This window comes from Triticum urartu, chromosome 2A (genome assembly GCF_056163025.1).
Source record: "Triticum urartu cultivar PI428250 chromosome 2A, HENAU_Tu73, whole genome shotgun sequence".
Classification (NCBI taxonomy): Eukaryota; Viridiplantae; Streptophyta; class Magnoliopsida; order Poales; family Poaceae; genus Triticum; species Triticum urartu.
The window spans coordinates 128,240,521-128,312,609 of record NC_141874.1 but is presented as its reverse complement, the minus strand read 5'-3'; positions in this window follow the sequence as shown (position 1 = coordinate 128,312,609).

Below are 72,089 nucleotides of genomic sequence, written 5' to 3'. Positions count from 1 at the left end.
TCTTGCCCCCTACCCCAAGTTTTGTCTCCCCTCACCAATATAAATACCCAAGCACCCCCCCTCTAAATCATCAAACCCAAAGCCTAGAGCACCACCACACGCCGCGCCGCCGCACCACCTCACCGCGCCGAGCCGCCACCCCGCGCCCTACGCCACCGCCGCACCTACTCGCCGCGCCACCCTAAGCCGCCGCCCGCGTCTTGCCTACACCGCCGCCGCCCCTCACCTACGCCACCGCCGGCGCCGCCCAACGCCGCCGCCGCCGGAGCCCCGTTCGCCGGAGACCTCGCCAAGGTTGCCCCGCGCTACATCTATTCTTTTCCTCGGATCGTTTTCTTCTAATCGTTCCGATTCTTTTCTTCTCTAAACCGTTCCGGTTTTCTAGATCGGTTTTTCGATCGGTTTTCTTCTCCGAAACCCTAGATCGGATTCGTTTTCTTCTCCGATTTAGTTGCCTTGGACCGTTCGCCGGACCGTTCGTCCTAACGAATGTGATCACCGGATTCTTCTAGGTTAACGACATCCGTTCGTTTAACCGTTCTTCTTTTTCTTTTCGTCGGATTTATTCCGCGATCACGATCTCAGATCCGATCTTCTTTCTAGTCTTTCTTTTCGCTCGTTTATCGGAATCAGGTGATTCAAGCGCCTGGAGTTTCGTCTCGAAACCGCCGTTCCGTCTAATCAACTTGAACAAGCTTTTGCTACAGTAAAATTTTGACCTAGTTTCAACTTGCTAGAACCGTCTTGTTTTCTTTCGCCGTTTGATTTTTTGTTCGGTTCTTTCTTTCTTTGCAACCGGAGTTCTTAAGTTGAACTACCTAGTTCGATCTCTTGTTCGAGTTTTACTTGTGCATTAGATGAGTACTTATTGTATGCTTGTTGTTTGTCTGCGATAGATTACCCAGATTGCGCCGCTTGTTACTTCAAAACCCTAGGACTCGCGGATCATCAGCAAGGCAAGTAACACTTTGATCATACCTTTTCTACAACCCATGTTTTATTGCATTAGATCAATCCTCACACATTGCATGATTAGGATCTAATTAAATTGTGGGATGGGAAGTAGATGAGGTAGTACCTATTACCTGTATTATTATGAAACCTTTGGGAGTTACTCTACGTTGCTTATTATGCCATGCTATGCTAGTAGACGTGGATTGGGTGAGTGATATCCATGACAGATGTGAGATTGATAATTTTAATGGTTTATCTAAGGTGGCAACCTAACACACATCTGGGTGGATTGAGGCACCTGATGTCTATCAGGACTTGCCTGTTTTTTTTGGACCGCCACCCAGGCTCAAAGGGATCATAAGATCTTTCATGCTAGAAACTTCCGTGTGCAGCCACATGCTACTATGGGCTCTGGCATAGTTGACTAAGTTGTGCGAACTCTTACGGGGTGCACTAGCAGATGTAGGGGATGTAGGTGTACCGGTCTACCCCACATGTAAGGTGCTAGTGCTTCTGAAAGACTATGTCTCAGTCATCCGTTTCTCAAACACCATGTAGTGCGAGAAAACAAACGGAGGAGATCGAGTCATGTGGGGAAAAGTTTGCAAACCTCTGCAGAGTTTACAAACTAATCATGATTAGCCGTGTCCCCGGTTATGGACAACTTGAGTATCTAGTACTTGAATATTGAGTGAATCTCAACATGTTACCTCTAATTAATGTTATTGGGTTTTAATTATTTTTAATTGGGATTGAGAATGCTGTCAACCATTCTCAATGTTTCACAACCACCATGATAGTTATTTAAAATTTATTCCTTTGCAGTAGGGAAAAATTGGCTTTACGCAAAAACTGTAACCATAGAGCTTTCCACCAGCCATATATGCATATAGTATAGCTGTTTCATTCCATTACTCTCTATGTGTTACTTTGCCAGCATATTCCATGTGCTGACCCATTTTCGGGCTGCAACTTCTCATGTTGCAGACTTTTTAGACGACGAGTAAAGAGCTTTTAGGTCGTGGTTCTATACTCAGTGATGCCGCTGGAGTTGATGGACCCATTTATCTTCCGAGTCTTCCGCTGTTATCGTTATTAGATGGCCTTCAGCCATATTTATTGTAATAAGTTCTTTTTGAGCCATCAATGTAATAAGTGTGTGATTGCAACTCTGCTATAAAACCTCGATGTACTGTGTGGTGTCAGCATTACTGATCCAGGGATGACACCGTAGCACAGTAGACGTGATCCGTTTGGGTCAGGTCGCTACAGAGATGGTATCAGAGCACGCGCTGACTATAGGACACGACCACTAAGTTAAAGCCATAGATCACCCTTCTCTTCTCATTTTCTAACTCCTCATCTTTTCTACTCTATTAGGATGACGCACGCGAAGATTAAGTACGCTCAACCGGATGAAGGCACACCTTTTGGATTTCACCTGAAGGAAGTCACCAAGTACCTGAACATTGGATTACCAAGTTTCACGGGAACCTTCAACGCCACTCTGCCTGAAGAGGAGCGCTGGAAGATTCAAGCTCACGTTCCGGGAAGGACATTCGCGCCAATCACGAAGCCCATAGATAGTGTTTTCAATGCACCAACCTGGAGTCTAGGAAGGAGCATGGCAGCTCATATCACCATAGGACGCATTGGAGAAGTTTATCAAGAAGACCTCAAGGACACTATCTACCAGATTTGCGGACGCCGTGATGAACAATGGGAGTTAGTCAGCACCAAGAAGGATAGATCCATTGCATCTTTCATCCAGGAGTTAAACCAGCACATTCGACGCCACGAGAACCAGATGTGCAATGATATGGTAGAGTTGAAGAATGCGAAGGCAAGGATCATCGAGCTAGAAAGAGAACTGAAGTCTACACGCAAGGACTACATGGACGAGATCGTAGCTCTAGCAAGGCACAACTGCGATCTTAAGCAGGAGATTGAAGAACTCAAGAGCAAGTTAGCATCCCAGGAGGACGACGAGTACGTCGCATGTCCAGACAACTACATCATCATCGACGACACCGATTCGGATCCAAGTGAACCCGACTTTGAAGACGAAGCTGGAGCAGATATCATGGAGTCTTCCACCGGTTCAAATTTCTAGATGACCACCAGATAGTAGTAGTATTCCCCCCATGTAAACACATTATAGTCGAGCACTTTTGCGATAGATAGACCGTTTGTTAGCCCTTGTTTGATTGATTGAAGTGATTTTGTGTGCATTTGCCTCATGAGCATATGGGTAGTGTTGTCCCTTTAGACCTCATTCTATTCTCAATTCTCGTCTTTTCTAAAACCTCAGATGCCTCCGAGACGTGACAATGGATTTCCACCGGAGCTCACTCAGTTGATCCAGCAGCAGAATCAATTGATGCAGATGTTAGTCCAGAACCAGCCGAACAACAACAACAACCCACCACCACCACCACCACTTGTTGACCACTTAGCCCGTTTCCTTAGGCTGAATCCGCTGGTGTTTTCCAGTAGCACCGAGCCAATAGTAGCAGATGATTGGCTCCGCAAGATAGGAAGGGAGTTGACCACTGCAGGATGCACGGATGGTGAGAAAGTGAAGTTTGCCGCTCACCAGCTTGACGGACCCGCGGCAGCATGGTGGGAGAATTTCACAGCCACTTACCCAGTTGACACTGTCACATGGGATCAGTTTCAGCAAGCTTTCCGCACTGCCCATGTTTCAGCAAGAGCTATGGCCATAAAGAAGCGTGAGTTTCACAACTTACGCCAAGGAGGAAGGACTGTTGGCCAGTATGTGGAGGAGTTTAGTAAGCTAGCTCGTTATGCCCCAGATGATGTTGCTATGGATGCAGCTAAGCAGGAGAAGTTTTTGGAAGGACTGAATGATGAACTAAGCATGCAATTGATGGTAGCGAGTTTCAACAACTACCAGGAGTTGGTAGATCGTGCCATCATGATTGAAGGGAAGCAACAGCAGATTGAGAACCGTAAGAGGAAGTATGGACAGGGGAAGTATAACTCTGGAGCCCAGCAGAAGCCCCGTTTTACCCCTAAACCGGGATTTAAGTTTCAGCACACCCATGGAGGAGGTAGCTCGCACAACCATAATGGCCACAAGAATGGTAATGGGAATGGAGGAAGCAACGGCCAGAACCGGACCACCCCATCGACCCCAACCAAGAGAGACCTGAGTCAAGTCACCTGTTTCAAGTGTTCGAAGACCGGACATTATGCCAATGAATGTCCTGAAGGCCAGAATGGAAATGGCAATGGGAGCTCTGGGAAGAAGCCGAACCCTTTCAATAGGGGATAGGTGAACCACGTTAATGTGGAGGAGATTGAAGATCAGCCCGATGCAGTAATCGGTAAGTTTTTGGTTAAGTCATTTACTGCACTCGTTCTTTTTGATACTGGTGCATCGCATTCATACATATCAAGGGGATTTGTGGAAAAGTATAGCCTGCCTACTAGGATTCTTAAAACACATATGCTAGTAAGCTCGCCAGGAGCAGAATACATGGCCAGACAAGGATGTTTCCAAGTACCATTGAGTATAGGAAGGCATGTATTCCCAACGGATTTAATTATTCTGGAATCCCAAGGACTGGATGTGATTCTTGGTATGGATTGGCTGTCGATGTATGGAGGAAACATCGATTGCGCCAGTAAGACAATTTTGCTTACCACACCAGAAGGAAGACGGATCAAGTATGTATCCCGGCATGTGCCAAACAGGACACAAGTGAATTGCCTAACAGGAGTTGTGCAGGAGGAAGTACCAGTGGTAAAGGATTTTCCTGATGTATTTCCTGAGGAATTGCCAGGCATGCCACCGGATAGAGACATTGAGTTTTTGATTGAGTTATTGCCAGGCACAGGCCCAATATCGAAGCGACCATATAGGATGCCAGCAAAGGATTTGGTGGAAATTAAGAATCAGATTAAGGATTTATTGGATAAAGGTTACATTCGCCCAAGTTCTTCGCCTTGGGGATCACCCGTACTTCTAGTGGAAAAGAAGGATGGATCATTAAGGATGGTTGTTGATTATCGGGGATTCAATGAAGTAACCATCAAGAACAAGTACCCACTGCCAATGATCAACGATCTGTTTGATCGGTTGCAAGGAGCTAAAGTGTTTTCCAAGATCGATTTGCGATCAGGGTACCATCAGTTGAAGATTCGAGAGCAGGACATACCTAAGACAGCATTCACCACAAGATATGGACTGTATGAGTATACCCTTATGTCATTTGGATTGACTAACGCACCTGCCTATTTTATGAACCTGATGAACAAAGTGTTTATGGAGTTTTTGGATAAGTTCGTCGTAGTGTTCATCGATGACATTTTGGTTTATTCAAAGAATGAAGAGGAGCATAAGGAACATTTGCGTTTGGTTTTGGAGAAACTAAGAGAACATCAGTTATATGCCAAATTCAGCAAATGTGAGTTTTGGTTGAAGGAAGTTGGATTCCTCGGACACGTTATATCCGGAGAAGGTATAGCAGTTGACCCCACAAAGGTTGAGACCGTAACCGAATGGGAAGCACCAACAACAGTTGGAGAGATCCGGAGTTTTCTTGGACTCGCAGGATACTACCGGAGATTCATTGAGAATTTCTCAAAGATTGCGAAGCCTATGACGGAGTTGTTGAAGAAGGATACTAAGTTCAAATGGACTGAGGAGTGTGAGGCTAGTTTCCAGGAGTTGAAGAAATGATTGGTTACCTCACCAGTGTTGATATTGCCAGATCAGACCAAGGATTATGAGGTGTATTGCGACGCTTCATGTCGAGGACTTGGAGCAGTGCTTATGCAGGAAGGAAGAGTTGTTTCATATGCATCACGACAACTGAAGCCTCATGAGTTGAATTATGCCACGCATGATTTGGAGTTAGCAGTCGTAGTGCATGCATTGAAAACGTGGAGACATTTCCTCATTGGAAATCATTGTGAGGTGTACACGGATCATAAGAGTTTGAAGTACATTTTCACTCAGAAGGAGTTGAACCTCCCACAGAGGAGATGGTTGGAGCTCATCAAGGATTATGACATGAGATTGCATTACCATCCCGGAAAAGCTAATGTAGTAGCTGACACATTGAGCCGTAAGAGCCATGTCAATACCCTAGTGACGGGGAAAATACCAAAGGAGTTAGCAGAAAACCTTCGTAAGCTATGTTTGGAAATAGTTCCGAGAGGCTATGTAGCAGCATTGGAGATTCAGTCAACATTGATGGATAAGATCAGAGAAGCTCAGAAATCTGACAAGGAGATTGCTTCTATAAAAGAGAGAATGAGCGAAGGAAAAGCAAATGGATTTCGTGAGGATGAGCACGATACCCTATGGTTTGAGGACCGTGTTTATGTGCCCAATGACCCGGAGATCAGGAAGATGATTATGCAAGAGGCACATGATTCACCATATTCGATTCACCCAGGGAATACCAAGACGTATTTGGATTTGAGGGAAACATTCTGGTGGACCGGAATGAAGAAGGATATTGCAGCATATGTAGCAGTTTGTGACGTATGTCAGAGAGTAAAGGCAGAGCATCAGAAGCCAGCCGGATTGTTACAACCATTGCCGATACCCGAATGGAAGTGGGATAAGATAGGCATGGATTTTATCACAGGACTACCCAGGACGAAAGCAGGATATGACTCGATATGGGTAGTAGTTGATCGTTTGACGAAGGTAGCACATTTTATTCCAGTTAAGACCACTTACACCAGTGCTAAGTTGGCAAAGATATACATGACTAGAATCGTTTGTTTGCATGGAGTCCCGAGGAGTATCGAATCAGATACTAATTTCGTTCCATGACAACAGTTACGAAGTTGGAGACCGTCACTTCTTTGGACCAGATTTGATTAAGGAGTCTGAACGGAAAGTTAAGTTGATTCGCGATAGGCTCAAGGTAGCCCAGTCCAGGCAGAAGAGCTACGCAGATTCTAAACGCAATGAGACAATTTATGAAACCGGAGACAGAGTTTACCTTCGAGTATCCCCACTTCGAGGAGTTAAGCACTTTGGAGTTAAGGGAAAGTTAGCACCGCGTTTCGTTGGACCGTTTAAGATCGTGAAACATATGGGAGAAGTCGCGTATAAGTTGGAATTACCAGAAGGACTGTCAGGAGTTCATGATGTATTCCATGTTTCTCAACTGAAGATATGTCACGCCGAGATGGCGGAGGTACCGCTAAGAGATACCGTGCCACTCGAAGCGATTCAGTTGAAGGATGACCTAACATATGAGGAGAAGCCAGTCAAGATTCTCGATGTTGCCAGTAGAGTTACTCGCAGCAAGGTTATCAAGTTTTGCAAAGTTCAGTGGAACCACCACTCAGAGGATGAAGCCACCTGGGAGAGAGAGGAAGATTTGCTCAAGGACCACCCTCACCTATTTTCTAGCCAACCCGAATCTCGAGGGCGAGATTCACCTTAAGGGGGGTAGGTTTGTAACATCCCAAATTTGCAATTTGGAATGTTATACACTAGATCATCATGCATATCATATTTACTTGCATCTTGGCCGATCCTAGAAATTTCACGCAACTCAAGGACCCACGGAGAGAGTTGGAGATTTCGTTATTTTCATATTTGAGAGTTTCTCAAATTTTGAAAAGAGGATCATGTGATTTATTTGTTTTATCTTCGATAAATTTTCCGGTGTCAAAATATGAGAGAGGGAATAATATGACTTTCCCAAAATTTAGGAAAATGAAGATTTAATAAATAGATCAATTTTTGTTTGCCGGAGTTTTATTTGCATTTTATTTGGATAGGGAAAAATGCGCGTTTTCGAAAATTGCATTTTAGGTCCGGAGAAAAGTTCATTTTGTTCGACTCATTTTTAGGAGTCGGGGAAAATTTACTTTTTTAGATTTGGAGTCCGGTAGATTTGTTTTTCTGTTTTTTTTCTTTCGAGCGCGGAACCGTTTAAAAAAAAATCCCAGCGACTTGGGCCAAAGGCCCAAGCCGCCGCAAGCCAAGCCGCCGGCCAGGAGGGCCAAAGGCCATCGCCGCGCCAGGCGCAAGGCGCCAGGGAGCCGCCGCCTCTTTCTTTTAGGAAATCCTAGTAGGACTTTTGTCCTACTTCCGTATATTCCTTTTCTATTTCTAGATCTTTTCCTATTCCTAGTCTAATTCTTGCCCCCTACCCCAAGTTTTGTCTCCCCTCACCAATATAAATACCCAAGCACCCCCCCCTCTAAATCATCAAACCCAAAGCCTAGAGCACCACCACATGCCGCGCCGCCGCACCACCTCACCGCGCCGCACCGCCACCCCGCGCCCTACGCCACCGCCGCACCTAGTCGCCGCGCCACCCTAAGCTGCCGCCCGCGTCTTGCCTACACCGCCGCCGCCCCTCACCTACGCCACCGCCGCCGCCGCCCAACGCCGCCGCCGCCGGAGCCCCGTTCGCCGGAGACCTCGCCAAGGTTGCCCCGTGCTACATCTATTCTTTTCCTCGGATCATTTTCTTCTAATCGTTCCGATTCTTTTCTTCTCTAAACCGTTCCGGTTTTCTAGATCGGTTTTTCGATCGGTTTTCTTCTCCGAAACCCTAGATCGGATTCGTTTTCTTCTCCGATTTAGTTGCCTTGGACCGTTCGCCAGACCGTTCGTCCTAACGAACGTGATCACCGGATTCTTCTAGGTTAACGACATCCGTTCGTTTAACCGTTCTTCTTTTTCTTTTCGTCGGATTTATTCCGCGATCGCGATCTCAGATCCGATCTTCTTTCTAGTCTTTCTTTTCGCTCGTTTATCGGAATCAGGTGATTCAAGCGCCTGGAGTTTCGTCTCGAAACCGCCGTTCCGTCTAATCAACTTGAACAAGCTTTTGCTATAGTAAAATTTTGACCTAGTTTCAACTTGCTAGAACCGAGTTGTTTTCTTTCGCCGTTTGATTTTTTGTTCGGTTCTTTCTTTCTTTGCAACCGGAGTTCTTAAGTTGAACTACCTGGTTCGATCTCTTGTTCGAGTTTTACTTGTGCATTAGATGAGTACTTATTGTATGCTTGTTGTTTGTCTGCGATAGATTACCCGGATTGCGCCGCTTGTTACTTCGAAACCCTAGGACTCGCGGATCATCAGCAAGGCAAGTAACACTTTGATCATACCTTTTCTACAACCCATGTTTTATTGCATTAGATCAATCCTCACACATTGCATGATTAGGATCTAATTAAATTGTGGGATGGGAAGTAGATGAGGTAGTACCTATTACCTGTATTATTATGAAACCTTTGGGAGTTACTCTACGTTGCTTATTATGCCATGCTATGCAAGTAGACGTGGATTGGGTGAGTGATATCCATGACAGATGTGAGATTGATAATTTTAATGGTTTATCTAAGCTGGCAACCTAACACACATCTGGGTGGATTGAGGCACCTGATGTCTATCAGGACTTGCCTATTTTTTTGGACCGTCACCCAGGCTCAAAGGGATCATAAGATCTTTCATGCTAGAAACTTCCGTGTGCAGCCACATGCTACTATGAGCTCTGGCATAGTTGACTAAGTTGTGCGAACTCTTACGGGGTGCACTAGCAGATGTAGGGGATGTAGGTGTACCGGTCTACCCCACATGTAAGGTGCTAGTGCTTCTGAAAGACTATGTCTCAGTCATCCGTTTCTCAAACACCATGTAGTGCGAGAAAACAAACGGAGGAGATCGAGTCATGTGGGGAAAAGTGCGCAAACCTCTGCAGAGTTTACAAACTAATCATGATTAGCCGTGTCCCCGGTTATGGACAACTTGAGTATCTAGTACTTGAATATCGAGTGAATCTCAACATGTTACCTCTAATTAATGTTATTGGGTTTTAATTATTTTTAATTGGGATTGAGAATGCTGTCAACCATTCTCAATGTTTCACAACCACCATGATAGTTAATTAAAATTTATTCCTTTGCAGTAGGGAAAAACTGGCTTTACGCAAAAACTGTAACCATAGAGCTTTCCACCAGCCATATATGCATATAGTATAGCTGTTTCATTCCATTACTCTCTATGTGTTACTTTGCCAGCATATTCCATGTGCTGACCCGTTTTCGGGCTGCAACTTCTCATGTTGCAGACTTTTCAGACGACGAGTAAAGAGCTTTTAGGTCGTGGTTCTATACTCAGTGATGCCGCTGGAGTTGATGGACCCATTTATCTTCCGAGTCTTCCGCTGTTATCGTTATTAGATGGCCTTCAGCCATATTTAATGTAACAAGTTCTTTTTGAGCCATCGATGTAATAAGTGTATGATTGCAACTCTGCTATAAAACCTCGATGTACTGTGTGGTGTCAGCATTACTGATCCAGGGATGACACCGTAGCACAGTAGACGTGATCCATTCGGGTCAGGTCGCTACAGAGAAAGCCGAGCATAAAAATTATGGATAATAATTTCTCTTGAGAGCTCATGATTGGGGCATGAATATAACATTGACTTAAGCCTCCCCCAAGCTAGAGCGATACTTTCTCCTTCACGAGGCAAAAAATTATATATATATATATATATATATAATATATATATATATATATATATATATATAATTCCAATCACGATGAACTAGATGCATAGGATAATTTTTTTGGTGGAACTCCAATTTCAAATGATTCCAATTCCATGATCCAATATCATCACATAGCCTATACCATGCCAATGCTTTTCCCCTAAAAGATAAAGGGAAAACCTTGCTCATAACTTCATCTCTGGGTAAACCTGCATGCTTAAACAATCCACAAACTTGTTCCACATATATCAAGTGCATATCAGGATGTTCAGTTCCATCTCCTGCATAAGGATTAGCTAGCAGTTGTTCTATCATACCCGAAGGAATTTCATACTCAATATTTTCAGTAGGTGTTGTAGGTTGAGGAGTAGCTAATTGTGGTTCCGGACGAGGTGAAGATACCCCGAACAAACTCCTCAAAGGATTGTTTTCCATAGTAACAAGTGACAATAAATTTTAGCACACTATATAAATGTTTCCTTACCAAATTCCACTTACCAAAGGTGCTTCACTCCCCGGCAACGGCGCCAGAAAATAGCCTTGATGACCCACAAGTATAGGGGATCAATTGTAGCTCTTTTCGATAAGTAAGAGTGTCAAACCCAACGAGGAGCGGAAGGAAATGATAAGTAGTTTCCGGTAAGGTATTGTCTGCAAGCACTAAAATTATTGGTAACAGATAGTTTTGTAATAAGGTAATTTGTAACAAGCAGCAAGTAATAAAAGTAAATAAGGTGCAGGTAGTGGAGTAGTTTGATAGTAAGATAATTCGTAACGAGCAAGTAAGTAGCGGAGTAGTTTGATAGTAAGATAATTTGTAACGAGCAAGTAATGATAATAGTAACAAAAGTGCAGCAACATAGCACAATCCTTTTGAGGCAAAGGACATGCCTAAACGGTCTCTTATGATAAGCAAAGAGTTCCTGAGGGTACACGGGAATTTCATATAGTCACTTTCATCATGTTGGTTTGCATTGTGTTCACTACTTTGATAATTTGATATGTGAGTGGACTGGTGCTTAGGTGCTGTTCTTACTTTAACAAACCTCCTACTTATGATTAACCCTCCCGCAAGCATCTGCAACTACGAGAAAAGTATTAAGAATAAATTCTAACCATAACATTAAACTTTTGGATCCAATCGGTCCCTTATGAAATAGCGCATAAACTGGGGTTTAAGCTTCTGTCACTCTCGCAATCCACCATCTAATTGCTACTCCACAATGCATTCCCTTAGGCCCAAATATGGTGAAGTGTCATGTAGTCGACGTTCACATGACACCACTAAGGGAATAACAACATACATACTATCAAAATATCAAACACATATCAAGTTCACATGATTACTTGCAACATGATTTCTCTCGTGACCTCAAGAACAAAAGTAACTACTCACAAATGATAAACATGTTCATGATCAGAGGAGTATTAAATATCATAATGGATCTGAACATGTAATCTTCCACCAAATAAACCATATAGTAATCAACTACAAGATGTAATCAACACTACTAGTCACCCACAAGTACCAATCTATAGTTCCGGTAACAATATTGAACACAAGATATGAACTAGGGTTTGAGAGGAGATGGTGCTATTGAAGATGTTGATGGAGATTGCCCTCCCCAAGATGGGAGAGTTATTGGTGATGATTATGACAATGATTTCCTCCGGGAGGAAATTTCCCCCGGCGGAATCGCTCCGCCGGAGGGCAAAAGTGCTCCTTGTAACACCCCCGGATGTAATTTACCTTATCCGTACTCCAACTCTTGCTGTTTTCGGCACTAAGTTATTTTATTTCATCGTTGTCGGGTTTTTGTCTCCGTGTGTTTTGTCTTTGTCATGCATCTCATATCATGTCATCATGTGCATTGCATTTGCATACGTGTTCGTCTCATGCATCCGAGCATTTTCCCCGTTGTCCGTTTTGCATTTCGGCGCTCCTATCTCCTCTGGTGGTCCTTTCTACCTCTTTTCGTGTGTGGGTGTTAAACATTTCCGGATTGGACCAAGACTTGCCACGCGGCCTTGCTTTACTACCGGTAGACCGTCTGTCAAGTTTCGTGCCATTTGGACTTCGTTTGATACTTCAACGGTTAACCGAGGGACCAAAAAGGCCTCGTGTGTGTTGCAGCTCAACACCGATCCAAAGTGGCCCAAAACCCACCTAAACCTCCTCCATCATCTAGAGTGTTCGATCACGATCGCGTGGCCGCAAAGCGCACTCCATTTGGAACTTCCTAGCTCCCTCTACCCCTATATAAAGATCCCTACATTCCAAATCCGGGCGAAACCCTAAAAATCTATCCCGCCGCCGCCGGACAATGTCCGTTTCTTGCCGGACGAGACGCGCCGCCGCCCCGGGCCATTAGTAGCATGCCACCTGTCCCGCGCTGGCCCTCCTCCGCCACCAGCCCGCGAGGCCCAGGGAAGGCCCTCGCGCGCCGCCTCCCGGGCCGAGGAGCCCCGCGCCTGCGCCCGATCCCCGCCGCCTTCAACTCCGTCGACAGGCGCCCGACCCCGTCACCGGCGACCTCCGCCATGGCTGCCCCTCGCCGGCGACCGCCGCCCTTCGCCGCCCGGCGACGCCCGCCGTCTTGCCGTCCTCCGCCGCATCTGCCGCGCCCCGGATCCGCCAAGTCCCCCTCGTGCCAGCGAACTTCTTCAACTCCGGCGGCTCCGCACAGTGCTTCTGGAAAACCTCAGCTTCCGCACCACCCCGATCCAGATCCAGATCCGTTAGGGTTGACATTTATCCCTGAAACCCTAATTTTTTTGCAATCTTTGACATGCCATAACTCTGCATCCGTAGCTCCGATTCGTGCGTGTAGCATATCAAAATGTTCGTCTCGACGAGTACATCATTTCATCTCTTTGCATCTTTTTTATTTGAGCTCATCTTGATGCCCAAAATGCTGTTGGAAGAGGGCTATGCGAGGAAAGTGTCAGATCTGTTTCAGCAAATGGCCTTTTGTCATTTTTGCCATGATTAATATGTGCATGCTATGATCCTGAGCTCTACATGTGTTTTGTAGAATGCCATGTCATCTTTACAGGGGTGTATACCATGTATTTCTGTGATCTATGTGTTGACTAGCACAAGCATGCAAAGTAGGTTACTCGGTGATGCTGATTTCAGGGACTTAGAATTTCACTAAGTCCTTGTCCTGTTTTTGCTTTTATGCCATGTGTTCATGTTGTTTCCTAGTGATCCGTGCCTCTTTTGAGGATGATCAGTAAGGATGTTTTGTTAATATTGTGGTGCTATATCCATCCATGTCTTTGTTTTCATTTATGGAGCACCCTATCTTGAGTCAATCGAGCTCTACTTTTGCTATAAAATGATCCTGGCAGATTGTTGACATGTTTAGCGATTTTGCTCAGGATGTTGCTATTGATTCGTGTATGCTATGTTGTTGTGCTTGCCATGTCTAGCTTCTATGCCATTTCTTCTTGATGGGTGTATGCTTAGTTTGTCATGCCATGCTCTGTAGTGAGTGCATCGAGCTCGTAAACATGCCTACTCGTTAACTGTTTTGCATGCTCCAGTTTTTCACTAAGTCTGAATCTGTTTATGTTTTTGCTATGTTCACATGCTTGCAATTGTATTTTCTGACCCCTTTTGGCTCAAGGTCACTAAGGGACTTTTGTTATATGCTTAGAGTAGCTTCATGCCATGCCTTGATTTTCCATGTTATGTTCCTGTAGCATGTAGTTTTCATTCTCTAAAGATTGCTTCCTGATGATAAATTCCTGATTTGTTGTTATTTCACTAAGTCTGTAACCTGTTATCATTTGCACTTTTGCCATGCTTGTTTGAACCTGTTAATGGATGAATTAGCCATAGCTTAGTGTTTATCTTTTTTTAGGCATCATGAGTGGATCCCTACCATGTATTTTGTTGCTATGTTTGAGTGTTGTAGCATATTTATCTTGTTGCATTTAGTTGGTCACTTGCTGTTTATCGCAGACCGGTGCCATATTTGTTTTGCTTGCCATTTCCAAACCGTGCATCCGATTCCGGTGATCTTTATATCGATTTCGACCGAAATTACCTCACCTTTCCAGTGGCACTCTTGGATTTCCAAGTTGAGGCCAGGTTCAATCATTCCTTTGCAAATCTTGCATATGCATCACATACTGCATCCCACATATCATACCATGTTTGCATCATGTTGCTTGAGCATTGCACGTGGTTGATTGTGTTCCCTTTTGCTTGTTGTTCTTGTTTGGGTAGATCCGAGAGACGAGTTCGTGAACGAGGAGCCCGTTGAGTTCGCTTATGAGGATCAAGGCAACTCTGAGTACTTTGCAGCCAAGATGACCATACCCTCGAAATCACTCCTATCTTTGCTTGCTAGATGCTCGCTCTTTTGCTATGCCTATGCTATGATACCTACCACTCGCTTATCATGCCTCCCATATTGCCATGTCAAACCTCTAACCCACCATGTCCTAGCAAACCGTTGTTTGGCTATGTTACCGCATTGCTCAGCCCCTCTTATAGCGTTGCTAGTTGCAGGTGAAGATTGGAGATCGTTCCTTGTTGGAACATGTTTATTGTTGGGATATAACAATATTATCTTGTTTATATGAATGCACCTATATACTTGGTAAAGGGTGGAAGGCTCGGCCTTATGCCTGGTGTTTTGTTCCACTCTTGCCGCCCTAGTTTCCGTCATATCGGCGTTATGTTCCCGGATTTTGCGTTCCTTACACGGTTGGGTTATAATGGGAACCCCTTGACAGTTCGCCTTGAATAAAACTCTTCCAGCAATGCCCAACATTGGTTTTACCATTCTCCACCTAGCCTTTTTCCCTTGGGTTTCGCGGACTCAAGGGTCATCTTTATTTTAACCCCCCTGGGCCAGTGCTTCTCTAAGTGTTGGTCCAACTGAGCGATGTCCGGGGCTACCAGGGGCAACTCTAGGCTGGCCTACTCGATGTCTTGCTCATCCGGTGTGCCCTGAGAACGAGATATGTGCAGCTCCTATCGGGATTTGTCGGCACATCTGGGTGGTTTTGTTGGTTTAGTTTTACCATTGTCGAGCATGTCTTGTAACCGGGATGCCGAGCCTGATTGGATTGTCTTGGGAGAAGGAATATCCTTCGTTGACTGTGAGAGCTTGTGATGGGCTAAGTTGGGACACCCCTGCAGGGATTTGAACTTTCGAAAGCCGTGCCCGCGGTTATGGGCAGATGGAAATTTGTTAATGTCCGGTTGTAGAAAACCTGAAGTTGATCTTACTTAAAATACATCAACCGCATGTGTAGCCATGATGGTCTCTTCTCGGCGGGGTCCGGGAAGTGAACACGATGTTGGAGTAATGCTTGACGTAGGTTGTTCTAGGATCACTTCTTGATCATAGTTGTTCGACCGTGATTTTGCCTCCTCTTCTTGCTCTCTTTTGTGAATATGTTAGCCACCATATATGCTAGTCGCTTGCTGCAGCTCCACATCATACCTTTACCTTACCTAAAGCTTAAATAGTCTTGATCACGAGGGTGTGAGATTGCCGGGTCCCCGTGACTCACAGTTTACTTCCAAAACCAGATGCAGGGACCGATGATACCGTTCCAGATGATATGACCGAGCTCAAGTGGGAGTTCGATGAAGACTCTCGTCGTTACTACGTTTCTTTCCCAGATGATCAGTTGTGGTGCCCAGTTGGGGCGATCGGGGACTTATCGCATTTGGGGGTTGATCTTTATTTTGGTACCGTAGTCGGACCCTGAGTGTATTGGATGAATGTAATGACATATTTATGTATTTGTGTGACGTGGCGAGTGTAAGCCAACTATGTATCTTCCCCTTTATTTATTTACATGGGTTGTTGTGAAGATTACCTCACTTGCGACATTGCTTTCAATGCGGTTATGCCTCTAAGTCGTACTTCGACACGTAGGAGATATAGCCGCATCGAGGGCGTTACACTCCTGCCCAAGTTCCTCCTCGAGGCGGCAGCGCTTCGTCCCGAAAGTCCTCCTATTATTTATTTTCTAGGTCAAAATGACTTATATACCAGAAGATGGGCACCGGAGGAGGGCCGAGGAGGCCACAACCCACCAGGGCACGCCTGGGGGGCCTGGCGCGCCCAGGTGGGTTGTGCCCACCTGGTGGCCCCCTCTGGTGTTTATTGGCTCCAGTATTTCTTATATATTTCATGAAAAATCCCTGTGAAGTTCCATCTTGTTTGGAGTTGTGCAGAATAGGTAGCCTGACGTAGCTTTTTCAGGTCCAGATTTCCAGAAGCCGGAATTCTCCCTCTTGGTGTGCTCCATGCAAATTATGTGAGAAAAGGCATTAGAATTACTCCAAAAAGCATTATTATGGATAAAAACATTATAAATAACAGTAAGAAAACATGATGCAAAATGGACGTATCATCATGCACGTGGACGAGCTTCTGGCTGTGGTCATGGTAATGTAAACGATGCCCTCCCTGGGCCTATCGCCAGCCGTGGTGGTGCTCGAGCTAGAAGCGCTGGGCATGGTCATGCACGTGAATGACCCTCTGGCCATGGTCGTGGTGTTAACCCTGCCCATCTTCCTATCGCTGGGCATGGCAACATATCTTTTCCAAATAGTGGCTTTGGCCGTGGTGCTCCTCTTCCTGCCAACACTAGGTCTGGGCCCGCTGCTGCTCGTGGACCTGTACATGGGACCACTAAGCGATACTTTCCCACGTATGCCTCTCGGGGCCCTTCCTCGCGGTCGTCCATGCGTGTCCTGATCACTTATCATCTTTTTATTTTTAGCTCCTAGAACCATGTTTTTTGTTTGCTCATCGCCCTTCCATTTTCCTCTTGTTTGTGCCCTGGTTAGGTGATAGCTGGTTCCCCTATCTAAGTCTGGCTATGATGATGGTTAATCGTAAAAAACCGGAAGGCATCCATGAAACTACGTTGATCTAAATACGAAAGTGCATTCAACTCTTGGTTGTGTTGTTGCGTTGTTGTTCCACATCTGTTGACTGATAACCCACAAGTATAGGGGATCACAACAGTTTTTGAGGGTAGAGTATTCAACCCAAATTTATTGATTAGACACAAGGGGAGCCAAAGAATATTCTCAAGGATTAGCAGCTGAGTTGTCAATTCAACCACACCTGGAAACTTAATATTTGCAGCAAAGTGTTTAGTAGCAAAGTAATATGATAGTTCGTAGCGGTAACAGTAGCAAAGTAACGGCAGCAAAAGTGATATTTTTGGTTTTATAGTGATTGTAACAGTAGCAACAGAAAAGTAAATAAGCGAAGAACAATATATGAAAAGCTCATAGGCAATGGATCAGTGATGGATAATTATGTCGGATGCGATCAATCATGCAACAGTTATAACATAGGGTGACACAGAACTAGCTCCAGTTCATCAATGTAATGTAGGCATGTATTCCGAATATAGTCATACGTGCTTATGGAAAAGAACTTGCATGACATCTTTTGTCCTACCCTCCCGTGGCAGCGAGGTCCTATTGGAAACTAAGGGATATTAAGGCCTCCTTTTAATAGAGTACCGGACCAAAGCATTAACACATAGTGAATACATGAACACCTCAAACTATGGTCATCACCGCTAAGTATCCCGATTGTTGTCACTTCGGGGTTAACGGATCATAACACATAATAGGTGACTATAGACTTGCAAGATAGTATCAAGAACTCTCATATATTGATGAAAACATAATAGACCATGTTGTTATGGGCCCTTTAGAAAGGGATTGGCAGGGTTACTTGTTTGCATTCGCTGAGTTTCTTAAAGGTACTTATTAGCAAGCCATTTGCCATTTTATTGTCTGCTTAGCTTCGTGTGTTTGTTGTTATGCAGTTTATATTTCCTGATCATATGTTCTTCGGGTTGTTAGTTTCCTATGCAGCTAGGTCATACTGTGGGCCCCCTGAATTCCTCTATCAGTATTGTGGTGCCTTCTTCTGGTTTGCCGAGTGCGTTCAGTCCAAATCCTCTTGAAAAAACGTAAGATCATTTTGCAACCTTTGTTTTAAAGGTGTTCAGGTCTATATACCTCCCTTCAAGGATCCCCCGGCTTATCTCCAGGAGCTCCTTTGTTTCGATGGTACATCACGTGCGAAAATATTCCTCCGAAATATCCGTCAGTACAATTGTATGTTCGCTTTCACTTTCATGGGTGCTAAGATTGATCACTCACTAAACAGTGATATGTATCCAACGTATCTATAACTTTTTTATTCCATGCTATTATAGTATCAATCTTGGATGTTTTATATGCTATTTTATATCATTTTCTAGAACTAACATATTAACCCAGTGCCTAGTGGCAGTTGCAGTTTTTTTGCTTGTTTTTGGTTTTCCAGGAAATCAATACCAAATGAAGTCCAAACTCTACAAAACTTTTTGACGATTCTTTTTCTAGACAAGAGAGAACCAAGTTGTTGGTTATAGATTAGGCACAGAGTTGGTGGTTTTTTGTGCCTTGGAACAATTGTGGTACCTGATGGGAAACGTAGCATGCAATTTCAAAATATTCCTACGCTCATGCAAGATCTATCTAGGAGATGCATAGCAACGAGAAGGGGAGAGTGTTGATACGTCTCCAACGTATCTATAATTTTTGATTGTTCCATGCTATTATATTATCTATCTTGGATGTTTTATATGCATTTATATGCTATTTTATATGATTTTTGGGACTAACCTATTAACCTAGAGCCCAGTGCCAGTTTCTGTTTTTTCCTTGTTTTTGAGTTTTACAGAAAAGGAATACCAAACGGAGTCCAATTGACGTGCTAATTTTCGATGATTTTTTATGGCCCAAAAGAAGCCCCCGGAGTAAAATAGTTGGGCCGAAAGAGTCCCGAGCTGTCCACGAGGGTGGAGGGCACGCCCTACCCCCTAGGCTCGCCCCTCTGCCTTGTGGACGACCTGGAGACCCCCCCTGACGTGAGACCGACGCCAAAAATTCCTATAAATACAGAAACCCCCGAAAAGAAACCTAGATCAGGAGTTTCGCCGCCGCAAGCCTCTATAGCCACCAAAAACCAATCGGGACCCTATTCCGGCACCCTGCCGGAGAGGGGATTCATCACCGGTGGCCATATTCATCACCCGGCGCTGTCCATGACGAGGAGGGAGTAGTTCACCCTCGGGGCTGAGGGTATGTACCAGTAGCTATGTGTTAGATCTCTCTCTCTCTCTCGTGTTCTTGATATGGCACGATCTTGATGTACCACGAGCTTTGCTATTATAGTTGGATCTTATGATGTTTCTCCCCCTCTATTTCCTTGCGATGAATTGAGTTTTCCCTTTGAAGTTATCTTATCGGATTGAGTCTTTAAGGATTTGAGCACACTTGATGTATGTCTTGCATGTGCTTATCTGTGGTGACAATGGGATATTCACGTGATCAACTTGATGTATGTTCTGGTGATCAACTTGCGAGTTCTATGACCTTGTGAACTTATGCACAGGGGTTGGCACATGTTTTCTTCTTGACTCTACGGTAGAAACTTTGGGGCACTCTTTGAAGTTCTTTGTCTAGGTTGAATAGATGAATCTGAGATTGTGTGATGCATATCGTATAATCATACCCGCGGATACTTGAGGTGACATTGGAGTATCTAGGTGACATTAGGGTTTTGGTTGATTTGTGTCTTAAGGTGTTATTTCACTACAAACTCTAGGGCTGTTTGTGACACTTGCAGGCATAGCCCAATGGATTTATCAAAAAGAATAACTTTGAGGTGGTTTCGTACCCTACAATAATCTCTTCGTTTGTTCTCCGCTATTAGTGACTTTGGAGTGACTCTTTGTTGCATGTTGAGGGATAGTTATATGATCTAATTATGTTACCCTTGTTGAGAGAACTTGCACTAGTGAAATTATGAACCCTAGGCCTTGTTTCAACGCATTGCAATACCGTTTTCGATGACTTTTATCATTAGTTACCTAACTGTTTTTATATTTTCAGATTACAAAAACCTATATCTACCATCCATATTGCACTTGTATCACCATCTCTTCGCCGGACTAGTGCACCTATAAAATTTACCATTGTATTGGGTGTGTTGGGGACACAAGAGACTCTTTGTTATTTGGTTGCAGGGTTGTTTGAGAGAGACCATCTTCATCCTACGCCTCCCATGGATTGATAAACCTTAGGTCATCCACTTGAGGGAAATTTGCTACTGCCCTACAAACCTCTGCACTTGGAGGCCCAACAACGTCTACAAGAAGAAGGTTGTGTAGTAGACATCAAGCTCTTTTCTAGCGCCGTTGCCGGGGAGGTGAGTGCTTGAAGGTATATCTTTAGATCTTGCAATCAAATCATTTTGTTTCTTGTTTTATCACTAGTTTAGTCTATAAAATAAAACTACAAAAAAATGGAATTGAGGTTGCCTCATATGCTTCATCTTTTTAATATATTTCGTGAAAATGATGGAAAGGAAAATTGTGCCCAAGTGCTAGAAGAAGAATGCATTAAAATGTTTGGCACTAAATCTTTGAATGATGGGCATGATTGCAGCCTTGTTAGTATGAACTCTTTGAATGTCCATAGTACTAATGATGATTGCACTAGTCATGATGATAATGTCTCTTATAAGCATGTTAAATTTTGTGGAGTACATAGAGTTTGCATGTACACAGCAAATGGGGAAGATAGATTTTTGCAAGAGGCATAAGTATTTAGAAACTAAATGTTTGCAAGAAAGTCTTGATGTTTGTGATGAAAATTTAAATTTTCTTAGCCATCCTTGTGAACTTTGCAATGAATGTGGTCATTTAAATATCCAATGCAAAATGTTTCATGATCGAATCATGTCCAAAAATTGTGATGACTTGATTTCCCTTGCGCATCATAATGAACTTAGTTTGTTCTAGGTTATGAAGAAATGAAACATATAACTAAGGATATTCCAAAATTTTCCCTTAAGACAGTTCTTGATTTTGATCTAGAGGAAATTTATATGTATTGTGCGGTGAATTGCATTGAAAATCCTTATATTGCCAATTACATAAAGACAAGAAAACAAATAGAAGATGAAGAGAATACTAATGAAAGGGAAGAGACTTCCTAATATCCTCCTATTATTTCTTATGATGAATCAGGTAACGACGAGGAGCCTTCTATTCAACCAATCTCATTAATAAGGAGATCCAAAAAGAGGATTAAACCCACACATAATGTGAAGAAGAAAAAGAAAGGACGGAGAAGCAAAGGTAAAAAGGTGTCCCTCCTAAATGATGTTGCTCCTATTACTCATTGTGATGATGGTAATTGCTATACTATTGCTGCTATCCATACTATTAATAATGAGAGTGATTATGCTTATGATATGCAAAGGCCCAAGCTTGGGGATGCTATGTTTGATGAGAATGACATGTTTGAGAATTTATTTGCTGCAATTAATGTTTTTCCCAAGCTTGGGGATGCTATTTTTAGTGAAGATGATATTTTTAGTCTCCCAAGTTTTGATGAGCAAATTTATTATGATAATAGCATGCCTCCTATTTATGATGATTATATTGATGAAAGTGGGTTTGTAAGAGTATCAACTTTAGGAAGTAATGATCCCACTATTTTGGAGGATGTTGAATCTTATTGTGATAATTATAAAAGTGGATTTGGAGAGGTCATGACTTTATTTAGTAACGATTCCACTATCTTGGAAGAGGTTTCAATTGATTATGATGAGAAGAAAGTTGCTACTTATGATGATTATTGTGATGATACTTATGTTATAAAAAGTAGTGATGATTATATTAACAAAACTTTTCATGATTATGATTACCCTTTTTCTGAACATTACTCTTTTAATGTGGAAACAATTTATAGTATTCGAGTTTCTTATGATACTCCCACTATTCCGAATGAGAAGAATTTTGCTTATGTGGAGAGTAGTAAATTTTCTATGCTTGTAGATCATGAAAATAATGCTTTATTTGATGGTTATATTGTTGAATTTATTCAAGATGCTACTGAAAATTATTATGAGGGAGGAATATATGCTTGTAGGAATTGCAATAATATAAAGTTTCCTCTCTACATGTTGAAAATCTTGAAGTTTTGCTTGCTTTACCTTCCTATGCAAATTGATTCTTGTTCCCATAAGTTATTTGCTCACAAAATCCCTATGCATAGGAAGTGGGTTAGACTTAAATGTGCTTGTCATATTCTTAATGATGCTCCCATTATGTTTCAATTCCTATCTTTTATATTAGCATCATTGAAATCATCATGCCTAGCTAAAAAGGCAATAAAGAAAAACGCTTGTTGGGAGACAAGCCAACACTTACCCCTACTGTTTTTGTGTGTTCACATGATTAAGTGATGACCCACAAGTATAGGGGATATATGGTTGTCCTTTCGATAAGTAAGAGTGTCGAACCCAATGAGGAGCAGAAGGAAATGATAAGCAGTTTTCAGTAAGGTATTCTCTGCAAGCACTGAAATTATCGGTAATTGATAGTTTTGTGATAAGGTAATTTGTAACGGGTAACATGTAATGAAAGTAAATAAGGTGCAGCAAGATGGCCCAAAACTTTTTGTAGCAAAGGACAAGCTTGGAAAAACTCTTATATAAATGAAAACGCTCCCGAGGACACATGGGAATTATCGTCTAGCTAGTTTTCATCACGTTCATATGATTCATGTTCGGTACTTTGATAATTTGATATGTGGGTGGACCGGTGCTTGGGTATTGTCCTTCCTTGGACAAGCATCCCCACTTATGATTAACCCCTCTTGCAAGCATCCGCAACTACAAAAGAAGTATTAAGGTAAACCTAACCATAGCATGAAACATATGGATCCAAATCAGCCCCTTACGAAGCAACTCATAAACTAGGGTTTAAGCTTCTGTCACTCTAGCAACCCATCATCTACTTATTACTCCCCAATGCCTTCCTCTAGGCCCAAACAATGGTGAAGTGTCATGTAGTCGACGTTCACATGACACCACTAGAGGAAAGACAACATACATCTCATCAAAATATCGAACTAATACCAAATTCACATGACTACTTATAGCAAGACTTCTCCCATGTCCTCAGGGACAAACGTAACTACTCACAAATCATATTCATGTTCATAATCAGAGGGGTATTAATATGCATAAAGGATCTGAACATATGATCTTCCACCGAATAAACCAACTAGCATCAACTACAAGGAGCAATCAACACTACTAGCAACCCACAGGTACCAATCTGAGGTTTTGGGACAAAGATTGGATACAAGAGATGAACTAGGGATTGAGATGAGGTGGTGCTGGTCAAGATTTTGATGGAGATTGACCCCCTCCCATTGAGAGGACGATGGTGATGATTTCCCGCTCCCGGAGGGAAGTTTACCCAGCAAAACAGCTCTGCCGGGGCCCTAGATTGGTTCCACCAAGGTTCCGCCTCGTGGTGGCGGAGTTTCGTTTCGTAAGCTTCCTTATTATTTTTTCCATGAGGAAAGACTCCATATAGCCAAAGATGGGCATCAGAGGGCTGCCAGGGGGCCCACGAGGCAGGGGAGCGCGCCCAGGGGGGTAGAGCGCGCCCCCCACCCTCGTGGATGGTGGGTGGCCCCCTTTGGTACTTCTTTCACCCAATATTTTTTATACATTCTGAAACATGCTGCCGTGAAATTTTAGGACTTCTGGAGATGTGTAGAATAGGTCTCAAATATTTGCTCCTCTTCTAGCCTAGAATTCCAGCTGCCAGCATTCTCCCTCTTCATGTAAACCTTGTAAAATAAGATAGAATAGGCATAGATATTGTGATATAAGGTGTAATAATAGCCCATAATGCAATAAATATCAATATAAAAGCATGATGCAAAATGGACGTATCAACTCCCCCAAGCTTAGACCCCGCTTGTCCTCAAGCGAAAGCCGATATCGAAAAATATGTCCACATGTTTAGAGACAGAGGTGTCGATAAAATAAAATACGGACATTAGGGCATCATAATGTTTTCTTATGCTAAAGTAACAATTCATTCACAGTTTCAAGTATCACTACTGGAATTAGCTTATTTGCCGTCTACCACAGACGACAAAGGAGGTCTTTGCCGTCAGCCACACAAAAACGAACGACAAAGATGTGGCTGATGGCAAACAAGGTCTTTGCCGTCCGCTGGCTGACAGCAAAGAATCTTTGCCATCCGCTGGCTGACAGCAAAGAATCTTTGTCGTCCGCTAGTAGACGGCAAAGGGGTGGGTGGGTCCAGTTATTTTTTAACCAACTCAAGCCCACTGGCCTCACCTCTTTGCCGTCCGCAAGCGGACGACAAAGAATCTTTGCCGACCGTTGGCTGACGGCAAAGAGGCGGGTACGTTAACGGTCGTCCTGCCCCGTCCTCTGTCTCTTCTCTCCACTCTCTCATTCCCTCCCCACCCACACGCGTGCCGCCGCCGACCCCATCTGCCGTAGCCGGCCGCCCAGCACCCCTCCCCTGCGGCGCCCCGACCTCCACCGCACCCCCGCCGCCCCTTCCACATCGTCCCGCCCCCTCCCCTCCGTCGCCATCCCCCACCCACACCGGCCCGCGCCGCCGCCGACGACCCCATCCGGCGTAGCCGGCCGCCCCGCACCCCTCCCCGACCTCCACCGTGGCCCCGCCACCTCTTCCACGTCGTCCAGCCGTGCCGCGGCCGTCCCCGCCCCGTCCCGCTGCGGCCGTCCCCACCCCGTCACCGTCGCCATCCCCGCCCCGTCCCGCCGCGGCCATCCCGCCTCCCCCTCCACTGGGTCGCCGCCTCCTCCAGCGGCCACCGCAGCCGTTCGGCCTCCCCCTCCACCAGGTGAGCTCCTCCCCCTTTTTTATTTAATTAGTTTCTTTTTGTTTCTTTTAGTTTAGTTTCTGTTTTAGTTTAGTTTATTTTAGATTAATTTTAATTTTAGTTTAGTTTATTTTAGATTAGTTTTAGTTTTAGTTTAGAAGAAGAAGTAGAAGGAGGAGGAGGGAGGAACAGGAGGAGGGAGAAGAAGAAAGAAGAAAAGAAGAAGAGGAAGAAGAAGAAGAAGAAGAAGAAGAAGAAGAGGAGGAGGAGGAGGAGGAGAAAGAAGAAGAAGAAGAAGAAGAAGAAGAAGAAGAAGAAGAAGAAGAAAGAGGAGAGGAGGAGAAGAAGAAGAAGAGAAGAAGAAAAGGAAAAAACAGACCCCGGCCCGACCCCCGACACCATCGACGCCCGCCCGCGCCCCATTTCTCTGTCCCCTCTCTCTCCGCCCGCGCCCGAGCCGCCGCCTCGCGCCAGCGCGCGCCCGAGCCGCCGTCTCGCGCCACCCCGCCCCCGTGCCGCCGCCGCCCCGCGCCACCCCCGTCGTCGTGCCGCCCCAGCAGCCCCGGTGACCCCCTTCCCCGCACCGCGCCATCTCCGTCCTCGCGCGCGCGCACCCCGTGCCCGAGCCGCCGCCGCCCCATGCCACCCACGTTGCCGCGGCACCCCATCCTCCAGCCCGGCGGCCCCGGTGCCCCTTTGCTCCACCAACGCGGCCGCCCCGCCGCTCCGGCGCCCCCTCCTCCACCCGGCGGCCCCGACGCCCCTCTGCTACACCACCGCGGCCGCCCCGCCGCTCCGGCGCCCCCTCCTCCACCCGGCTGCCCCAGCGCCCCTCTCCTCCACCACCGCGGCCGCCCGACCCCTCCGGCGCCCCTCCTCCACCCGGTGAGACCTCTTGTATTTTTTCTGTTTTTGTTTTTGTATTATAAGTTTAGTTTAGGTTTACTTTAGTTTAGGTTTAGAGCAGAGAGCCTTATATTGCAGTGCAATAATTGATTATGATAGCTCATCCAGACTTGGAAGTTCTTAGGGTCCGTGCGAATAGAACCTGATAGCTTGCTAATACACACCAGTAGCTCAAGATGCGTAGCCTGCTACTGAAATGCGGTGCTGGTGCACTGATGTGAAGCATGGTGTATAATCTAGCTGCTGATCACACCTGAGTATGCAGTGTTACTTTTTTCAGGAGATAGCATCTCAGCGATATTAATATAACTAGATAAGTTCCCTATAATATGATAATTCTGCCCCCTACAAGAACAACACATAATAAAGCATTTTTAAAAATATTGAAATAATTAAGCATGAACCTATTGAAGTAATCAGCAACACTCGAATTAGTTTAATTTGAGAAAACAACAAGGCATGCATATTGCTTATGGAATCTGTCATAAGAGGCAAACTATACCCGTCTTTTTCTTTTCTTTTTTGTGGAAAGGCAAACTATACATTCAGCAAGCCGAAGGAAAGTCTAGCATGTCTTTCTCACTAGCATAGGCATGAAAGCATAATCTCAATCTAAATAGGAGGCCGTGTTGATCGGAGTGACTACGGCGGTCACAGTCCTGGCAAGTGGCAACATCATTGTTGAGGTGTGTGTGCCTCAAACTCGTATGTTAGTTGCGTCTCCTGTGATCATAGTTGAGCAAGTATAAGATTGCAGTATGGTTATAATGCCTTACCCCAGCTTGCATTTACATACCTTTTCTGTAATAGGATCCTATGGTAATGTGATGTGGTACTTGTTCTGATTTGCATACAAAGTAAATTGATTTTAGGACACTACCCTTAGTTTCTGATTTGAGGTATGTTTGTTTGCTTGGTGCGTGGCACCTAGAGCCACCTAAAATATGGTGCAACTATTATTGTTGCCATAAGTATTCCAATGTGATCACACCACAAGGAACTTTAGGTTTAGTTTTGGTTAAGAAGAAAGAAGAAAAAAATAAGAAGAAGAAGATAAAGAGGAGGAAGAAGAAGTGTATTTTTTCCATATTTTTAGATTACTATGCTCTCTTTTTTAACATTTTCAGTTTTCTTTCACGTCTAAAGAAATTCCTAGTTTTGAAGGGTGCCAATTGCCATTGCCAACTAACCTACCAAATTAATTAAGTGTTGTTGATGTTGTTGAGCACAAGTGCATTGCTTTTTTTTCTCAGTTTTCTTTCATGTCTAGAAACTTGGCTCTATGTTTATAGATATGCTTCTAGCTAGATACTAATTGGTCTCTTCTGATGCTTATTAGAGATGGGGGGATGCCATCACCGCAGGCTCTGCTCTGCCACACTGGAGTACGAGTTGGATGCTTTTGAGTTCTTCAGTATCTACTTGGGACTTCCTCCAAGAGGCAGATATATAAAAGGAGAGATCTCCCCTTCACCCATCTCATTATGATAACTCTGTTATTTGCTACATCACTCCTTGTCCCAAACTACAGAGGCTGCCTGACACTTTTATGACGCTGCTGGACAGCCATCGGCCAAAGAATGTCAAGCTGCGACAGGCCAGTACCGGGCTTCGCAGGCTTTGGGACGTGGAGTTGGTGATTAGGTACGGCCACATGTACCCATGTTGTGGCTGGGAGCAGTTCTACCGTGCCTACAACTTGTGGCACGCGTACTTCCTTCTCTTCAGGTACGACGGCGACGCCATGCTCACCAGGAAGGTGTTTAACACGACTATGTGTCGCATGCGCTACCAGGACGACGATGATGCCAGTACGTGCTGCCTCTTCTTCCTCTACATTTTGCTTTGTCTCACATCGATTGTTAACGGTCATTGTTGCATTTGGTCAGGCAATGGGAGAGGCAGCAGCGACTCTGGCTACAGCCAAAGCAGCAGCGACTCTGGCTGCAGCAAAAGTAGTAGCGAGGATGATCCGGAATGGAGTGGGGAATAAGAGGAGCAGAGTGGGGATGAGGAGGTGTAGGCTGACGATAGGCAACAAATGGTGGTGGCTGAGGATGATGTAGCGATGGTGGTGGCTGAGGATGACCTAGCGATGGTGCTGCCTGAAGATGGCCTCGCGATGGTGGTCGTGCCTGACAAGGACCTCACGATGGTGGTGGCGCTGGCGATCCCACAGCCGGACGACATGACCATGCCAATTGTGGTAGAAGACTACATCCCACTGCCTCCACCGCCTCGCCGCTCTTGGCGCATAAGGATGAGGAAGGAGAAGGAGAAGACGAATGAGGAGTGAATGTAGGATCGAAAGTATGTCTAGAGGGGGGGTGATTAGACTACTTGACCAAATAAAAACTTAACCTTTTCCCCAATTTTAGTTCTTGGCAGATTTTAGCTAATTTAGGACAAGTCAAGCAATCATCACATAATTCAAGCAAGCATGCAAAGAGTATATAGGCAGCGGAAAGTAAAGCATGCAACTTGCAAGAATGTAAAGGGAAGGGTTTGGAGAAATCAAACGCTATTGGAGACACGGATGTTTTTCTCGTGGTTCGGATAGGTGGTGCTATCCTACATCCACGTTGATGGAGACTTCAACCCACGAAGGGTAACGGTTGTGCGAGTCCACACAGGGCTCCACCCAAGGGTAACGGTTGCGCGAGTCCACACAGGGCTCCACCCACGCAGGGTCCACGAAGAAGCAACCACCCACAAAGGGTCCACGAAGAAGCAACCTTGTCTATCTCACCATGGCCATCGCCCACACAGGACTTGCCTCACTAGCGGTAGATCTTCACGAAGTAGGCGATCTCCTTGCCCTTACAAACTCCTTGGTTCAACTCCACAATCTTGTCGGAGGCTCCCAAGTGACACCTAGCCAATCTAGGAGACACCACTCTCCAAGAAGTAACAAATGGTGTGTAGGTAATGACCTCCTTGCTCTTGTGCTTCAAATGATAGTCTCCCCAACACTCAACTCTCTCTCATAGGATTTGGATTTGGTGGAAAGAAGATTTGAGTGGAAAGCAACTTGGGAAGGCTAGAGATCAAGATTCATACGGTAGGAATGGAATGTCTTGGTCTCAACACATGAGTAGGTGGTTCTCTCTCAGAACATATGAGTTGGAATGGTGTGTGTGTTCTGATGGCTCTCTCATCAAATGAGAAGGAGGTGGAGGGGTATATATAGCCTCCACACAAAATCCAACCGTTACACACAGTTTTCCAATCTCGGTGGGACCGAATTAATAAACTCGGTCGGACCGAAAATGTAAACCTAGTGACCGTTAGAGATTTCGGTGGGACTGACATGCAACTCGGTAGGACCGATATGGTTAGGGTTTGGGCATAACGTAATCTCGGTGAGACCGAGTACACAAACTCGGTGAGACCGAATTTGGTAATTAGCTAACCAGAGAGTTGGTCAGGCAAACTCGGTGGGACCGATTTGCTCTTTCGGTGAGACCGAGTGGAACTCGGTGAGACCAAAAAGTTACAAAGGGGAAACACTGAGTTTACATTGCAATCTCGGTGGGACCGATTCGCTCTTTCGGTGAGACCGAAAAGTTATGGAAGGGAAACAGAGAGTTTGCAACCCCATCTCGGTGAGACCGAGATCCTTATCGGTAGAACCGAATTGCTAGGGTTTGGCAGTGGCTAATGACAAGTGAAACTCGGTGGCGCCGGATAGGAAGAATCGGTAGGACCGAATTTGCCTTAGGGTTTAGGTCATATGTGGATATGGGAAAGTAGTTGAGGGTTTTGGAGCATATCACTAAGCACATGAAGCAAGAGGCTCATTAAGCAACACCTCATCCCTCCTTGATAGTATTGGCTTTTCCTATGGACTCAATGTGATCTTGGATCACTAAAATATAAAATGAAGAGTCTTGAGCTTTTGAGCTTGAGCCAATCCTTTGTCCTTAGCATTTTGAGGGTTCCACTTTCACATCCATGCCATGCCAATCATTGAGCTTTCCTGAAATAATCATCTTGGAATAGCATTAGCTCAATGAGCTATATGTTGTTATGAATTATCAAAACCACCTAGGGATAGTTGCACTTTCAATCTCCCCCTTTTTGGTAATTGATGACAACATATAGATCAAAGCTTCGACAAATGATAATAAGCATAAAATATATCGTCGCTTTGAGAAGTATGTGATAAGTAAGAGCTCCCCCTAAATTTGTGCATATTTAAAATTTGCTTTGGACTGCAAATGCACAAAGAGTTAGAGTCATGAGTTACTCTTCCATGTCACATACATCTTGGTGGAGCGCTTAAAATGATAAGAATGAAATACATGCACTCATCACCAAGAATAATGAATGATCACATAAGATAGATAGGATAATAGCATTAAGCAAGCATTAAGTGTAGCTTATGATCAAACACATGATCATCAATGTCTCACAAATAATGACGTAGTATCTCAAGCACTCAAAAGCAAACAAGTTCGAAAAACTACCAAATAAAGCAAGAGAGAAAAGCAGCAACACTCTCTCTCTCTCGAAGCCTAAGATCTATACATCTTCTCCCCCTTTGGCAACAAGTTACCAAAAAGTTCCTAGAAAATGCATAGCACTAGATCGACGCTCAGGCTTGATCTTCAGGTGGTGGTGGAGTCCGGATCACTCCAAGGACGAAGGCTTCAGTAGATGCCGAAGTAGACGCTGGAGTTGGAGCTGAAGTAGATGCTGGAGCTGGTGGAACTGAGGTTGTGGCTGGTGCTGAGGTGGTGGCTCTTGTGTCAGCAACTAGCACGGCAGATGACCTTGGGCCTCGTGGCACTCTGGCAAAGGCATGAGTGGTAGTCCTGCCTCTCCTCTCCTGCATGTCCTCCTGGAGCTGCTCCACTGCAGACTGAACTTCCGTTACTTTGACATCCAAGTCATAGAACTTTTGTTCCATGATTTTCTCTAGGCTCTGCTGATTCTGAGTGAGGGTGGCTAGACTTTTCTCAATCCTCAGCGTGGATGCAATCAAGTAACCAAGCTGCTCTTGTTTAGTCTTCAAGAAATACTCAGATGCCTCCTCTTGAGTTGGCATCTTGGCAGCTTTCTCCTTCCTCACCTTCTCCTTTTTTGCATAAGCTTGTGCAGACGATGGCTCGTTCTCAGTCATCACAACTTCATTGTTCTCAAAGTCTGGATGGATGGGCAAATGTTCCTTGTCCAATAAATATATGCCCGTGCCCATCTTGGAGTTGATGAGCTCCTGAATCTGAGGGGCATATCCGCAGCTCCTCTTCTGGTCTGCTGCAGTCCTCTTGATTGTTTCCACTATGAGGCTCATCACCTTGAACTTCTGAGGCACATCAAACACATGTAGCAAGTTGATAGCATGGCCTCTAATCATCTTGTGATCTCCAGACTTAGGCAATAAGGTGTGCCTTAGTATCCAATTGATCGTCGGGAGCCCTGACAGAAGGTAATGTACTGAGCCAAACTTGAAGGTATCAAGTGCTTCATTTGGGATCTCCTTGTACATATTTGACATTGAGTTGTGGTCCATTTTCTTCTTGGCATAGATATCCAAGTCATCATCTTGCTCCTCTGGGGCATTTATGATCTGTGCCCACTCAGCCACTGTAGATTGGTACCTTGTACCCTCAGACATCCATGTGATCCTCCCATCTGGATAAAAGTGAGCTGTGGAGTAGAACTGCATGATAATTTCCTCGTTCCACTTTGTGAGCTTCTGCCCAACAAAGTCAGCTACTCCACAAGCTATGAAGCTGTCTTGCACTCCAGGATAGTGCTCCTCATTGTCCTTGATGTATGTCCAATCAACCCAACGCATATCACAGACAATGGGCTTCTTATCTAGCAGCACTGTCTCATAAAAATCCTGCTGCTCCTTGGTGTGAAACCTGTAGTCCACGGCAGTCCTTCTCCTTGAAGCATACGGGTCTGCTTCTCTCCATTTCCTTAGCCCTGAATCTCTCCTGAGCTTCATATCCTCAGCCACAGGATGAGCATCGTTGTGGTCTGGGATCTTGGGCTTTAGCTTTCTCAGGACATTCTCTTCCTCTTCTTCAGCAACAATCTCAGGCACTGGTGCCTTGTTCTTCTCAGCTGCAGGAATGCTTCTTGTGTTCCTCTTGGGCTTTGGCTTTGGAGCTGGCTTGGCCTTGGAAGCAGCTCCCCCTGATTTTATGGCATCTCCCATAAGCTTGGTGCCTTGGGCGCTGGTGCAGCCACCTCTTATTCTTCTTCCTCTTCCATGATGGAAGCTTTGCCAAGCACTCTAGCCACAGTCTTCTTCACCCTTTCCTTTATTTTCTTGCCCTCAGCTGCAACTGGCTCTATGGGCTTCTCAGTTGACATTCTGGCCTTTGACATTGGTTGCCTGCCTGCTAGCCTTTTGATTTTCAGGCCTGGCTTAGTGCCTTGAGCTGGCTCAACTCTCTTGGAAGTGGCCTCTTCCTCTGCCACATAGTCCTCATCTTTGGAATCTGAAGTCCTCTTCTTCCTTTGTCTCGTGGCAGCCTTTGGCAAATTGCTAGGAGTGCTCCTGCTGCCTTCATCAGATGAAATGGAGGGACTAGTGCCCTCACTCATCACCACTTGCTGCTCTGACATGTTTTGGCTATCACTTTGATCAGACATGCTGCAAACTGACTGCTGACCCTGTGAATAGATTATAGATGAGATAGAAAAGATGAGCATCACAAAATTCAGAGATTTTTGCAAAAGAATGATCCAAAAACTTAGTTTTAGTTTCCCACTGAAATCATCTCGGATCTACCGATTTTCAAACTTGGTGATACCGAAGCAGTTTTAGAACTTAAACTAGTGAACTCGGTAGGACCGAGTCACAGTTCGGTGGCACTGAGACTGCTAGGGTTTCACAGAGTTCCAAAATCGGTCACACCGATAAGTAATTCTCGGTCAGACTGAGTCTCACTTGTGCAATGGCATAAGCCAAATCAGTGGGACCGAGTTTTTCAACTCGGTGGGTCCGAGATGGTTTCGGCGGAAACCTAAACCTAGAATTTTCGAATCAAACCTAATCTACGGGCGTTTTGACTGGATAGAAGTTTATCAAACGTGGCTAGAATCAATATGATCACAATGTGCTAGGAATCAGATTGAGGAATAGCACAAAGATCAAGTCCATACCCTAGTTCAGCGGGGACTTGCTACGGCGGCAATGGCGGGGCAGAATTCCCGTTGACGGCGACGGAGACTAGCGACTGGAGGCGGCTGGCGGCGAGAAGACGATCCGGAGACCACGAGGGCAGAGCAGGCTATCGCGCGGGCGAAGGGGTTCGGAGAAATTTCCAAAATTTTGCCCGTGACTATATATAGCCCGACCCTGTCGGTGTGACCGAGTGGAATGACTCGGTGGCACCGAGATTCATAACTGCGTGCAGTTACTGAAACTCGGTGTGACCGAAAGGTTCAAATCGGTTGCACCGAGATCGAAAACCTAGATCAACTTAATGATCTCGGTAGGACCGAAAGTGGAGTATCGGTCAGACCGAGAATCATAAAGAGGTCTTGGAAGTTTAAGTCTATGACGAATCGGGGACTCCGAGCGCTCCTCACACAGAGTGGTTCGAATCTGACTTGATCAAATTTTGTGATGCAGCATGAATAGAGTTTGAGACGAGAAAAGCATAGATAGCTAGAGGAGGTTCTTAGGCATTCTTGTCCATCCACTTGGAAAAAGAAGATAAAACCGAACAATCAAAACAACAAGTGGATGTCCTCGAATGAGTAAATTATGCAACCAGCATGCTCACACAATAAGATGGCAAATGAAATATGTGGCAAGGCATGCACAACCAATTCTAGCATCTATCAAGCAATTTGCGATGACTAGGTCATCTATATATGAGTATATTGACTTAGGAGTCAAGTGAGAACACTTGATCATAGGTCATACTCATCGTTTAAGCTCAAGTGGGGTTACCACTTTTACATAAAGCATTGTTTTGTTCACATCTTTAGAGTTGCTTTAGCTCAAGTCTTAGAGTAAAGCTCCCCCTAGATGTGATATCCCCCCTAAGAGGGATGAACTAACCTTGGGTTTTGTCGATGATGACTTCATGTAGATATTGAAGATGTGGATGCTCAATGTTGATGTAGATCTCTTGGAGCTATCCATTTGAGTGAATTGCACTTTCGATACCTACATGGGTTAGTCCCACAAGGAACAAACAAGGATATCCATAGACATAGAGTGATGCACACAAAGATGATGTCCATTAAAACTTTTAGGTTACCTTGTCCCTTGTCTTACCAATAAGAGGGTTTGTGACTCCTTGAACTAGTGCAAGATGTGGAAGTTGATTGCACTTGTTCTTGCCAAAATGATAAGAGTGAAGTATGTTGGCGGAGTCACCCTCAAGAACTCTCTAGTTCTTCTTCTTTTGGATCCACACCATCTTGATGGGAATCCTTGGAGTTGTAGTCGTACTTGATGAAGTGGAACTTGAAGTAGTCTTGGGAATCCACTTGACTAAGGTCTTAGGAGCTTCTTCAAATGCGTCAATTTCCTCTTGAAGCTTGTCCTTGCCTTTTTTCTTGTAGTCTTGTGGTGGAAGATCATCTTGAGCTTGTGTCCCCTTGAAAGAAGTATACTTCTCTTGTTGAGGGACAAACTTTGTCTTGGGGTATTGATCTTCTTCCCACTCAACTCCATTGGCATTGAACTTTCGTTCAAAATCAACACCTTGATTCTTCCGGTGCATTCCTTGCTTGCGCACAATTTCCTCGAATTGCTTACTCCCGGCAAGGCTTTTGTACACTCCTTTCTCTATAATTCCCTTCAATAAGCTATTTTCTTGCTCAAGTGTAACTTGGCTAAGAGAATCATTAGTGGAATCAAGAGAACTACTAGAAGCAGCAATATTGGATTTAACATGATCACTGTTACTACTAGAGGAAGAATCCTTCTTGTTCTTGTTACTAGACTTGACTTGAGGCATGTAAGTGGATAAGAGTAAACGCTTGGCAATGTAAGAAGAACTTTTCTTGCGGAGATCATCATTGATTGCCTTTAAGAACTCATGCTCTTGCTCAAGATTGAGCTTTTCAAAGCGTAATTTTTCATGAGCTCTTAAAAGTTCTTGATGATCTTCGAAGATAGTTTCATGAGCTAACTTAAGAGTGTTTAGTTCTTTAGTTAGAGCCTCAATCTTCTCCTTATCATTGTCATTCGTTTTATCTTGATTAGCATGATTAATTGGTCTTTCATCATAGTATTCATCACTAGAGTTGTCAACAAGAAAATCATCACCTAACAAGTCATCTTCATCACTATTGAAATCAACATACTCGGGGTGTGTTACCTTAGGACCTTTGGCCATGAAGCATCTTCCAATTCCTTCATTTGGTGAGTCAAATATGTCATAGGAGTTGGTTGACACAAGTGCTAGACCGGCAACACCTTCATCTTGAGTATCTTCGGAGTCAGAGTAATAACTTCTCTCGGAGTGGCTGTCGGAGTCGGAGCCGGATACCCATTCACCAACATGAGCTTGATGTCTTCGTCTTGTGTAGCTCCTTGATGATTTTTCCTTTCTTTCCGAATCCTTGCTTCTCCATGAGTATCTTCGTTCATAGCGATCATCTCTACTCCTTCTCTCTCTTGGTGGTGATCCTTTGCTTCTTCTTTTTGGAGAATCTTCTATTTTCTTGTAGGGAGCCGTACACTCATTGGAATAGTGTCCGGGTCTTCCACAATTGTAGCAGTTTCGGTCTCGATTAGAAGATCTTTTGTCATTGTAGGACCTTGACTTGAAGCTTCTATCTTTGCTTCTACTCTTGTAGAACTTGTTGAAGTTCTTCACCATTAAGCTCAATTCTTCATTGAAGTCTTGTTTCTCACTTGATGATGTAGGGGCTTCACATGAGGCTTTATAGGCACCACTTGATTTGTTGTGAAGTTCCTCTTTATCCTTAAGTGACATCTCATGAGCAACAATTCTTCCAATCACCTCCGTTGGCTTGAGATCTTTGTAATTGGGCATCATTTGGATCAATGTGCACACGGTATCATATTTTCCATCCAAGGCTCTTAGAATCTTCTTGATGATGAATTTATCGGTCATCTCTTCACTTCCTAAGCCGGCAATCTCATTTGTGATGAGAGCAAGCCTAGAGTACATTTCAGCGAGACCTTCACCATCCTTCATCTTGAACTTGTCAAGTTGGCTTTGAAGCACATCCAACTTGGATTCCTTGACGGAGTCGGTACCTTCGTGCATATCAATCAAAGTGTCCCAAATTTCCTTTGCATTTTCAAGGCGGCTGATTTTGTTGAATTCTTCGAGGCACAATCCGTTGAAGAGAATATCACAAGCTTGAGCATTGTATTGCAACATCTTTAACTCATCCGCGGTAGCTTCACGGTTTGGTTCTCTCCCATCAAAGAAGTCACCTTGCAAACCAACACACACAATAGCCCAAACGGCGGGGTTATGTCCAAGAATATGCATTTTCATTTTATGCTTCCAACTAGCAAAATTAGTACCATCAAAGTAAGGACCTCTACAGTGATAATTTCCCTCGCTAGACGCCATACTCTCCTAGGTTGTGAAACCAAGGCTATGACCACCAAAGCTATGGAGATCAAAGCAAATGGAGACCAAAGCTCTGATACCACTTGTAGGATCGAAAGTATGTCTAGAGGGGGGGTGATTAGACTACTTGACCAAATAAAAACTTAACCTTTTCCCCAATTTTAGTTCTTGGCAGATTTTAGCTAATTTAGGACAAGTCAAGCAATCATCACATAATTCAAGCAAGCATGCAAAGAGTATATAGGCAGCGGAAAGTAAAGCATGCAACTTGCAAGAATGTAAAGGGAAGGGTTTGGAGAAATCAAACGCTATTGGAGACACGGATGTTTTTCCCGTGGTTCGGATAGGTGGTGCTATCCTACATCCACGTTGATGGAGACTTCAACCCACGAAGGGTAACGGTTGCGCGAGTCCACACAGGGCTCCACCCAAGGGTAACGGTTGCGCAAGTCCACACAGGGCTCCACCCACGTAGGGTCCACGAAGAAGCAACCACCCACAAAGGGTCCACGAAGAAGCAACCTTGTCTATCCCACCATGGCCATCGCCCACGAAGGACTTGCCTCACTAGCGGTAGATCTTCACGAAGTAGGCGATCTCCTTGCCCTTACAAACTCCTTGGTTCAACTCCACAATCTTGTCGGAGGCTCCCAAGTGACACCTAGCCAATCTAGGAGACACCACTCTCCAAGAAGTAACAAATGGTGTGTAGGTAATGAACTCCTTGCTCTTGTGCTTCAAATGATAGTCTCCCCAACACTCAACTCTCTCTCATAGGATTTGGATTTGGTGGAAAGAAGATTTGAGTGGAAAGCAACTTGGGAAGGCTAGAGATCAAGATTCATATGGTAGGAATGGAATGTCTTGGTCTCAACACATGAGTAGGTGGTTCTCTCTCAGAAAATATGAGTTGGAATGGTGTGTGTGTTCTGATGGCTCTCTCATCAAATGAGAAGGAGGTGGAGGGGTATATATAGCCTCCACACAAAATCCAACCGTTACACACAGTTTTCCAATCTCGGTGGGACCGAATTAATAAACTCGGTCAGACCGAAAATGTAAACCTAGTGACCGTTAGAGATTTCGGTGGGACTGACATGCAACTCGGTAGGACCGATATGGTTAGGGTTTGGGCGTAACGTAATCTCGGTGAGACCGATTACACAAACTCGGTGAGACCGAATTTGGTAATTAGCTAACCAGAGAGTTGGTCAGGCAAACTCGGTGGGACCGATTTGCTCTTTCGGTGAGACCGAGTGGAACTCGGTGAGACCAAAAAGTTACAAAGGGGAAACACTGAGTTTACATTGCAATCTCGGTGGGACCGATTCGCTCTTTCGGTGAGACTGAAAAGTTATGAAAGGGAAACAGAGAGTTTGCAACCCCATCTCGGTGAGACCGAGATCCTTATCGGTAGAACCGAATTGCTAGGGTTTGGCAGTGGCTAATGACAAGTGAAACTCGGTGGCGCCGGATAGGAAGAATCGGTAGGACCGAATTTGGCTTAGGGTTTAGGTCATATGTGGATATGGGAAAGTAGTTGTGGGTTTTGGAGCATATCACTAAGCACATGAAGCAAGAGGCTCATTAAGCAACACCTCATCCCTCCTGGATAGTATTGGCTTTTCCTATGGACTCAATGTGATCTTGGATCACTAAAATATAAAATGAAGAGTCTTGAGCTTTTGAGCTTGAGCCAATCCTTTGTCCTTAGCATTTTGAGGGTTCCACTTTCACATCCATGCCATGCCAATCATTGAGCTTTCCTGAAATAATCATCTTGGAATAGCATTAGCTTAATGAGCTATATGTTGTTATGAATTACCAAAACCACCTAGGGATAGTTGCACTTTCAGTGAACTATGTCAGGTATGTCAGATCTCTAGAATGATCTATATATACTTAGCTTTGTTTCCTCCGAAATGACATTAGTTAGCTCTAATATGCTAAGTTATCTCTAATATGCTTAGTTTCCTAGGTTTGCTCAATAATGACATACACTTGGCTTACTTGTGTAAAAAATGGCATAATTATGCTTAGTTAACTCAAAAATGGCATAATTAGTTAAGTTAGCTCCAAAATGACCCATTTAACCTAGATTAGCTCCAATATGATCCATTTTACCTAGGTTAGCTCCAAAATGACCAAGTTTACCTAGGTTAGCTCCAATATGATCCATTTTAGCAAGGTTAGCTCCAAAATGACCAAGTTTACCTAGGTTAGCTCCAATATGATCCATTTTAGCTAGGTTAGCTCCAAAATGACCTAGTTTACCTAGGTTACCTCCAAAATGACCTAGTTTACCTAGGTTAGCTCCAAAATGACCAAGTTTATCTAGGTTAGTGATAACCCACAAGTATAGGGGATCGCAACAGTTTTCGAGGGTAGAGTATTCAACCCAAATTTATTTATTCGACACAAGGGGAGCCAAAGAATATTCTCAAGTATTAGCAGCTAAGTTGTCAATTCAACCACACCTGGAAACTTAGTATCTGCAGCAAAGTGTTTAGTAGCAAAGTAATATGATAGTAGTGGTAACGGTAGTAAAAGGTAATGGTAGAAAAAGTAGTGTTTTGGTATTTTGTAGTGATGATAGTAATAGCAACGGAAAAGTAAATAAGCAAAGAACAATATATGGAAAGCTTGTAGGCAATGGATCGGTGATGGAGAAATATGCCAGATGCGGTTCATCATGTAACAGTCATAACCTAGGGTGACACATAACTAGCTCCAGTTCATCAATGTAATGTAGGCATGTATTCCGAATATAGTCATGCGTGCTTATGGAAAAGAACTTGCATGACATCTTTTGTCCTACCCTCCCGTGGCAGCGGGGTCCTAGCGGAAACTAAGGGATATTAAGGCCTCCTTTTAATAGAGTACCGGAACAAAGCATTAGCACATAGTGAATACATGAACTCCTCAAACTATGGTCATCACCGGTAAGTATCCCGATTATTGTCACTTCGGGGTTAACGGATCATAACACATAATAGGTGACTATAGACCTACAAGATAGGATCAAGAACTCTCATATATTGATGAAAACATAATAGGTTCAGATCTGAAACATGGCACTCGGGCCCTAGTGACAAGCATTAAGCACAACAAAGTGATAGCAACATCAATCTCAGAACATAGTGGATACTAGGGATCAAACCCTAACAAAACTAACTCGATTACATGATAGATCTCATCCAACCCATCACCGTCCAGCAAGCCTACGATGGAATTACTCACGCACGGCGGTGAGCATCATGAAATTGGTGATGGAGGATGGTTGATGATGACGATGGCGACGGATTCCCCTCTCTGGAGCCCCGAACGGACTCCAGATCAGCCCTCCCGAGAAGTTTTAGGGCTTGGCGGCGGCTCTGTATCGTAAAACGCGATGAATCCTTCTCTCTGATTTTTTTCTCCCCGAACGCAAATATATAGAGTTGGAGTTGAGGTCGGAGGAGCTCCAGGGGGCCCATGAGGTACGGGGGCGCGCCCACCACCCTCGTGGACAGGTGGTGGGCCCCCTGGTCTTCATCTTTTGCAAGGATTTTTATTATTTCCGAATAGATGTTCCGTGAAGTTTCAGGTCATTCCGAGAACTTTTGTTTCTGCACATAAATAACACCATAGCAATTCTGCTGAAAACAACGTCAATCCGGGTTAGTTCCATTCAAATCATGCAAGTTAGAGTCCAAAACAAGGGCAAAAGTGTTTGGAAAAGTAGATACGACGGAGACATATCAACTCCCCCAAGATTAAACCTTTGCTTGTCCTCAAGCTATTCAGTTGATAAACTGAAAGCAATAAAGAAAAACTTTTACAAACTCTGTTTGCTCTTGTTGTTGTAAATATGTAAAGCCATCATTCAAGTTTTCAGCAAAAATTATGACTAACCACATTCACAATAACGCTTAGGTCTCAAATTTACTCATATCAATGGCATAATCAACTAGCGAGCAATAATAATAAATCTCAGATGACAACACTTTCTCAAAACAATCATAATATGATATAACAAGTTGGTATCTCGCTAGCCCTTTCTGAGACCACAAAACATAAATGCAGAGCACCTTTAAAGATCAAGGATTGACTAGACATTGTAATTCATGGTAAAAGAGATCCAGTCAAGTCATACTCAATGTAAACTAACAGTAATGAATGCAAATGACAGCGGTGCTCTCCAACTGGTGCTTTTTAATAAGAGGATGATGACTGAACATGAAAGTAAATAGATAGGCCCTTCGCAGAGGGAAGCATGGATTTGTAGAGGTTCCAGAGCTCGGTTTTAAAATAGAGATGAATAATATTTTGAGCGGTATACTTTCATTGTCAACATAACAACCAAGAGATGGCGATATCTTCCATGCTACACACATTATAGGCGGTTCCCAACCAAAATGGTAAAGTTTATACTCCCCCTCCACCAACAAGCATCAATCCATGGCTTGCTCGAAACAACGAGTGCCTCCAACTAACAACAGTCCCATGGGGAGTTTTGTTTGCAATTATTTTGATTTAGTTTGCATAAAGCATGGGACTGGGCATCCCGGTGACCAGCCACTTTCTTGTGAGTGAGGAGCGGAGTCCACTCCTCTTGAGAATAACCCGCCTAACATGGAAGATACGAACAACCCTAGTTGATACATGAGCTCTTCGAGCATACAAAACAGGATATTTATTTGAAGGTTTAGAGTTTGGCACATACAAATTTACTTGGAACGGCAGGTAGATACCGTATATAGGTAGGTATGGTGGACTCATATAGAATAACTTTGGGGTTTATGGGATTGGATGCACAAGCAATATTCCCTCTTAGTACAGGTGAAGGCTAGAAAAAGACTGGGAAGTGACTAGCTAGAGAGCGACAACAGTCATGAACATGCATTAAAATTAATCAACATCGAATGCAAGCATGAGTAGGATATAATCCACCATGAACATAAATATACTGAAGGCTATGTTGATTTTGTTTCAACTACATGCGTGAACATGCGACAAGTCAAGTCACTTAAATCATTCAGAGGAGGATACCACCCTATCATACCACATCACAACCATTTTAATAGCATGTTGGCATGCAAGGTAAACCATTATAAGCTCCTGCTACCTCTTGAGCACTGTATTGGTTTTTCCCCGAAGAGGAAGGGATGATGCAGCAGAGTAGCGTAAGTATTTCCCTCAATTTTTTAGAACCAAGGTATCAATCCAGTGGGAGGCTACGTGTGAGTCCCTCATACCTGCACAAAACAAAGAAATCCTCGCAACCAACACGATAAGGGGTTGTCAATCCCTACACGGCCACTTACGAGAGTGAGATCTCATAGATATGATAAGATAATATTTTTGGTATTTTTATGATAAAGATGCAAAGTAAAATAAAATCAAAGTAAAAAGCAAACAAAATAACTAAGTATTGGAAGATTAATATGATGAAGATAGACCCGGGGGCCATAGGTTTCACTAGTGGCTTCTCTCAAGAGCATAAGTATTCTACGGTGGGTGAACGAATTACTGTTGAGAAATTGACATAATTGAGCATAGTTATGAGAATATCTAGGTATGATCATGTATATAGGCATCACGTCTGAGACAAGTAGACCGACTCCTGCCTGCATCTACTACTATTACTCCACTCATCGACCGCTATCCAGCATGCATCTAGAGTATTAAGTTAATGAAAACAGAGTAACGCCTTAAGCAAGATGACATGATCTAGAGGGATAAACTCATGCAATATGATGACAACCCCATCTTGTTATACTCGATGGCAACAATACAATACGTGCCTTGCTGCCCCTACTGTCACTGGGAAAGGGCACCACAAGATTGAACCCAAAGCTAAGCACTTCTCCCATTGCAAAAAAAAACCAATCTAGTAGGCCAAACCAAACTGTTAATTCGAAGAGACTTGCAAATATAACCAATCATACATAAAAGAATTCAGAGAAGATTCAAATATTGTTCATAGATAGACTTGATCATAAACCCACAATTCATCGGTCTCAACAAACACACCACAAAAAGAAGATTACATCGAATAGATCTCCACAAGAGAGGGGGAGAACATTATATTGAGATCCAAAAAGAGAGAAGAAGCCATCTAGCTAATAACTATGGACCTGTAGGTCTGAGGTGAACTACTCACACTTCATCGGAGGGGCTATGGTGATGACGTAGAAGCCCTCCGGATGGATACCCCCTCCGGTGGAGCTCCAGAACAGGCCCCAAGATGGGATCTCGTGGATACCGAAAGTTGCAGCGGTGGAATTAGGGTTTTGGCTCCGTATCTGATCGTTTGGGGGTACGTAGGTATATATAGGAGGAAGGAGTACGTCGGTGGAGCAACAGGGGGCCCATGAGGGTGGAGGGCGCGCCTAGGGGGGGTAGGCGCGCCCCCTACCTCGTGGCCTCCTCCTTTGTTTCTTGACGTAGGGTCCAAGTCCCCTGGATCATGTTCGACGACAAAATCACGTTCCCGAAGGTTTCATTCCGCTTGGACTCCATTTGATATTCCTTTTCTTTGAAACCCTGAAATAGGCAAAAAAACAGCAATTCTGGGCTGGGCCACTGGTTAATAGGTTAGTCCCAAAAATAATATAAAAGTGGATAATAAAGCCCAATAATGTCCAAAACAGTAGATAATATAGCATGGAGCAATAAAAAATTATAGATACGTTGGAGACATATCAAGCATCCACAAGCTTAATTCCTGCTCGTCCTCGAGTAGGTAAATGATAAAAACGGAATTTTTGATGTGGAGTGCTACTTGGCATAATTTTAATGTAATTCTTCTTAATTGTGGTATGAATATTCAGATCTGATAGATTCAAGATAAAAGTTCATATTGACATAAAAATAATAATACTTCAAGCATACTAACTAAGCAATTATGTCCTCGCAAAATAATATGTCCAAAGAAAGTTCGTCCCTACAAAATCATATAGTTTAGTCATGCTCCATTTTCGTCACACAAGAATGCTCTCATCATGCACAACCCCGATGACAAGCCAAGCAATTGTTTCATACTTTAGTAATCTCAAACCTATAAACTTTCACGCAATATATGAGCGCGAGCCATGGATATAGCACTATGGGTGGAATAGAATGTGATGATGGGGGTTATGTGGAGAAGACAAAAAGGAGAAAGTCTCACATCAACGAGGCTAATCAATGGGCTATGTAGATGCCCATCGATTGATGTTAATGCAAGGTGTAGGGATTGCCATGCAACGGATGCACTAGAGCTATAAATGTATGAAAGCTCAACAAAAGAAACTAAGTGGGTGTGCATCCAACTTGCTTGCTCACGAAGACCTAGGGCACTTGAGGAGGCCCATTGTTGGAATATACAAGAAAAGTTCTATAATGAAAAATTCCCACTAGTATATGAAAGTGATAAAACAAAGACTCTCTATCATGAAGATTATGGTGCTACTTTGAAGCACAAGTGTGGAAAAAGGATAGTTGCATTGTCCCTTCTTTTTTTATTTTTTATTTTTTATTTGGCCTTTCTCTCTCTTTTTTTAGGACAATGCTCTATGAATGATGGTCATCACACTTCTATTTACTTACAACTCAAGAATTACAACTCGATACTTAGAACAAGATATGACTCTATATGAATGCCTCCGGCGGTGTACCGGGATATGCAATGAACCAAGAGTGACATGTACGAAAGAATTATGAACGGTGGCTTTGCCACAAATATTATGTCAACTACATGATCATGCTAAGCAATATGACAATGATGAATGTGTCATGATAAACGGAATGGTGGAAAGTTGCATGGCAATATATCTAGGAATGGCTATGGAAATGCCATAATAGGTAGGTATGGTGGCTGTTTTGAGGAAGATATAAGGAGGTTTATGTGTGAAAGGGCGTATCATATCATGGGGTTTGGATGCACCGGCGAAGTTTGCACCAACTCTCAATGTGAGAAAGGGCAATGCACAGTACCGAAGAGGCTAGCAATGATGGAAGGGTGAGAGTGTGTATAATTCATGGACTCAACATTATTCATAAATAAATCACATACTTATTGCAAAAATCTACAAGTCATCAAAAACCAAGCACTACGTGCATGCTCCTAGGGGGATAGATTGGTAGGAAAAGACCATCGCTCGTCCCCGACCGCCACTCATAAGGAAGACAATCAAATAACACCTCATGTTTCAAATTTGTTACATAACGTTTACCATACGTGCATGCTACGAGACTTGCAAACTTCAACACAAGCATTTCTCAAATTCACAACTACTCAACTAGCACGACTTTGATATTATTACCTCCATATCTCAAAACAATCATCAAGCATCAAACTTCTCTTAGTATTCAAAACACTCATAAGAAAATTTTTATTAATCTTGAACACCTAGCATATTAGGATTATTTAAGAAAATTACCATGCTATTTAATACTCCCAAAATAATCTAAGTGAAGCATGAGAGATAAATAGTTTATATAAAACAAATCCACCACCGTGCTCTAAAATATATAAGTGAAGTACTAGAGCAAAACTATATAACTCAAATGATATAAGCGAAGCACATAGAGTATTCTAACAAATTCCAAATCATGTATGGATCTCTCAAAAGGTGTGTACAGCAAGGATGATTTTGGTAAACTAAAAAGAAAATACTCAAATTATACAAGACGCTCCAAGCAAAACACATATCATGTGGTGAATAAAAATATAGCTCCAAGTAAAGTTACCGATAGAAGTAGACGAAAAGAGGGGATGCCTTCTGGGGAATCCCCAAGCTTTGGCATTTAGGTGTCCTTAGATTATCTTGGGGTGCCATGGGCATCCCCAAGCTTAGGCTCTTGTCACTCCTTGTTCCATAATCCATCAAATCTTTACCCAAAACTTGAAAACTTCACAACACAAAACTTAAAGTAGAAAATCTCGTGAGCTCCGTTAGCAAAAGAAAACAAAAGACCACTTCAAGGTACTGTAATTAACTCATTATTTATTTATATTGGTATTAAAGCTAATGTATTCCAACTTCTCTATGGTTTATAAACTATTTTACTAGCCATAGATTCATCAAAATAAGCAAACAACACACGAAAAAACAGAATCTGTCAAAACAGAACAGTATGTAGTAATCTGTAGCTAGCGCAATATATGGAACCCCAAAAATTCTAAAATAAATTTCTGGACATGAGGAATTTATATATTAATCATCTAAAAAAATAATTAACTAAATAGCACTTTCCAAATAAAAATGGCAGCAGTTCTCGTGAGCGCTAAAGTTTCTGTTTTTTACAGCAAGATATCAAGACTTTCCCCAAGTCTTCCCAACGGTTCTACTTGGCACAAACACTGATTAAACACAAAAAACACAACCTAAACAGAGGCTAAATAAATTATTTATTAATAAACAGGATCAAAAAGCAAGGAATAAAAATAAAAATTGGGTTGCCTCCCAACAAGCGCTATCGTTTAACGCTCCTAGCTCGGCATAAAAAGCAAGGATAGATCTAGGTATTGCCATCTTTGGTAGGCAATTCTTCAATGAGGCATCTACCATCTTTAGGAATTTCTTTATTTTTATTGATTATCAAAATTTTAGGCACAAGATCGAAAAATTCATTTGTAACAAGTGGTTCTTTAATGATAGCAAAAAGATTGGGACGAATACTTGTAGATTTGAGATCCGCAATTTCCTTACTAGAGGTTTCACCCTTATTTTTAGGAACATACATAAGCTTGGCAATTTTAGTGGAAGGACTTGGAGTATTCTTTACAGAAGAAAAAGTGGTTCCCAAGTTGGTAATAATATCCTCAATTTTATCAATCCTAGTGGAATCGTGATTTATTTTCTCATTAACTATGGGTTCCTTCTCTTTAATATTTTTCAAAGTGACTCCTACTTTAGATCCATATTGAGAGATTCGGTTATGGATCTTTTTATCCAAATTTTCAATTAACTCTACGGTAGCAACCTTATTTTCAATAATTTCGAGCCTTTGCATAACATGCTCCAAAGTTAATACAGTTTCATTAACCAAAAGAGGGGGTGAGCCAAACAAATCTATCATAGCATTATAGGAATCAAAAGTATGGCTACCCAAGAAGTTCCCTCCGGTAATACTATCAAGGACATATCTATGCCAAGGAGTAGCGCCTACATAAGAATTGCGCAGAAGAACGGAAGTAGATTGCTTCCTGGTAGATCTATTTTGAGCATTGCAAATTCTATACCAAGCGTCTTTTAGATTTTCTCCCTCCCTTTGCTTAAAATTTAGAATTTCGTTCTCGGGAGACAACGGAGAAGATAAGGGACTAGCCATAATGACAAGCAAACGGAAAAGAGAGGGAGGATAGAGAGAGGGGGCGAATAAAACGGCAAGGGTGAAGTGGGGGAGAGGAAAACGAGAGGCAAATGCGAATAATGTAATGCGGGAGATAGGGATTGTGATGGTTACTTGGTATATTGAGTATTGCGTAGACTCCCCGGCAACGGCGCCAGAAATCCTTCTTGCTACCTCTTGAGAAATGTGTTGGTTTTTCCCTGAAGAGGAAGGGATGATGCAGCAGAGTAGCGTAAGTATTTCCCTCAGTTTTTGAGAACCAAGGTATCAATCCAGTAAGAGGCTACGCGCGAGTCCCTCGCACCTGCACAAAACAAATAAATCCTCGCAACCAACGCGATAAGGGGTTTTCAATCCCTACACGGCCACTTACGAGAGTGAGATCTGATAGATATGATAAGATAATATTTTTGGTATTTTTATGATAAAGATGCAAAGTAAAATAAAAGCAAAGGAAATAACTAAGTATTGGAAGATTAATATGATGAAGATAGACCCGGGGGCCATAGGTTTCACTAGTGGCTTCTCTCAAGAGCATAAGTATTCTACGGTGGGTGAACGAATTACTGTTGAGCAATTGACAGAGTTGAGCATAGTTACGAGAATATCTAGGTATGATCATGTATATAGGCATCACGTCCGAGACAAGTAAACCGACTCCTGCCTGCATCTACTACTATTACTCCACTCATCGACCGCTATCCAGCATGCATCTAGAGTATTAAGTTAATGAAAATAGAGTAACGCCTTAAGCAAGATGACATGATGTAGAGGGATAAACTCATGCAATATGATGAAAACCCCATCTTGTTATCCTCGATGGCAACAATACAATACGTGCCTTGCTGCCCCTACTGTCACTTGGAAAGGACACCGCAAGATTGAACCCAAAGCTAATCACTTCTCCCATTGCAAGAAAACCCAATCTAGTAGGCCAAACCAAACTGATAATTCGAAGAGACTTGCAAAGATAACCAATCATACATAAAAGAATTCAGAGAAGATCCAAATATTGTTCATAGATAGACTTGATCATAAACCCACAATTCATCGGTCTCAACAAACACACCGCAAAAGGAAGATTACATCGAATAGATCTCCACAAGAGAGGGGGAGAACATTGTATTGAGAGCCAAAAAGAGAGAAGAAGCCATCTAGCTAATAACTATGGTCTCGTAGGTCTGAGGTGAACTACTCACATTTCATCGGAGGGGCTATGGTGATGATGTAGAAGCCCTCCGTGATGGATACCCCCTCCGGTGGAGCTCCGGAACAGGCCCCAAGATGGGATCTCGTGGATACAGAAAGTTGCGGCGGTGGAATTAGGGTTTTGGCTCCGTACCTGATCGTTTGGGGGTACGTAGGTATATATAGGAGGAAGGAGTACGTCGGTGGAGCAACAGGGGGCCAACGAGGGTGGAGGGCACGCCTGGGGGGTAGGCGCGCCCCCCTACCTCGTGGCCGCCTTCTTTGTTTCTTGACGTAGGGTCCAAGTCCCCTGGATCATGTTCGGCAAGAAAATCACGTTCCCGAAGGTTTCATTCTGTTTGGACTCCGTTTGATATTCCTTTTCTTCGAAACCCTGAAATAGGCAAAAAAATAGCAATTCTGGGCTGGGCCTCCGGTTAATAGGTTAGTCCCAAAAATAATATAAAAGTGGATACTAAAGCCCAATAATGTCCAAAACAGTAGATAATATAGCATGGAGCAATCAAAAATTATATATACGTTGGAGACGTATCAACTCCTAGCTAATCAAGCATGGCACAAGAAACTATGATCTCTAGTTGTCATTGCAAACTTGTTTATTCATAATAGGCTGAATCAGGAACGATGAACTAATCATATTTACAAAAACAAGAGAGGTCGAGTTCATACTAGCTTTTCTCATCTTAGTCAGTCCATCATATATTGTCATAATTGCCTTTCACTTGCGTGACCGAACGATGTGGATAATAATAATAGTGCACGTGCATTTGACTAAGCTGGAATCTGCAAGCATTTTGTCAGATCAACAATAATGCATATAAGAGCCACTTCAACAATTTAATTATGGTCTTCTCCTATCGACCCCCAAAGAAAAGAAAAGAAATAAAACTATTTACACGGGGAAGCTCCCAACAAGCAAAAGAAGAACAGGAAACCTTTTTGGGTTTTCTTTTTAATTACTACTACAAGCATGGAAAGTAAACTAATTAAAAGCTACAACTAATTTTTTTGTTTTTCTTAATGTTTATTAAACACACAAGAAGAAAGCATAAAAAGGAAATAAACTAGCATGGATGATACAATGAAAAAGTATGAGCACCGACATCTAGCAATGGGTGTGTGAACATAAATGTAATGTCGGTGGGAAATACGTACTCCCCCAAGCTTAGGCTTTTGGCCTAAGTTGGTCTATGGCCACGGCTGGCCTGGCGGATATCCATAATAATAGTTGGGGTCGTACTGAGACGAAGAAGACTCTGACTGCCACTGGTTGGCAATCATCTCCGGATCCCAAGGGTAATTAGACTGTTGTGGAGGATCAACTTGTGGTTCCGACTCTGTCTCTATGGCTGGTGCAGGGTTCTGGTAGGCATGAATGTCCTCCGGCGAGACGAGGTACTGGCCTGCAGATAAATCAAACAAGGAAGGAGCAGGCAAGGTAATAATCTCCGGATGATGTTTATCAAAGAACAATTTGTATTTAAGCTCCCCTTCCCTATTCTTTATAATGAAATCGTGTGCTACCATACTCTTATAATCTAAATAAACACGAGGCAACAATTTTTCTTCCTTCTCATAATGCCTAATATGTATGTTAAAATGTGCAGCTAGGTGTGAAGCATAGATACCACCAAAGATGGGGCCCTTTGTATGGTTCAGACTCAACCGTTTAGCAATACTACCGCCCATACTCACAGAGTTATCACAGAATAAACCATGGAACAAAATAATAATATCAGGAACACTAAGGTTTCCACAGTTTCCGCGACCAATTAAGCAACGACTAGCAAATATTGCAAAGTAGCGTAAAACGGGAAAATGTATGCTAGTGATTCGTGCATCGGAAACCTTCCTCATTTCCCCTACAGTGATGGTATCAATAAACCCATCCACATCGTCACGATGTGGTTCCTCTATTTTTTTCCTCGAAAGGGATCAAACAAACCTGACAAAAGTCATAAAGTGACATCTTCTTAACCACATCATATAAATGAAACTCTACCGAAGGAGGTGATTCCCTAGGATAATAGTAGAAGTTTTGCACAAAAGTATTGGTGAATAAGAGATACTATTCGCGTTGGTCGTGGAGGAAGTCGGTGAGCCCTGCATTCTTAGCCAATTCATAAAAATCCTCATAAATCCCGGTTGCTCTCAAGAATTCATCGGAGGGCCATTCACACGGCCTAACCTCCGCGGTGCGAGGCAAATTATATTTGGGCTTCATTGCTTCTTCATTTTGCTTTTCCTTCGAGCTTCGGCTCGATGAGCCCCTCAAAAATCTCTTCATTATTCTCTGAAAAATTCTGAAATTTTTAGTAACTTCAAAATAAAAGTAAACCAAATTCAATAATATTGATAGCAACTACTCATACAAGTGCCTAGAGCCTATATCATGCATCAAAACTACTTGGAACCATATAAATTTGACATGCAAGCTCAAGAACATGGTCACCTAGGCAGCACAAATTTGCAATGAATAAAGCACTAGAACAAAAACTAATTGGACCAATGGAGGAGTCACATACCAAGGAACAATATCCCCCAAGCAGTTTTGTGAGAGGTGCTTTGAGCAAGGAGATCGAAAATGGCAGCAAAATGAGCTTGGACTCGGGTTTGAGCTGGATATTCGTGTTTGTGGGAGGAAGAAGGGGTGTGTGGGTGAAATAATAAGTGGACGAGGGCCACCGTGGGCCCATGAGGTAGGGGGCGCGCCCCTGACCCTCATGGCCAGGTGCCAGCTCCTCCTGTTGTGTTCTCATTGCCAAATATTCTCAAATATATTTCATGGCATTTGGAGAACTTTTATTTTTAGGGTATTTTTATATTGCACGGATAAATCAGATAACAGACAGAAAAATACTATTTTTATTTTATTTAATATAAATAACAGAAAGTAAGAGGAGGGTACAGAAGGTTGTGCCTTCTAATTTCATCCATCTCATGCTCATCAAAAGGAATCCACTAACAAGGTTGATCAAGTCTTTTTAACGAACTCATTCCGGATAACATGGAACCAGAGAAATTTCGAATAAGACTATGTTACCGCAACGGGGATATGTACATCCCCAATAATAATAATATCATATTTCTTCTTGACGGTAGGAAGAGGAAATTCAAAACATCCAAATATAATCGATGAAAATTTTCCAATAGAGTTGATACTATGAACTTCAGGTTGTTTCCTCGGAAAGTGTACCGTATCCTCATTACCATTAACATGAAAAGTGACATTGCCTTTAGTGCAATCAATAACATCCCCTGCAGTATTCAAAAAGGGTCTTCCAAGAATAATAGACATACTATCATCCTCGGGAATATCAAGAATAACAAAGTATGTTAAAATAGTAACATTTGCAACCACAACAGGCACATCCTCACAAATACCGACAGGTATAGTAGTTGATTTATTAGCCATTTGCAAAGATATTTCAATAGGTGTCAACTTACTCAAATCAAGTCTATGATATAAAGAGAGAGGCATAACACTAACACCGGCTCCAAGATTACATAAAGCAGTTTTAACATAATTTCTTTTAATGGAACATGGTATAGTGGGTACTCCTGGATCCCCAAGTTTCTTTGGTATTCCACCCTTAAAACTATAATTAGCAAGCATGATGGAAATTTCAGCTTCCGGTATCTTTCTTTTATTAGTAACAATTTCTTTCATGTACTTAGCATAAGGATTCACTTTAAGCATATCAGTTAATCGCATACGCAAAAAGATAGGTCTAATCATTTCAGCAAAGCGCTCAAAATCCTCATCATCCTTTTTCTTGGATGGTTTGGGAGGAAAAGGCATGGGTTTCTGAACCCAAGGCTCTCTTTCCTTTCCATGTTTCCTAGCAACAAAGTCTTTCTTATCATAACGTTGATTATTTGATTGTGGGTTATCAAGATCAACAGCAGGTTCAATTTCTACATTGTTATCATTACTATGGTGAGCATCATCATGAACATTATCGTTAACATTATCACTAGTTTCAGGTTCATTACCAGATTGTGTTTCAGCATCAGAAATAGAAATATCATTTGGATTCTCAGGTGTTTCAGCAATAGGTTCACTAGAAGCATGCAAAGTCCTATCATTTTTCTTTTTCTTCCTATTAGAAGGACTAGGTGCATCCACATTATTTCTCTGAGAATCTTGCTCAATTCTATTAGGATGGCCTTCAGGATACAGAGGTTCCTGAGTCATTCTACCAGTTCTAGTAGCCACTCTAACAGCATAATCATTATTCTTACTATTCAATTCATTGAGCAAATCATTTTGAGCCTTAAGTACTTGTTCTACTTGAGTGGTAACCATAGAAGCATGTTTACTAATAAGTTTAATTTCACCTTTAACATTAGCCATATAATCACCCAAGTGTTCAAGCATATTTGAATTGTATTTCAATTGTATACCGAAATAAGCATTGAAGTCTTCTTGCTTAGCCATAAATTTATCAAACTCATCTAAGCATGGGCTAGCAAATTTAGTAAATGGATTTCAGCTTTATCATATCTATAGAGAGAATTTACCTTTACTACCTGTGTCGGGTTATCAAGACCATGTATTTCTTCAATAGGTAATGGATTAAGATCATATGTTTCTTCAACAGGTGGTAAATTAAGACCATGTATTTCTTCAATAGGAGGTAAATTCTTAACATATTCGGCTTTAATACCTTTTTCTTTCATAGATTTCTCTGCCTCTTGCATATCTTTAGGACTGAGAAATAGAACACCCCTCTTCTTCGGAGTTGGTTTAGGAATAGGCTCAGGAGTTGGTTCAGGAACTGGTTGAGGAAGTGTCCAGTTATTTTCATTTGCCAACATATTATTCAATAGAATTTCAGCTTCGTCCGACGTTCTTTCCCTGAAAATAGAACTAGCACAACTATCCAGGTAATCTCTGGAGGCATCGGTTAGTCCATTATAAAAGATATCAAGTATTTCATTCTTCTTAAGAGGATGATCAGGCAAAGCATAAAGTAATTGGAGAAGCCTCCCCCAAGCTTGTGGGAGACTCTCTTCTTCAATTTGCACAAAATTATATATATCCCTCAAAGCAGCATGTTTCTTATGAGCAGGGAAATATTTAGCAGAGAAGTAATAAATCATATCCTGGGGACTACGCACACAACCAGGATCAAGAGAATTAAACCATATCTTAGCATCACCCTTTAATGAGAACGGAAATATTTTAAGGATGTAAAAGTAATGAGTTCTCTCATCATTAGTGAACAGGGTGACTATATCATTTAATTTAGTAAGATGTGCAACAAAAGTTTCAGATTCATAGACATGAAAAGGATCAGATTCAACCAAAGTAATTATATCAGGATCAATAGAGAATTCATAATCCTTATCAGTAACACACATAGGTGAAGTAGCAAAAGCAGGGTCAGGTTTCATCCTAGCATTTAGAGATTGCTTATTCCATTTAGCTAATAACCTCTTAAGTTCGTATCTATCTTTGCAAGCTAAAATAGCTAGAGCAGCTTCTTTTTCAAAAACATAACCCTCAGGAATAACATGTGAGTCTTCATCATCACTTTCATCAATATTATCAGATTCAATATTTTCACTCTCTCTAACCCTAGAAAGTTGTTCATCAAGAAATTCACCAAGTGGCATAGTAGTATCAAGCATAGAAGTAGTTTCATCATAAGTATCATGCATAGCAGAAGTGGCATCATCAATAACATGCGACATATTAGAACGAATAGCAGAAGCAGGTTTAGGTGTCACAAGCTTACTCAAAACAGAAGGTGAATCAAGTGCAGAGCTAGATGGCAGTTCCTTACCTCCCCTCGTAGTTGAGGGATAAATCTCGGTTTTTGGATCTCTCAAGTTCTTCATAATGATAAGCAGATATAAATCCCAAGTGACTCAAAGAATAGAGCTATGCTCCCCGGCAACGGCGCCAGAAAATAGTCTTGATAACCCACAAGTATAGGGGATCGCAACAGTTTTCGAGGGTAGAGTATTCAACCCAAATTTATTGATTCGACACAAGGGGAGCCAAAGAATATTCTCAAGTATTAGCAACTGAGTTGTCAATTCAACCACACCTGGAAACTTAGTATCTGCAGTGAAGTGTTTAGTAGCAAAGTAATATGATAGTAGTGGTAATGATAGCAAAAGGTAATGGTAGCAAAAGTAGTGTTTTTGGTATTTTGTAGTGATGATAGCAATAGCAACGGAAAAGTAAATAAGCAAAGAACAATATATGGAAAGCTCGTAGGCAATGGATCGGTGATGGAGAATTATGCCAGATGCGGTTCATCATGTAACAGTCATAACCTAGGGTGACACAGAACTAGCTCCAGTTCATCAATGTAATGTAGGCATGTATTCCGAATATAGTCATATGTGCTTATGGAAAAGAACTTGCATGACATCTTTTGTCCTACCCTTTCATGGCAGCGGGGTCCTAGCATAAACTAAGGGATATTAAGGCCTCCTTTTAATAGAGTACCGGAACAAAGCATTCGCACATAGTGAATACATGAACTCCTCAAACTATGGTCATCACCGGTAAGTATCCCGATTATTGTCACTTCGGGGTTAACAGATCATAACACATAATATGTGACTATAGACTTGCAAGATAGGATCATGAACTCTCATATATTGATGAAAACATAATAGGTTCAGATCTGAAATCATGGCACTCGGGCCCTAGTGACAAGCATTAAGCATAGCAAAGTGATAGCAACATCAATCTCAGAACATAGTGGATACTAGAGATCAAACCCTAACAAAACTAACTCGATTACATGATAGATCTCATCCAACCCATCACCGTCCAGCAAGCCTACGATGGAATTACTCACGCATGGCGGTGAGCATCATGAAATTGGTGATGGAGGATGGTTGATGATGACAATGGCGACGGATTCCCCTCTCCGAAGCCCCGAAGGGACTCCAGATCAGCCCCTCCAGAGAGGTTTTAGGGCTTTGCCTCGGCTCCGTATCGTAAAACGCGATGAATCCTTCTCTCTGATCTTTTTCTCCCTAAAATAAAATATATAGAGTTGAGGTTGGAGGAGCTCCAGGGGGCCCACGAGGTAGGGGGCGCGCCCACCACCCTCGTGGACAGGTGGTGTGCCCTCTGGTCTTCATCTTTTGCAAGGATTTTTTATTATTTCCGAACAGATGTTCCGTGAAGTTTCAGGTCATTCCGAGAACTTTTGTTTCTGCACATAAATAACACCATAGCAATTCTGCTGAAAACAGCGTCAGTCCGGGTTAGTCCCATTCAAACCATGCAAGTTAGAGTCCAAAACAAGGGAAAAAGTGTTTGGAAAAGTAGATACGACGGAGACGTATCAGTTAGCTCCAAAATGACCTACTTTACCTAGGTTAGCTCCAAAATGACCAATATGGCATAATATGCTTAGTTCACTCAAAGATGGCATAATTAGCTAGGTTAGCTCCATTTTACCTAAGTATGCTTACTTCTTATTCCAGTCTTCTTCTTCTTCTTCTTCATTTTATTATTCTTCTTTTTCTTCTTTTTCTTCTAACTTTCTTGTTTCCCATTTTGTAGATCTCATTTAATTCACGGAAGCTTGCTTGGATGGAGTTCTTCTTTTCCCTTTCTTCTTTTAATTTGTATCAATGAACTTGCATGGATGGAACTTGTTATATGGATGGATGGATAACGGTGTTGGATGAACAATGTGAAACTTTTGTAATATGTATGGATGGAACTATGTGTTGGTTATGTATGCATATATGATGAAACTTGTGTGTTGGATATGTCTTTTGTGAAATTTGTGTGTTGAAACTTGTGTGTTCAAATTGAATGAATTTAAGAAAAAACACAAAAAACAGGGACTATACTGGATCTTTGCCGTCCGCTGGCGGACGTCAAAGATGCCACGTGGCGGCTCCCTGTATAGCCTGGGGGCTGTCCTATTTGGTTACTTTGTCGTCCGCTGGCTGACAACAAAGGTGCAATGGTCTTTGACGTCCGCCAGCTGACGGCAAAGCTAACCGTTAGCCCCCTAACGGCCAGACGTTGTCATGTGTGCCGTCCAGGACCTTTGCCGTCAGCCGGCTGACGGCAAAGACCGTTTCATCTTTGTCGTCCGCCAACTGACGGCAAAGAAGCCTTTGTCGTAGCCTATTCAACCGGACCCAGCTGACGGCAAAGAACTTTGCCGTCCGGGATCTATGCCTTTGCCGTCTGCCATGGCGGACGGCAAAGAAGCTGATTCCAGTAGTGTATGAATTATAAACTTCATTGAAAACTAACAAACTATAATCTCAGTCATTGAAGCAATTGCAATTTATCAGAACATCGGAAAGAGTCAATATAAGAGCTTTTCAGCAAGTCCACATACTCAGCTATCATTTAGTCTTTCACAATTGCTAACACTCACGCAATATTTATGGTTATGAAGTTTTAATCGGACACAGAGAAACATAGGGGCTTATAGTTTTGCCTCCCAACCTTTTACCTCAAGGGTAATGTCAACAATAATAGTTCATGAAAACTCACATCCAATTAGCTATATACATCTGGATCTTTCCAACACATTGTGCTTGCCAAAGGATAAAATGTAAAAAGGAAAGGTGAAGATCACCATGACTCTTGTATGAAGTATAAGACAAGAATAAAATATAGGCCCTTCGCAGAGGGAATCAGAAGTTGTCATGTGCTTTTATGGTTGGATGCACGAAATCTTAATGCAAAAGAACATCACTTTATATTGCCACTTGTGATATGGACCTTTATTATGCAGTCCTTCGCTATTATTTCTTCCACATCACAAGATCGTGCAAAGTTTATTTTCTCCGCACTAATAAGTCACACATATTTAGAGAGCAATTTTTATTGCTTGCAACGATGAAAACTTACTTGGAGGATCTTACTCAACCCATAGGTAGATATGGTGGACTCTTATGGCAAAAACTGGGTTTAAGAATATTTGGAAGCACAAGTAGTAGCTCAACATGTTGAATGATCCATGAAAATATAATTTATTTTGGATATAAGAAAATATAATCCATTAAGTTGTCTTCCTTGTCCAACATCAACTCTTTAGCATGTCATATTTTAATGAGTGCTCACAATCATAAAAGATATCCAAGATAGTATATTTATATGTGAAAACCTCTCTTTCTTTATTACTTCTAATTAATTGCAACGATGACCAAAACTATGTTTGTCAACTTTCAACAACTTTTATTCATCATACTCTTTATATGTGAAGTCATTACTCTCCATAAGATCCATATGATCTGTTTATTTCTTTTTATTCTTTCTCTTCTCTTTTATTTTTATACACTCAAGATCATGGCAAGATGGCAAAGCCCTTGACTCAACACTAATCTTTATTATATATAGCTCATGGACTCGATCACATAGAAGGATCATAAAGCAAAACTCAAAACTAGATCATACTAAAACTTTATTCTACTAGATCAAAATATTACCAAAAGGATCGAACTAAGAAAAACGGTAAAGATAAAAGTGTGATGGTGATACGATACCGGGGCACTCCCCCAAGCTTGGTAGTTGCCAAGGGGAGTGCCCATACCCATGTGTTTATATCTCTTTCTTCGGGGGTGGTGATGTGATATTCTTGGCGATGATGCCCCTCAGGATATGATTCTCTTCCTCGATCTTATTGACTTGCTTATTGAGGTCCATTATTTCCTTACGGAGGTTTCCCGTGACGGCTAAAGCTCCTTTCATCCAAGGATGTTGCATAGCTGCGGGAGAACAGGTAACACTTTTTTTTCACATTTTCATAAGAAAGAAATCTAACGTTGGAAGGGATGACCGAGTTTGGAATAGCTGAGCTATGTAGTTCCCCCATCGTGAATCCGGCTCGGAAATAAGAAGAAACTTCTTGATCCTCCTCCATGGCATCTATCCTTTTCAAGTCAGCCTCCATATCCTCCTCAGTTGAGGGCCCAAAGTGGTCAGCATCGCTGTTTGCTCTTGGCCCCGGTATCGGATGAGACACCCGACTCTCCCCGACTGACTCTTGAGAAGACATCTTGCTCTAGATCAGCTGCAGAAATAGCTCGAAACAAAAACATAGGATATTTGCATGGTACGGTGGTCAAAACCTTCGGGAGATTATATAATGAATTTTTACCGACCAAAAGAAGTATCGTGCAAGAAAACGGAGTCCAGAGGGCACACGAGGTGCCCGCGAGGCAGGGGGCGCGCCCTCCACCCTCGTGGATGCCTCGTGTCCTTCCTGGACTACTTCTTATTTTCCTATTTTCTTAAATAATCCAAAACGGAGGAAAATTGCTATTAGAACTGTTTTGGAGTCGGTTTACTTACTGTACCTCATACCTCTTCCTTTTCGGAGTCTGAAACATTCTGGAAAGTGTCCCTTATGTATTCCTCCGGGGTTACGATTTCAATAACATTAGTTTCTACATTTATGGGATAACCTGAGATATAATGTTTGATTCTTGACCGTTCACCACCGTCAGATTTGTGCCTACGAAGTTGTTGATTTTTATGGCACCGGAACAATAGACCTCCTCAATGACGTAAGGATCTTCCCATTTAGAAAGGAGTTTGCCTGCAAACAATCTTAAACGAGAGTTGTATAACAATACATAATCACCTACATTAAACTCATGTTTTTGTATCCTTTTGTCATGCCATTTTTTAACTTTTTCTCTAAACAGTTTGGCATTCTCATAGGGCTAGGTTCTCCATTCATCAAGTGAGCTAATGTCAAAAAGCCTCTTCTCACCGGCAAGTTTGAAATCATAATTGAGCTCTTTAATGGCCCAATATGCCTTATGTTCTAGTTCGAGAGGTAAGTGGCATGCTTTTCCATAAACCATTTTATATGGAGATATACCCATAGGATTTTTATATGCAGTTCTATAAGCCCATAATGCATCATCAAGTTTCTTGGACTAGTTTTTTCTAGATCTATTAACAGTCTTTTGCAAAATTAATTTAAGCTCTCTATTACTCAGTTCTACTTGTCCACTAGATTGTGGATGATATGGAGATGCAATACTATGATTAACATCATACTTAGCAAGCATTTTACGAAAAGTACCATGAATAAAATGTGAACCACCATTAGTCATTAAGTATCTAGGGAGTCCAAACCTCGGAAAAATAACTTCTTTAAGCATCTTAATAGAGGTGTTATGATCAGCACTACTAGTTGGAATAGCTTCTATCCACTTAGTAACGTAATCAACAACAACTAAAATATGTGTGTACCCATTAGATGAAGGAAACGGTCCCATATAATCAAAGCCCCAAACATCAAATGGTTCAATAACAAGTGAATAATCCATAGGCATTTCTTGACATCTACTAATATTACCAATTCTTTGACATTCATCACAAGACAAGACAAGACAAACTTACATCCTTGAAGAGAGTATGCCAATAGAAACCGGATTGCAATACCTTATGTGCGGTTCTATCTCCAGCATGGTGTCCTCCATAAGCCTCAGAGTGACATTTGCATAGGATCTGTTCCTGTTTATGCTCAGGTACACAATGTCTAATAACACCATCTACCCCTTCTTTATAAAGGTGTGGGTCATCCCAGAAGTAATGTCTTAAATCATAGAAAAACTTTTTCTTTTGTTGGTATGTGAAACTAGGTGGTATAAATTTAGCAACAATGTAATTAGCATAATCAGCATACCATGGAGCAGTACAAGAGGCATTTATGACAGCTAATTGTTCATCAGGAAAGCTATCATCAATAGGTAGTGGGTCATCAAGAACATTCTCTAACCTAGACAAGTTGTCTACAATGGGGTTCTCAGCTCCCTTTCTATCAATAATATGCAAATCAAATTCTTGTAGCAAGAGAACCCATCTAGTAAGTCTAGGTTTAGCATCTTTCTTTTCCATAAGATATTTAATAGCATCATGATCAGTGTGAACAGTTACTTTAGAATCAACTATGTAAGGTCCGAACTTATCACAAGCAAATACAACTGCTAAAAATTCCTTTTCAGTAGTAGCATAATTTCTTTGGGCACTGTCTAGAGTTTTACTAGCATATTGGATAACATTTAATTTCTTATCAACCCTTTGCCTAAAACAGCCCCTACAGCATAATCACTAGCATCACACATAATTTCAAATGGTAAATTCCAATCAGGTGGCTGAACAATAGGTGTAGAAATCAAAGCTTTCTTAAGTACTTCAAATGCTTCTACACAATCATCATCAAAGACAAAAGGAACATCTTTTTGTAAGAGATTAGTTAGAGGCCTAGAAATTTTAGAGAAGTCCTTAATGAACCTCCTATAAAAACGGCATGACCAAGGAAACATCTTATACCTTTGATGTCCTTAGGACACGGCATCTTTTCAATAGCATCTACCTTAGCTTTATCAACTTCAATACCTCTTTCAGAAATTTTATGCCCCAAGACAATACCTTCATTAACCATAAAGTGGCACTTCTCCCAATTCAAGACAAGATTAGTTCCTTCACATCTTTGCAAAACTCGATCAAGGTTACTTAAGCAATCATCAAAAGAAGTTCCATATATGGAGAAATCATCCATGAAAACCTCAGAGAATATAGCAATCATACATCTTTGAAAGGTAGCAGGTGCATTGCATAAACCAAAAGACATACGTCTATAAGCAAAGGTACCGAAAGGGCAAGTAAAAGTTGTCTTTTCTTGGTCCTCTTTTAACACAGGTATTTGAGAGAAACCAGAATAACCATCTAGAAAGCAAAAATGTGTATGTTTGGATAATCTTTCTAGCATTTGATCAATAAAAGGTAACGGGCAATGATCCTTTTTAGTAGCTTTGTTTAATTTGGAGAAATCAATTACCATTCTATAACCTGTATCAATTCTTTGTGGGATCAATTCATCTTTACGCCGGGGTACTGATCCACGGACACCTATGGGACTGGCGGACCGGGTCCCTTTCGGTTCGGCGGGGGCGGAGGTCGTGCAAAGAGCAAATCGAGGCGATGCACGCGAGCGATTTACCCAGGTTCGGGCCGCACGGATGCGTAAAACCCTACTCCTGCTTTGTGGTTTGTATTGATTTCTTGCTCGGGAGCGCGAAGTGCTATAGTACACTTCAGCAGCTAACGAGACCGAGCGTGAGTGAGTCTGAGCTAGCTAACTCCCCTCTACGTTGCAGACGGGCCTCCTTTTATATGCTCAAGGGGTCACCGACAGGTGGCAACGGAGGTAAAGGGAAAAAATGGAAAGGTGCTGTGGTAGGCACAACTTCCTGCTACAGTGTATCATACCTAACCCTGACGGCAGGGGACAAGGGCCTTAAATGCCTGTCTGTGTCGCCTAAACAGTGCGAAAAGGGACCGCCAAGGATGCCACCGTTCGCCACGATGGCGATCTTGTCAGCGCCGCTTGCCACCGCACGCCCCTAGCTGCACAGCCTTCCGCCATGTACGCCTGGAAGGGCCCCAGAGCAACACGTTGGTGGATGTGCTGGAGCGCGGGCACGGAGAGGTGGCTTGCCGCGGCAAGCACCTTGCCGCGGTCGTTGTCTTGTCGCGTCCGGGAGCTTGTCCCTCACCGGGCCTTGCCGGGACGCGTGGTGCACCGCGGCAAGTTCCTTGAAATGCCTTGGGTGGCCTTCCCGGCAAGCTCCTCTTGACGGGGTCTTGGGATGCTTTTGTTAGCTTTCCCGGCAAGCTCCTCTTACCGGGGTCTTGTCTTCTTGGCTTGGACACTTTGTTCTTGAATGGCTCTAAAGGAACCACGGAGGACCTTGGCGGTCACCCGGCAAGCCTTGCCGCGGGATGCTGCGACTGCCCGTGCACAAGTTCGGGATACTAGGGTACCCCTACTCTAGTACACCGACAGGAGCCCCCGGGCCTGGGCCATACATGGTGTCGAGCGCTGTTGGGCCAGGCCCAAAACAGGGCACGGGCACGCGCGGCCTAGGTTACGCCGTATCTCACTCCGTATCCACCGCGCCCTCCCCGAACGGCACACGTTGAATGCGGCATCGTGGGAGAGATCGTGGGGGTTTCTTTATTCGGAAATGCGGAACGTCCGCCCCCTCCCCCTTTATAAGCAGGGGGAACAAGGGCAGTTCTCACATTCGCCCGTTGCTGTTTCCAATCTCGGAAATCTCTGCCGCTCCCTCGCCTCCCCAAAACAAAGAGAGAGAGAGAGCAGCGCTTCGCCCCCCATCGCCGCCCGTACCACCAACGCCATCGACCCCCTCCACTGCTCCCGCCATGGCTCCAAAAGCCGACAAGGGGAAGGCCGTGAAGTCGACCGAGGCGCAGCGGCTCGCGGCGCTGCGGAAGGAGCGGTCCGTTTTCCCACCCAAGCTTGGCGCTAAGGAGCTGAGGGAGAACTACTATTTGTTCTGGTCGGCGGAGACGCGCGCGCATCCGCGCACAAAGGTACTCCCCGCCGCCGCTTGGAAGAAAGCCCCAAATGGATACCCATTCTTTGCTCTGTTCTTCTACTGCGGGCTCTGCCCGCCTTTCTCTGATTTCTTCTGCGACATCATGAACACCTATGGATTCCATCTCCTTGACTTCACCCCCAATGCCGTCCTGACAATGGCAGTTTTCGCACATCTCTGCGAAAACTTTGTCGGAGTCCTTCCCAACGTAGCCCTCTTCCGCCACTTTTTGATACCCCGAGTAGAGAGAGGAGAGCCTCTATCCGGCGGAATTGCCCGGATCTCAAGGGCCGGCAAGAAAGAGACCTATCTGGAGGGAGAATTCCGTGGCAAGTGGGAGGAGTGGAGAGCTGATTGGTGCTGGATTGACGAGGAGAGCCCGCAGCCATTCACCACCCGGCGCCAAACCCCAGTGGCACGTGGCAGCGATTGGAGTGACGTGGCCCCGGAGGATGCCAGGCTGAAGATTGCCATTACCAGGATCCTGCGCCTTAGGCTTGCCGAGCTTACTGTTGGCGCTGTTGGCGCAGACTTCCTTCGCCGCCGCATCGCCCCCCTGCAGGAACGGGGGAGGCCCACTTGGGAGTTCAAGAATGCGGCAGACATCATGAGGCTGCGGCCAGGCCTCAATTATAACTTCACAGTCTTGGAGCTCAACGTGATGCTGCAGGAGCTGTTCAAGTATGACCCCCAACATCCCGAGGTCTTCAGGTTGCTGGGGGCGTCGTCCCGTTGTGCAACAATTCTGCACTCGACCGCATCCGTGCAGTGATGCCGGAGTGCGACTCACACGGGATTGTGCCAACTTGGCAGCAGCCTGCTGACGACGTCGTGCAGCAGTTCTTTGACGACTTGGTGGAAGTGCCAATCCGCCACGACGAGAAGGACGGCCTCACCCGCGACACCACGGATGCGGAGATGGCGCTCATCGCCACCAGGCTGGAGGAGGCAGCGGCAGCCGCAGCCGCAGGCGAGTTTAGGTTCACTGTGGAGGAAGCAGATGTAGCGGAGGCGGCAAGCCGTGCCGAGCGAGGGGAGCCTGCCGGCAAGAAGGAGCTTGCCGGGCGTGACGCCGAGCCGAGCGAGCCCGCCAAGGACACAAGCGGCTCGTTGGAAATCAACTCCTCCTCATCATCATCTTCAGGCAGCTCACTGCAAGCAGAGCCTCCATCTCCACCAAGAAGGCGCCTCCGCAAGGTCGGTGACGTGGCGGAGCGGCAAGCGGGTCAACAGTCGCCATGCCGCGTGACACGCTCCACCGCGGCAAACACCGTTGCCGCGGGAGCGCCTCATGCTACGACGGCAACTGGAGCGGAGTCTAGTCGGACCGCCGCTTCAGCCCCTACCGCTACTCACGCCGCGCCGACAGCCGGAGCGGGGTCGTCTCAGACCACCGCCACTGCTCCCGCCAAGCGGCCAAGGGAAGCCACTCCTCCGCCTCCTCACGCCGGACACGGGCCAGACTTCGACTTCTCCGCGTTCAGCTCCGACGAAGAAGAAGAAGAAGAGTAAGCTTCTCTTGCTGTATTTGCGTTTCTTCAATTCTTGCTGTTGGTCTTGTTTCTCACTTGCTTTTCCCTGAACCTGTTCTTCTCTAGGACTCTGGCCCAGAGAGCGGCAAAGAGAGCTAAGGTCCCGGTGATCGTCATCGAGGACGAGCCCACTGCGACAGCAGGTGGCGCGCCCGAGACAACCTTGCCGGATCCGGCGACTTTCCTCCAGGGCAGCCCCCAGCGTAAGTGTATGGTTTACTTTCTGCTGCGAGGCGCGCTTGGGTACTTGTCTTTGCTGATATTTTCTTGTTGACTTGTGTAGGAGCCGAGCAGCCCCACCAGGAGCCAAGGGAGAATCCCCCGACAAGGGAGAATTCTCCGGCAAGGGAAGGCTTCCCAGTGAGGGAGAAGTCTCCGGCAAGGGAGGGTTCTCCGGTGAGGGACAGCGCCAGTGGCCCCCCGACGACGGAGACCACGACCGCAGAGCCTGGTGCAGGTACTCTCCTTGCTTCAAAACTTATCTTGGATCCTTCTTGTCTTGATCTTCTGGGTTCTTACTTGACTCTTCCTCCTTTTCCGGCTGTCAGATCCATCCGCTGCGGAGCAGATGGAAACCGAGGTCGCCGCCGACGAGGCAACTGGTGCTGGAGATGCCGCCGGGGCAGAGGCCGCCAAGGCTGACGCCGCGGCAACTAGCGAGGGGTCCGGCGATCGCACTGACGGCCCTGAGGCCGCAGGAGCGCCAAGCGCTACACCGACCACCGACCCGTCCGCCGCTGCCGCAGCGCCAGGCTCCGGAGAGCCCCAGCCAGGCGTCTACCTGAAGGCCGGCGACGACGTCTTCATCAATCTTCCCTGGGCACCAAGCTCTAGAGCGCCGGTCGAGGTGGAGGTCTTCGACGGAGAAGTGCTCGCCTCCGCGGGGTTGAAGCTGGTCGACGCGCCAAGCAGCAGCAACGAGCCTGAGGAGGAGCGGCTGCTGCGGAGACTGATGTCGCTCTACCGCGCGCGGCAAGCCAAGCTGGAGTCCCGCGAGGCACTTGTCGCGAAGGCGGGAGCTGATATCGAGAAGCGCACGGAGGAGCTCGGGGGTTTCCACTGGGAAGCCCTCTGATCCTTGGCGGAGGAGCGGGAGCAGCTCGCTGAAGCGCAGAAGGCCTTCCTCCTCGAGAAGGCCGAAGCCGAAGAGCGGCAGCGACTTGCCGGCGTGAAGCTAGCCGCGGAGGAGGGCGAGCTGGCGCAGTGGAAGGTCAACCTCGACGCTCACGAGGAGGAGCTTGCCGCACGCGAGGAAAAACTTGGCGGAGCCCTCAAACAAGCAGAAGACACCGCCACCGCCGCCGAAGCCGCCAAGGAAGAATTGAAGACGAAGGTGGCGCAGCTAGAAGCCGATCTCGCCGAGAAGGGCAGAGAGCTCAGCGCCGCCAAGGTCTCCAACGTGGATCTTGAGTTGAAGCTAACCACTTCGACCAAGACTATAGAGCGCCAAGAAGCGGGAGGCGGCCTTGAAGGAGGAAATCAAGGCCGACAAGGCGCTGCTGGAGAGTGCTGCCGCCGCCCAGAACGCCTTCAGAGAGACTGTGACGCACTGGACGGAGAGTCTGGTGAACGCCGCCACAGATATCAACAAGGACCTGGTGCAGCTGGGGATGGAAGATCTTGGGTATCCCTCCGACGACAACCTCCAGCCCAGTGCCGAGCTCGTACTGTTCTTCAAGGGCGTGGCGACAGCCCTCCAGCGACTCCGGGAGAGGATCCCCAAGCAGCTGGCCGACGAATCGCGCAAGATCTGCGCAGGGGCCCTCCAGAAGGTGTTGATGAAGGTGGCCTTCCGCAATCCGGGCCTCCGCCTCACCAACATCCTCAGGACCTTGCCACTGGAGGCTGATCTGGAGGAGCTCAAGGCCCTTGTCGCACCCATTGTGGACAAGGTGAGCGGGATCAAGCGGGTCGAGGGCGATCGCGTAGATTAGGCCGCCCATTCCTTCTTTCCTTGTTGCTGTTTATCTTGTCATGAAAACAATCTGTTAGAGCTGCGACAAGCTATCTTAGTAATATAACTTTGTTCTAGGTAATGGTTGCAACGTTATTTCCTTTACTTGACTCCCCCCTTTGTATGTCTCTTTACCCTACGCTTTTAGGGAACTCGCCGGCACAGGCACCTGAGCCGCGAGCGCTGAGTGCGGGACGTCAGCAGCCTGCTGGCGGTGCCGCAGCCGACAAGAAACCTTGTCGCGACTAGTTGCAGCTCACTTAAGTTGTTGAGCGAACTTGAAACAAAGTAAGGGCGCTAGCGGCTCACTTAAGTTGTTGAGCGGACTCGAAACAAAGTAAGGGCGCTAGCAGCTCACTTAAGTTGTTGAGCGGACTCGAAACAAAGTAAGGGCGCTACTAGTTACGAGTCGGTTCCTCCGCGCACAGGTTTTCCATACAAAGTGCGGTCGTTCAAGGAAGATAACTTAGTATTTAAAAATTTTGATTGCTCAAACTTTGGCAACTTAGCTTTTCTGTTGTTTGCTTCCTGGCAAGGCGAAACTTTCTTGAACGACGCCTGGTCCATACCACCGTCTTCTCCTTTCCCCCCCGGCAAACTTGTGGGCGAGGGGAACCTTGCTTTCAAAAGGAAGAAGAGACAATACAGATATGGAGCTTTACGGCTCGTTATTGCTTACCGTGGAGTAGGTGCTGCACAAAGTGTCAGATCATATATGCCAGAAAATAGAAAGCATAAAATCGACAAAATGTGCGGAGCACATGAGCTTTACTTATGCACGAGGTCTGCGTCCGGCTTTGTACAAAGGATTACATGCAACAGCGGCAAGACTTGTACAAAAGGTGGTTGCCGGAACAGGTTCCGACAACCGCGCCTTACGGGTAAAACTTACGAAGATGCTCAATGTTCCAGGAGTTGCTCACTGGAATGCCTTCTTCGGTATCCAGGCGGACAGCGCCAGGCCTAGTGACTCATTTCACCCGGTAAGGGCCTTCCCACTTCGGTGTCAACTTGTTGGAATTCTTGGCGGACTGAACGCGCCGAAGAACAAGGTCGCCTTCCTCGAGACTTCTGGCATTAACTTTGCGGCTATGGTAGCGGCGCAAAGTTTGCTGGTAGCAAGCAGCTCGCACAGCAGCCTGAAGACGGTCTTCCTCAAGGAGCAGCGCGTCATCTTGTCGCAGCTGCTCTTGCTCAAGCTCATCATAAGCGAGCACTCGAGGTGACCCGTATACGAGTTCCGTGGGGAGAACTGCCTCTGCTCCATAGACTAGAGCGAAAGGTGTCTGGCCAGTGGCTCGATTTGGTGTCGTCCTGATCGACCAAAGAACCACCGGCAGCTCTTCGATCCAGTTTCTTCCGCACTTGTGCAGCCTGTCGAAAGTTCTGGTCTTGAGCCCGCGCAGCACTTCAGCATTTGCCCTCTCCGCTTGACCGTTGCTTCTCGGGTGAGCAACAGAAGCGAAGCAGACTTTGGCGCCAAGATCTTGGACGTACTGCATGAAGGTGCGGCTCGTGAATTGTGTACCGTTGTCGGTGATTATCCTGTTAGGGATCCCGAAGCGGCAAACAATCGACCTGAAGAACTTGACGGCTGACTGTGCGGTCACCTTCCTCACTGGTTCCACTTCCGGCCACTTTGTGAACTTGTCGATTGCAACGTACAAGTACTCAAAGCCCCCGGTAGCTCGGGGAAAGGGGCCGAGGATGTCGAGCCCCCAGACCGAAAATGGCCAGGATAAAGGGATCGTCTGGAGAGCTTGAGCTGGTTGGTGTATCTGCCTGGAATGGAACTGGCACGCTTCACACTTAGTTACTTGTGCAGTTGCATCTTGGAGGGCTGTTGGCTAGAAGAAACCTTGCCGGAATGCTTTGCCGACAAGTGCTCTTGCGCCAATGTGGTGACACATATGCCTCCATGTATCTCTGCCAACAGCTTTTGTCCGTCTTCCCGGTGAATACACTTCAATTTCACATCGTTGAGTCTTCTTCTGTACAGTGTCTTGTCGACAAACTGGTACATACTTGACTGTCGGGCTACTCTTTCCGCTTCTTCTTGCTCTTCGGGAAGTTCTCCTGTCTGAAGGAAATGGATAATCTGCTGTGCCCATGCTGGAGCTTGTGGCTCGACAACAAGAACTAAAGGCAAATCTGCGGCTGCGGGAACGTCCGCTTCTACGGCAAGAACCTGCGGGTCTGCCGGAGCTTGACGTTCCCCGGCAAGCTTGCCGGAGCAAAACTTGTCGGGAGCTTCTGCTTCAACGGAACAAACCCTAGGGCTTGCCGGAGCATACCACTCCTCAGCGCTCTTGATGTTGGTCTCAGCTGCTGCGGGAACATCTGCTTCTACGGCGAGAAGCTGCGTCTCTGTCGGAGCTTGACGTTCCCCAACAAGCTTGCCGGAGCAAAACTTATCGGGAGTTTCTGCTTCAACGGAACAAACCCTAGGGCTTGCCGGAGCAGACTGCTCCTCAGCGCCTTCGGCGTTGATCTTAGGGACCTTCTTGGCGGCGGCTTCGGGAAGCTCTGCCGGCAAATAGTCTCCAGAAATCAACTTCCTCTTCTTGCTCTGTCCAGTTGATGGTGTTACGGACGGTTGAGTCAGCTTGAGTGCGGCGCACTTTGACAGGCCATCAGCAATGGTGTTCTGGGCTCTTGGAACATGTTCCATTTGTAGGCCGTCAAAGTGCTCTTCTATCTTTCTCACTTCATCGACGTAAGCTTCCATCAACGGACTCTGATAACTCTTGTTTACTTGGCGGACGACAAGCTGTGTGTCACCCCTGACAATGAGCTTCTTGATCCCAAGGTCTGCCGCGATCCGGAGTCCGGCAAGCAAACCTTCATACTCTGCAGTATTGTTTGTTGCTTGCTCCTTGGGAAAGTGCATCTGGACTACGTACTTGAGGTGTTCTCCAGTGGGTGCGACAAGCAGCACGCCAGCGCCGGCGCCTTGCAGCGAAAAGGCACCATCAAAGTACATCAGCCACTCTCTGCTCGCTTCCTTGACGGGGATGCTCGTTTCTGGAATTTCTTCATCTGGTGTTGGCGTCCATTCTGCTATAAATTCTGCCAATGCTCTGCTTTGGATAGTTGAAGTACTCTCAAACTTGAGGCCAAAGCTTGACAGTTCCAGTGCCCACTCAACAATCCTGCCTGTCGCTTCTGGATTCTGTAGTATCCTCTTCAGCGGAAAGCGAGTGACAACTGTGATCTCATGTGCTTGGAAGTAATGGCGCAGCTTTCTCGAGGCCATGAGAAGGCCGAAAAGCAATTTCTGCACACCAGAGTACCTTGACCTAGCCCCCTGGAGAAGGGAACTGACAAAGTAAACTGGGCGCTGCCCATCTTCTTTTGTATCTCCTCGTGCATCTGCGCAGATCCATCTTTGTCGGGACCAGAGCTTGCCGGGGAAGCCCCCTGATTGTCGCTGGATGTGCTTGCTGTGGTTGCGGGCTCGTCATCTGCCTCTCTCTCTGCTACTAACGCAGCACTAACCACTTGATTGGTTGCCGCTATATACAGCAGCAACTTCTCTTGTGGCTTAGGTGCGACAAGTATTGGAGGGGAGGACAGGTATCTCTTCAAGTCTTGCAGCGCAGCCTCCACTTCCGGAGTCCATTTCATTGGACCTGCCTTTTTCAATAATTTGAAAAATGGCAGGGCGCGCTCAGCAGACCTAGAGATAAACCTGCTGAGAGCAGCCACGCAGCCGGCATGTCTTTGTACATCTTTGACGCGCTTGGGTGCTTCAATCTGCTCAATGGCCTTGATCTTGTCGGGATTGGCTTCAATTCCCCGCTGAGACATGAAGAACCCGAGAAGCTTGCTGGAGGGAACTCCAAACACACACTTCTCTGGGTTGAGCTTGAGGCTGATCTTGCGCAGATTTGCAAAGGTCTCGTCTAAGTCTTGGATCAAAGTTGCTCTGTCCTTGCTCTTGGCCACTATGTCATCCATGTAGGCTTCCACATTTCTGTGTATTTGTGGCTCAAGAGCGACATGGACTACTCTTGCAAATGTTGAACCAGCATTTTTTAATCCGAAAGGCATCCGTACGAAACAGTACGTGCCACATGGAGTAATAAATGCGGTCTTTTCCTCATCCTCTTCTACCATGAAGATCTGATGGTATCCTGAGTATGCGTCAAGAAATGAAAGCAAATCACATCCGGCTGTGGAGTCAAAAATTTGGTCAATGCGCGGCAAAGGAAATGGGTCTTTGGGACAAGCTTTGTTAACATCAGTAAAATCGATACAAAGTCTCCATTTCCCGTTTGCCTTGCACACGACTACAGGATTGGCCAACCACGTGGGATGGAACACTCCTCTGACAAGGCCTGCTGCTTCCAACTTCCTGATCTCTTCTGCTATGAACTCTTGGCGCTCCACTGCTTGTTTCCTAACCTTCTGCTTGATGGGCTGCGCATGAGGACAAACGGCAAGGTGGTGCTCAATCACTTTCCTGGGAACACCGGGGATGTCAGACGGTTGCCACGCAAACACGTCGACATTCGCCCGCAGGAAAGCAACGAGCGTGCTTTCCTATTTAGGATCAAGCGTGGCACTGATGGTGAAGGTACCACCAGTGTCGTCCTCCTTGGCGGACACCTTCTTCGTCTCTGGCGGAGCTGCCATCGTCTTCTTGCACTTGCCGGTGGAGCTCGATGGTGCATCCTCGACGGCAGCGCAGCACTCCGAAGAGGTGCGCTTGCCGAAGTGGGCACCAGAACTCTTGCCGGACTTGGTCTTCTTCCCCCCGGGAGCTTCAGCGGCAAGTGACTCGCGCTCTACTGCGGCTGCTGCTTCCCGGTAAATCTTGTCGGCACAGATAAGAGCATCCTTCTTGTCGCCAGGGAAAGAGATGACGCTTATTGGGCCTGGCATCTTCAGCATGTTATATGCGTAATGAGAGGCTGCCATGAACTTGGCTAGTGCTGGATGGCCAAGTATCCCATTGTAAGGCAATGGAATATCGGCAACGTCAAATGTGACCCTCTCAGTCCTGAAGTTGAGCTCGCTGCCAAATGTTACGGGCAGCGTGACTTTCCCCTTCGGTTTGCTCCTTCCCGGGTTAATTCCTTGGAATGTGCCGGTCTCTTCGAGCTCGCTGTCAGGGATCTGGAGTTTCTGGAGTACAGTGGAGGAAATCAGGTTCAAGCCGGCCCCGCCGTCAACTAACATGTTAGTGACCTTGACGTTGCGGATGGTTGGTGAAACCAACATCGGCAAGCACCCGACCGCAGTTGTGCGATCAGGGTGGTCCTCAATGTCAAAGATGATAGGCGTGCTGGACCATTTCAGAAGTTTGCGCGATTCGACAGGTGGTTCCACTGCATTGACTTCCCGCACCCACTGCTTGAGTTGGCGGTGTGAAGTGTGCAGAGAAGCACCGCCGTCAACGCACAAGACCTCTGTGGCTTTCTGAAACTCCTACTCACTGGTCTCAACATCATCCATGTCTTTGTCGTCGTCTTCATCGTTGTTGCGGCCGCGGGGAGGTCTGTCTCCTTGCCACTGCTTGGCCTTGCCGCGGCGTCCTCCCCGGCCGGCGCGCTTCTTGCCAGATTCTCCAGCGGCACCTTGGGCTCTCTCCTTGTCTTGCCGCTCGTACTCAGCCTTTTGCTATTGAACAAGCTGCTCGACCTTCTTGCAGCTCTGGAGGTCATGGCCCTTGGTGCAGTGAATCTTGCAGTACTGCTTGTCGGAGCCGTCCTGCTTGTCGGCGACTGCCACGGCCTGGCAGTTGGTGCACGCGGCAACCTCCTTGCCGGAGCTACCAACTTTGGCCTTCTTGGCGCCACCTTCGTTGCCGGACTGCTCAACGACTAGCACCTCTTTGCCTTTCTTCTTCCTGTTCCGCCGCCGGTTTTTCTTTGCCGGGGCGGCATCCTCACTGTCAGATCCTTCTGCTCCGGTCTTCTCTCCGGGGAGTTTCCTTCCTTCTTCAGCACGTGCACACTTGTCGGCCAGGGCATACAGCTCACTGACGTCTCTGATCCTGCACATCGCCATCTCCTCCCGCATCCTGCGGTTACGCACGTTCTGATGGAACGCGC